Source organism: Thunnus maccoyii, chromosome 10 (assembly GCF_910596095.1).
Source record: "Thunnus maccoyii chromosome 10, fThuMac1.1, whole genome shotgun sequence".
NCBI lineage: Eukaryota > Metazoa > Chordata > Actinopteri > Scombriformes > Scombridae > Thunnus > Thunnus maccoyii.
In genome coordinates this window covers 33,838,909-33,910,997 of record NC_056542.1, presented here as the reverse complement: position 1 = coordinate 33,910,997, position 72,089 = coordinate 33,838,909, and the positions used below count along the sequence as shown (strand labels likewise).

General features: G+C 39.7%; 1 protein-coding gene across 1 annotated transcript; it reads right to left on the bottom strand.

Moving 5' to 3' along the window:
- Nucleotides 1–13,903: 13,903 nt before the first annotated feature.
- On the bottom strand, nt 13,904–70,565 carry tgfb2 (transforming growth factor, beta 2). The gene is made up of 7 exons (XM_042425011.1): nt 69,174–70,565; nt 28,738–28,901; nt 24,599–24,731; nt 24,401–24,511; nt 21,449–21,623; nt 19,507–19,660; nt 13,904–19,337 (listed from the first exon to the last, which is right to left on the bottom strand). Exons 1-7 carry the CDS (start codon nt 69,517–69,519, stop codon nt 19,179–19,181), a joined length of 1,242 nt encoding a protein of 413 aa, XP_042280945.1. The 5' UTR covers nt 69,520–70,565; the 3' UTR covers nt 13,904–19,178.
- Between the last annotated feature and the right edge of the window lie 1,524 nt (nt 70,566–72,089).

The window sequence follows — 72,089 nt, the reverse complement described above, 5'->3', positions numbered from 1 at the left end:
AGTCATATGTCAACCAAGAAAAAAACAGATAAACCAGAACTGGCCCACATCCAGAATATACATACCTGAGAGCACTGCTTCTTTACCAAAAAAGGCCCACATTCGATTTGGGATATTTGGACCATATTAGCTATTTTATATGTGGGCCATTTCAGGCTCACATCCATTTTATCCAGGCCAGAAGAAGGCCAGCAGTGCCGCATCAGTGCCTGAAGTGGCCCACTTGCATATGCTACCTGGGTTGACCATTGGCTGACCGGAGGACCCGCCACCCTGAAGTATTTTTGACATTGTCACCGTGTTAAGGTTTTCTTTTAATCATATCTTTAACCTTTCTCAACACAAAAACACAAAAGTGTCCTTGGTAACTTAACAATACGATAATGTTATGGCCAGAAATAGTGCTGTTCCTGGCACCAGATCAGTTCCCCCTGCATATCATGTAGACTTTTCAGAGTATGTTAGCATAGAAACCACTCTGAGATCAGTTTCTAATTGCATGAAAGGTAGCTGTTAATCTACTGCAATTTTTAACATATTGGTAAGCATTCAGGAGTTTAATACATGCATGATGTGGCTAAACAAACATTTTGAATCCATAACAAAAAACTTATTAAACACAGTTTGAAGTGCTGCATAACTCCCACTGACACTCAACACCAACACAAAATCCCATTTCTAGAATACTAGCTAATATATTGATTGATTTTGATGTATTTATTTATTGACTGGGATAGTGTGCAGTTTGAAACATTAAAGATGCACTGCACCAGAGTTAGCTTGAAGCTAATTTGCTTCATATTAAATATCCTCAGCCACAAATTCCTTGAAATATAAAATTAAATGAGCAACTTCACATTTTACAATCACAGGCTATAAAACGTCTTTTCTTAACACAGATAGTAGTGTTTGGATTCGAGTTACAGCAGATGGCAGCAATTTGAAATGGAATGAAGCCAACTGATGGCAGACAACCCAAAACAGTAGTTGAATGTGCCACATCCACCTACAACTCAATGCTCTTCCCTCACCTTCTGCTATCAAAAACTGACAAAAAAAACCCTTTATTTGTCAGAATCGAAGGATAAATAATTAAAACTGGTGGCCTTCATATTGTTGAGTTATCAAGGAAACGTTTGTGTTTTTGTGTTGAGAAATGTTAAAGATATCATTAAAAGAAAACCTTAACATGTTGACAGTGAGGAAAATACTGCTGGTCAACCAACTGGTCAGCCAATTGTAAATCTTCAAATTCTGGATTTCAGATTCAATTAATCTCTGGGGCGCTCCAAAATCTATGTTTTTTATTGAAATAACATCATCAAACAGTTACATAAAATAACACAAATAACATAACAGCTCAGATAACTGCACAACACAAAGACAATAATTCAAACAACATGCAACCATGTGGTTTCAGCATCCATAGCAACCACCATGGCATTGATAGAAAACCTGCAAAAATCTCTGTAATAACTAACAAACTAAACATCATATACATTCACTGAACATAGATTATGAAAATAAAGTACACATTTCTTGCTAGAAATGTTATCAAAACTAATTTTAATGCTGAAACTTTTTTAAAAAAAAATATTGCATTTTCCGCTGAGAATAAAAGGAATGGCACCCATTTTTTTGTTTTGTTTGGGCAGACAGAAACTTGACAGTCATGTGACGTGGACGCAGGCCAATAGAAAAGAATAGGCCAAAAAAAAAACATAGGCATCTCAAAATTTTAGAGCCGTTATTGTGAAACTAGTATGTTTTGTGGATCAACGTAGCTATTACACATTTTGATGCGAGACTAGGTTGTGATATTTCAGAACGATGGCTGGCTCCATGGATTTTACCAATAATTTGCTCAAATCTCTGTCAAATAAAGGATAAAAAAGTAAGACAGACGACACTAGTAGGGCAGGCAGCCAAGGATAGGAGGCAAATGAATACAGTTTAACATTCAGTGATGTTGAATGCCTATACAGCCATACAGCCATATAGCCTACTCAGTCAAGCCACATATCATCAACTCACACACAACAACAAACTACAAGTGTGCAAGCAATGTATGGCCTGCCGTTAATACAACAACAAGCAGACACAGTGTTCTACACCTAAAAAGAAAAAAGGCCAGATAGCCAGCCTATGTCATCACAAATAATGAATATGAAACAACTTACCAATGATCTTTTCATCCAGTGGCTGACAGTTTGAATCCAATCCAGCAAAAATGACATGGAATCCATTGTAGTCTACATGAAATGTCTAATGTCCAAAAACTCCAACATTTTTGAACAGACTAAACTCAAATGTAGTCCCAAACTATATACATTAATGTGACCTGATCTTATAGCCCCATCCTCCTCTCCTTCATCCTAACAAACCTTTCAGCCACCTTGTCCTTATCAATGACAATACCGATCTCTATATATAGTAATGTAGCCCGGTTAAAAATATGCGTATATAAATAGTTGTCTGTGACAGATAAATAGATAAATAGGGTTTGTTAAAAGAGTATGGTTAAAATTCATATTTCTCATTGTGTGTTAAAAAAAAGGTCAAGTTCATGAGTAAACATGTTGAGGATTTTAAAAATGCATATATGTATTTTATTTTATTTCTTTTGATAAAAAAGCTGCTTATTTAATAGAACGGTATCCAGGGCCGCTGCTAACCATTTGGAGGCCCTAAGCATAATTGGTCATGGGGGCCCTGAGTCAAGTCTGAGTCGAGTCACAAGATGGCTGGGAGGGGCGCTGGCTTTCTCTGCGCTGTGTGTGCGACTGCATGTTGTGTGTGGCAACAATGTCTGTGTCTCTTTTTATATATTAGGTAAAAACATCTAATTTGCCTGAATTGAGTGATAGGGTACATACAATGAAAAAACCAAACAGTGGGCCTGTCCATAACTAATTTATATATTTTTTTCAATTTGTGTGAAAATGTAATAATGTGATAATTATGACATTTTTATCAACCTTAATTTTGTGGGCCCCCGCCTGGTACTTTAGGCCCCACGCGCTCCGCGTACTCTGCATATGCGGAGCGGCGGCACTGATGGTATCTTTCTAGAGAGGTGTATATAGTCAAATAGGTTTATGTGTGTTACTTGGCTGATGTGTGTGTGTACGCAGACAGGGGGAGTAAGAGAGAGAATTTTATATGTAACTTACCTGAGCCTTAGATTGTCAGCTCGATAATCTGTGAGAGGACATGTTTTAGGAGTAACAGGTAACTTACCCGGAGTTTGCTGCGCTGTAGCCAACTTGAAAGAGGCTGCTCATTAATGAAGTGACTTAACAATGTGACTGTAGGCTGCTGCTAGCTAACCCAGCCCGACAAAGTAGCTTCGTCTGGACTTATTCCAACCTGGAAACGAGAGACAACAACCAGATAACGCTCTGAGCCACCCGGGGATGCTCAGGGTTCCTCTGGCAATGCTGGATAACCATCAAACTCCGTGAAGATGCCAGAGTGCTGCCATCCTGCTCATGGACAGAGACTTGTGGACTGTTAGCTTTCTCTGGTGGATCCCATAACTCTGAAAAAGGTACTAACCTGCTTTATTTATTTTATGCTAAAACTCCCAGCAGCCAAATTGACTCAGAGTGGTGGGAGCCCAATTAAGGAGGTACTAAGGGGGTGGAATCAATGTAAATACAAACAGGCCACAGTGCCCCCACTGGTGCTGGCAGTAGTGGGGCCTAGTCTCTGCAGAAGATAACTGAATAGAACTGTGGGCCCTGGGACAGCCCCCATCCTGCCCCCCTGCTCACTCCACTACTGATGTCCACTGTCCCTGTGCATGTTTGCATTTGCCCTCATCCATATTAAAGTCTGTATAAACCTTTAGAAAATATCTGGTTCTTTGATAAAAAGTCAAAAATACAACATAAAAAGGAGGGACAGAAGTGAACTATGACTCCCATGGAGTATTACTGCATGAAACATGCAATCACAGAGCTTAAAATGGTATGTGCAGCGATGTGACAGCTAGCAGACACTCCTGTTACATTAGTAACAGGGGCACTCAATGTCAGTCATTAATGTCAGTTTTACTGCACTGTTTATCTAATGTTTGCTAACATTAGCTAACATTAGCCATCATAAGCTACTGGTCATTCCAGACCATGTAAGACTGCAGCAGCAAAACCCTTATGACCTTATAAATTCAATTGTTCATTTGTAGGAAAATGATTGTGTTATTTTTTCTTTTTCTGTTATTCATTCCTCAGCTTAGGTCACATGAAGACACTTAAGCCAGCTCCATTAACTGAATGAAGACCATTAGATTAGAGATTAGGGTGGTTGAAAACTCAGAAAAGCTAATAAATGGACCTCTGAGTTTAGAATATTTTGTTATAAGTCTCCAAATGTCTGGTAGAGTTGTTTATTTTGTATTCATTGAACTTGCACAACCTGCATGTTGCTATCGCATAAATGCTTACAGGTTTCTGCACCTCACTGTGAGGGGTTGCCTTCTCACTATGGAATCAACTGCTATCCTGCTGTGTTTCTAGGAGAGTGTTTGTGTATGTGTGTGTGTGCTCCACGTGCAGACACCCTGGCCGGCTCAGCTGAACCTGTGTACTGATGTGGTCTGACCGCAGAATGAAAATGTGTTCCTCATTTGAGCAGAGCTGAGTGTTGTTCAGTGCAGCTCAGTGCAAACTAAGAGTTAAAAGCGTACAGTGGTTTGCTGTGGATGTGTTGGCCGGCACCCCATAATGACAATACCAGATCGCTATTATCAGAGGTAATAGTATGAGTACCCAGTGCAGAGTAGAAACCCCCTCCATAACATTATTCCTCTCTCCCCGTACACCTCAGTGCACCAATGGGAATCTCTAGCTCTATTTCAGCCCAGATCTCCTTTTAATTATTATTGGTTATTATCCTAAGTGGGATTTTACACGCACAGCTCTTATGTTGCACAGGGTCACTGAACCAATATGGAATAGTGGTTACTCAATCTGCATGTTCTCATCCCTGACCTCACACACACACTCCACACAAACATAGTGTATATTATATTCAGCCCGGGGTTAAATCTCTCTCCCATGGCCCACCCACACCACATCCTCACGGGTCTCCCTGTTACACTCACCATGGGAGAAAATAAATCTAAACACTATAGCAGACTCCACCGTGCACTCAACAACTGAACTTCCATTTCTCACAACCGTAACTCACTTCAACAATAAACGGCAACTATCATCTTAAAGTGTTGCTCGGTCAGTGAGCGATATGGTCTGTGGGAAAAAGTGTGAGTCATTGCCCTGCTCTGAAACTTGAAATGGTCAAAGAAAAGTGTGTGTGTTTGAGGATTGTTTGGGGGACAAGGATGAAGGTGGGGAAGAGGACAGTGCAGTAGCACTGTTACATGTTTGATATAGAAGGAGAGCTGACACACAACCCAGCAAAGAATACCGACAGGATATTCCTACAGGTGAGTAGTGGTATTCTCTGAGAGCATTTTCAAACTTATAGTTGGTTTGCTCTGGTCCAAATCAGTTGATAAGTTGGTAAACTTGGTGTATTTTCCCCTTGATTTAGTTTCTTTTCACACAGAAAAAACAGGCAATGCAAAATGCAACATTCACTCCACTCATTGGTCAGATGTGTCTGGGATGTGTCAGGAAGAAGGTCCTGAAGGAAGTCCAAGTCTGCCCAAATATCTAAAATGCAATGAACTTTGTTATGGTAGTCCAGGTCAAACCTCAATTTATGCTCCAGCTAGCTGCTAGCAACTGTTGATTTCGCCCATCGGCATCCCAACATACAAAGCACACCTGGCTACAAGAGCCATTTAGCTCAAACTTGTGGAGCATGCCTAGAAGTTGGGTCAGATTGAAGTTGTAACATTTTCCCACCACAAACAAATGTTTTCAGAGTTCCTTTGGGACCTGACCGAGACCACCTCCTCTCGGTACTGTTGTTTTGGTCCGAGTACGATTGCTGTATTCAGACCAGCCCAAACAAATCACACCAGGGGGGAAAACAAACCAGAGTCCCATTCAAACAGACTAAAAAGCACATGCCTCAAAATGCCCCAAGTGACTTAACCAGAAGCTGGATATGGTGCGACCAGTCAGCCCCAACCACAGTAAAGCAACCAAAAAATCCCATAGGCCACCACTGTAAAAAATACATCAGTAAAACTGTTGACAAGACACCTGCATTGGCAAACAAGGTCATAATTATTCTTGGTTATATGAATTTTTACACCATGAAGGTTTAATAATGGTACACCTTTCCTAGAGCTTAGAAAAAGTAAGGTATGCACTGACCAGAGAACGGTCATGAAGACTTTTTTGGTTTATATGCTGGTTGAGAAGCTTTTATTCGAATGGAAATTGTCAAATTACATCCATGCCTACAATATGTGAGCACACTGCACAGACAAAAAAATGAGTTTGCAGCATTACTGACAAATTAACAGTAATAATTGTGTACAGTGGTTCCTAACCTGGGGGGTCAGGATTCCTTTAACCATCCAAGGATGGTTAAAGGAATCCTGTAAGAAAAACATTTTTTTTCTGTTATTCATGACTTTTTTCTTAGTTCTCTCTAACATTTGCTTTTATGTTAAGTGCTATAGAGTTTAGAAATTGTCTAACACTTGCTTTTTTCTTCTGAAATTTTGGAGTACTTTTATTTGATGTTTACTGCAGTTTACTCTAGTCTAGTCTCCCCTTTCTCTGCCTACAGCCCACTTCATCTCATTCAAAAAATTATTGCATGTGTTTGAAACTTCTCATTCTCTGTGATGCTTGTCTTGGAGGCTTCCACCTCCACCCCAACCCCACCTTCCAACAGAGGGCTCAGGAGTCCTTGTTGGGGCATGCACTCTTGCAGAGCACTCTGCCACTTTTTCTACCAGCTTCAGTCACGCCGTCCATGGAGTCTAAGTTTGCAGCAAAACTGACCCTAATAAATCATATGGACCTTATATTTATGTGTGCTGAAGTCTCTCCTGGCTGAAGTAATACGCTAAAACATCTGCGCACTGTAGTTTTCACCTAACACGAGAAAATAGTGTGTTTGTTGTGGACTGTTTTCTGTGAATGAATGATGCACATTTGGTGCTCTTGTGAGTGTTTTGCAGCAGGGCAGTGTGTGTAGGATTGACCCTTTTTGGATCCTAAAAAATCCTTCAAATTAAACTCTGATAAGGACAAAATCACTGCTTTATGCATTACAAGTGGATAGTGCATCATTTTAAAATGATCACAAGCCAGAACGGTTGGGTACCAATGCACTACTACATATAGTATGAGACTATTTAGTGCTAGTGTTACCAGTATTGATACCACATTTCCTTGAAAAATAACAAAAACAACTATGTTTTGTGTTTTCTCTTACAGGGCTATGGCCTGTACATGTCACATGCTTAACATATTATATGGGCTACTACACTACCATATGTGAAACATGTAAGCAAGTATAAAATATTATGACATCTGTACAAAAGTGGACATAATCATATAAGACAAAATACACAAGCATTATAGTGTCTTCACATAGAAGGCTAAATAAAGTATGTTTAACAATATATATGATTCTTATTTTTATATGTTGTATTGGGGAGATTTCAGACTGAACGCATTAAACATTTAGTCCGTCCGCTTCCGTTATTTCAATTACTAGTGCAGGGCCTGTTCAAAACGTGCCTGTCCAGAACAGTCCATTGATGATTATTTCTTGAGTGGTTGCAGTGCCGCGTCCAGACTAGACCGTACTTGTAGGCTATCCCCTGGGAGACGAAATGCAGGAACTTCCTGTGTTTCAGCATCACCTCAACATTAAAAATATGCATTATTCAGGTTGATGGTGGTGAACCAGTCACCTGGTTGAATCAGTACCAGCAATCTCCTGATGGTCAGCATGTGGAACATCTTTCTGGTGATGCACTGGTTCAGAATGCGGAGATCCAAAATAGGTCTGAAACCTCCCACCTTCTTGGGAACCAGGAAGTACACAGAGTAAAACTCCTTCTGTCTGTCATGAGTGAGAACGACAGACAGAAGTAATGCTGGCCAGTCTGGAAAATAACGGTACCGGCGAGCACAGCAAAACACAAACGCGCTTTTGAGTGTCACTATGGCGGATGGGATGTGTGTTTTTCTCACCACATTGTGCCTAACATAGTGCTCATAAATCGAGTGGTGTTGAAGGTGGCTGAAGCAGCTGAGGCTGTTGGTGCTCTACCCTGCTGCTCTCCTTCTCGCTGTGGAGTTGCGGAGTTGTGTCCTAATTGACTGGCTACGTACATGCAAATTTCAGTGAGCGATTGTGTGTGTGTGTGATTGGAGAGGAGTATCACCCATAGAGTCCAGTAGAGGGCGGAGCCTGTGTGAGATAGAACAATAATAGAGTTTAACTCTCTAAACTTTTTCAATTCATTCTCTAAGGTAGTTCTCATCACTACCACCTCTGACCACAATGTGGGTTGCAATGGCAGAGTGGTGCTGTCCGTATTTCTGCTCGTTCACTCCACGTGCAGAGGAAGAAGCAGAAGCAACGTTGTTGTTTCTGAACGTGCCTGAGACATCCAGAACTAAGTCTTGCACGTACATGCCAAGTTTCATTCACAGTAACGTTACACAGTTCAACAGTAGAGTTTAAGTCTCTTAAACGTTTTCAAGTTATTAACACTACGCATGTAATCCCACCTCCAACCACAATGTGGGTTGCTTGATGGTGATTTTGATAATCATTGCACCATTAACAAAATAGAAAAGGTTCCCAGTGGAGTTTTCTTAAGAATTTAAGATATTTTTACATTCAATGTTTCTCACCGTAACATATTGTGTGTATCTTTTTTTTTTTTTTTTTTTTACCTCTGGTGGCCATCTTTTTCCCTTCTGTTGGTGGTGCATTGCTACTTCTCTCTACTTGTATGCTTTTGAAAAACTCCACAGCATACGCATAGGGCTTAAGGACAAATATATTTTGGGATGTTTACTTGATTGACAGGTAGGTGTCTCAGCCTATCACAGCTTCACCAAGGCTTGACCAAATTCGGAGTCAAAGTGGTAACCTCGTGGTGATGTCACAGACTCTGCATCTACTGGTTATTACCAGACATTTGATAGATTTTTTTTTAATGTTGTCTAAAACTGGAGATGTACGCAGACATGTACAGTAATACCACTAATCTGTTCCACACTTTTTTTGTTTTGTTACTGTATATCTTTATTTTCTCTATTTTCTCCTTTCACATTCCAAGGCACTTTATGTGAAAGTGTTTTGTGTTTATGACTCAATATAATTAAGTGAACTTGACTTAAACATCAGACAGACAGGCAGGCAAGCAGACTGGCGCTGTACGGATTGAATGTCTGGGGCTCCAGGGCTGCCTTCCTGCCTAACTCTCTCTATCGTGACATCTCCAAGACGCCTGTCAAACTTTAGAGGAAGGCTGCAGAAAGGAGAAAAGAAAAGGAAAAAAAACCCTCACTTTGTACTGAGCTTGTGAGCGATACTTCTGGCTGCCTTTGTGCCCCCCTTTCTGAGTGAAACACAAAGAGAGTCACTAATCCGGAGCTCAAAGAGAGCTGGCCTTCCTGTGTAATTACAGACGCAATACAACACTCTGTCTTCTGAGCTATTACTGCCGCCACACGAGACGCACAGCGAGGGGAGTCAGAGGTGGGGTGGGCAGGCACAGTGAACCAAACCGAGATGGTATCAAGTTCGGTCAAATTGCTGTCAAAGGAATGCCTTGGCTGCGAGCATCCAAACACACAAACACACTGGCTCACACATGCATTAACGCGGTTAGACATGTACGTTCTGTCAGTAGCCTAGCCTCTGAGATTTTTCTCTCTGCTGATGGGAGCCAGCACATTGCTCGCTGCTGATGTCACACTTTGAGTGCCTCTCTCTGATTTTGTGTTATTGTGTGCCGCCAGCTGCAGCTGAGTAACCAAAATCTCCAAATCGCTTGTCTCCCCAGAGACAGCAAGCCCTTTCACCCCGAAAATCCTTGTTCTCCTTTGCTGCAGACTCTCAGGCCTCTCACAGGAGCTGCGGAGGACAGAGGGCCCTTCACAGGCTCACCTCACCCTCTGACTTCACACTAATGGTGGTTATATGTGTAAGACAGATACTGAAGAAATGTTCCACCAGCCTCAGGAATCTGATTGGATTCAAGATTCAAGCCAAAGACAACCGGTTAGACTCCACGATCAGTTCCAGTCCTCTTGTGGCAGCTTGTCTCTGTCTGCAAGAACACTGAACATGTACATTTCAAACAGTCACGTTTTAAAACATCAGCTTTAAACTGAGAGGAAATGTAGGGATTTGGATGTTTGAGGCCAGAATTAAAACTAATTCTAAAATCAAATGCATCTTTAGATTCAGTGACACCTTAAAACTACACTGATATTTAGCAACCAATCAGTGCCCCCTAAACCCTAGAATTCTCCCACTGCTCACCTTTGATGTGTTTCAACCCAGCTGAGATCCATGAGGAAAAGTGGGGTTTGCGTGGCACTATTGTGTGCAAAAACACTTCCGGGAAAGATTACCCAGTGTTAAGAAACTTCCACAGCAACACTAGTTAAGAGTAGCAAGCTACATCACAAGCTAAATGTAGCTTAACACACTGAGTCTATTTCACATCAAGAAACATCTGCTGTTATAATAATATAACAAACGAATTCACCACAAGTCAAACCTCAGTCACCGAACCAGCTGTAGCCACGTCCTGCTCTCTCTCTCTGCTCCATATTGTCACACCAGCTGCCTTGTTTGTTTCTCTACTCAATCAGAGTACTGGGAGGCATCCTCCAGATAATCTGACAAAGTGCAAATATCTGTTTCACAGAGTCTGACCCACAATCTTTAAATCCTACTTAGTAACTGCTTTAAACAAAGTGCTTTTTGTTTTTTGTTTCATTAACTCACATATGTAACTGATAGAACTGATCATGTTCGTCAAATAACAGATACAGTGGTAAAATTCAGAGACCTTTTCCTTCAGGGCTGATTCAGTTTCACATAACTTTCACCACCATTTGATCTATTATATATTAAAAATATTGATCACTGCATCTTGAAATAAATAACAACAGTTTATTTGAAGCTTTAAATGCTCAGTGGTGTGATTTATGATTGTTTTGTGTTACTTACAAAATCCTCCAGTGCTTTCTGTGTGGATGTTCTACCACTACCTGTATTTATAGAGGCAAAACATTCTTTAACAACCATATTTTTACAAAATAGGGCATTCCTCTGTTCTGCACATACATAACAGCTACATAGTCAAATTATACTGTAAATCAGGAACAATGTAAAAAAAAAAAAAAATCAAAGACACAATCAATGTTAAAAAAAAAAAATAGATAACAAAACCTCAAAAATACTCTTTGATTACAGACATTGTTAATGGATTGGATTGTTAGTTGTTCTTTATTCATGAATGTGATGTTTTCTTAGCAGGCAAAGAGGTTTTATACAGACATCAATCATTCTGTTATCAGTATTAACAGATACATATAAAAACATTCTGAAAAACAGATTAATTTTCTAAAACTAGAATCAAAAACTACAGGGAAAGAGTTTAAACATCATCACGTTAACTGACTGACTATTAAAAGGCTGATATTGTGTGTGTGATTGCAGCTCTGCTCTGCTCAACATGATCATCAATGACCCAGATGATGACACACTTCAATGGTTTCCAGCTGAGATGCTGAGTTAGATTTCGTGGAGGTCCAGATTATGACTGGAAGCCAGTGCCAGGCTCTCCTCTGGTCTTCTCCCCTGGATAGGAACCACACAGAGCCGGGACCACACTGTCTTTATTTATCACTGGTCCGCCACACAGACCTAATCCCTCATACAGAGCCTGGTGGAAAGCCTCATTCCAGAGCTGACAAAAACCTCCCACACTGTTAATGCTGCTTTCCCTCCCCTCTCTCTCCACCCATCTGTTTCATACTGACAGCATCACGGTTTAGAGAGAGTAAATGCACCCCAACATGATTTACCCGCCTTTTGGATTTTGAGAGATTATTTATGCCTTATAGAGTTATGGAAAGTTTATAAACGTAAGTGATGTCAAACTCAGTCAGGTTGGTTTTAGAAGTGGTGGTGATACAGTGAAGTCAGAGGAATCTTTGCCTCTCAATGCTGTATACTGTAGTGCACAAAGCCACCATCTTCCACTCTGGTTGCACCAGTCAGTCATGTTGGTAGCTGAAACATACTGTAAACCACAAGTCAAAATGCCAATTGTTATTAAATCAATTGAAATTCAAAAAAGTACACTCACAGTTTTTCAAGTCTGTCTTAAAACAACAGTCAGGAGCCCAAATGAGCAATTTTCTTGCTGTTTTTCTTGCTGTAATCATTGCTTCTGTTCATACTGACCATTAGAAGATCCCTTCATAATGCACTTACAATGTAATTGATGGGAGACGAAATCCAGTCCTTCTGTGCAAAAATGTATTTAAAAGTTTATCTGATGCTAATATGAAGCTTCAGCGTCCAAATGAGTCAAATCAAGTAGATATCTTTCAACGTTACAGTCTTTTTAGTGCCAAAGTTCCTCTTTTTGTTACTATACTTCCACCACAGCTCAACAGGGAAACACTGTCTGAGGAAACACAAAGAGGGAATTTGATGCTAAAAAGACTGTAAATGTGTCAGATATCCACTTGATATGACTAAGTCAGACTGATGAAGCCTCATATAAACTTCACATCGACTTCTGAATGCAGGTTGGCTCAAAATGAAATTCACATCACACTTGTTACATACTTGACTGTGATTGGCTCCAAACTGTGATGTCACAAATCATGCTTGTGTGTAGATGCCTTTAACTCAGATTTAAGGTGAGCACAGAGAATCTTTCCTCCCTCTGCAGGTGAAGGTAAAAACAAACTCTGCACATACATTATTCTACACAGAGAAAAGAACAAAGGAACAAGAAGAAAAACACATTTTTGAGTGGAGGTGGACTACAGTTGAATTTTACATTTAGCCATTTGGCAGAAGCTTTCATTCAAAGTGACTTACGAGTGAGGCAAGACAATCAAGAAGAGGACAGTGTCAGTTAAAAGGGTCGTGGCACAAATTCTCAAGTAGCTGACCAGGTACAAGTGCAATGAGAACATTTTTTAATTTTTTAAAAAATTATTATTTAAGTAAGAAATGACTGGAAGTAGACAAGAGCAAGAGAAATACCATAAACAACAAGAAAGTAGTGCAACAATTACCAAAGTGCTAAAAGGTTAAAGGGGCTCTTTAAGGTATGGTTGGGGGTTAGGCAACTGAAACCTTGGAGGTTAGAGAAAGATTATGGATTCCATTGGATCATTTCCTGCTACACACCCATCCACCACCTGAACCTTCACACCCTTACTCTTGTGAGGTGCAGAAATGTCCAATATGGACATTAAGTATTTCTCAGGAACACTGGGCTGAAAAAACATCTTACACCTAGCTTTAATTCAGTCTAAAGCCAGGAACATGCAAGAAGAAAGACATTAATCTGGCTTTTCCTAACATATTTAATTTTGTTTATGCTGAGGGTTGTTTGCGTTACGATTAGCCACTGGAGGCCATACGCACATTATTATTTAGCAAACAATAACAGTTTGGCATTAGCATCTACATCCCCTCCTTTTGTCTCATGTGCTGCAGTTTTGTTTGACTGTCTCACAAAAGATTCCTCCTGTTGCTCCTTTGTTCATATATCATGTTATGAAGCAATATTGCATTGCATATGTGATGGAAACATGAGTCTCTTATTTGTCTTTGTGGCTTTCTGTAGCCAGAACACAACAAGTGTAGGAGGAATTAGACTTTGCAGAGAAGAAAGGATGACACGCTGCTGCAGCAGACAAACAAATCAGCATCTGAAAGAACACACGTAACACAGAGTTCCCTTGAAACTTAAATAATTTATTTACCACTAGAGCACCACAACAATACTGTGTTACAATACAGCATAGTGGGTAACAATAACATCATCATCATCATCATCATCATCATCATCATCATCATCAAAACAACAACAAATACACATAAAAAATAACAGCTCTATCGTGACAAAGTTGGTGCCTAGCTCTCTTTTTTTTCCTGCTATTCAGTAAGTCCACTGGCACTAAACGCCCAAATGGGGCCGGGGTCAGGGGTTAGGTCACCTACATCAACACTCCTCATTTTATAAAGGGTGGGGGAGTTTCAACTAACTAAAAGGGAAAAAAAGAAAACAAAACTATGTATTTTAAAATAGTAAAATAAAACAGCATCAGTGCAATTTGTTTTTATTAAAGAAACAAAAAGATCATTACTGACAGATTTTACACATTGGTGGGTGAAATAAAAGCTTTATGTTGGCAGGAAGACAACACACTGATGACACTACTACAGGCTACAACAGAGTGAAAGACTTGACCACTATTGGAGAAGTTTTAGAATATTTTTTGGCTGTAAGAGTATTTTTGGAGGTCATATCTACTCTTCATTACACCTTCTATAATCTTTCATCACACTAATCGCCCTCAGCATTTCTCCATACATAGCCTCATCATCACTTACCAAAAGACAACATCTCCTCTCTCTGAACCCAGACCTTTCATAGCTAGTGTGGACTGAATGTGTGGCTGTGCTGAGTGCATGACATGACACTGCTGTATTTCTTAAGTTTATGAAATTTCATCACTTCTTTGAGTTTTCTCTGTGTGTGGAAAGCCTCTAATTGTTAACCATTAATCACTGCTGGAGGTTCAACTGAGTGAAGCTAAACATAACCCATATACAGTGAATGGGACATGAAAACCATCTTTGTTCAATGACTATTTATGTAAGCTGATACCATAAAAGGATCGTTTAAATTTATTACAACTTGGGTCTTTTTGTAGTTTTGGCAATTCATACTTGTGCCCCATCATATTTTTATAGGTTTACAGTGTGACTACCAGAAGCTCACACTTAATATTTATAATTACTCTGCTGATTTACTCATGCCAGCACCATTTGCTGCTGCAGCTCCCTCCACCTCCCCAACTTGTACCCAAGTTGTAGGTATTGTAAACTTTACTGAGATTTCATGTTCATGCATGAGTTTACCTTAGGGGAATCTCTACTCCCTCAGAGAGTCTTTTCTGCTGAATTGGACTGTATAACCATTTGTTAGAAATGGTCAGTTCCTTGAAATTCACGCTAATCAGCATTGCCATTTTAACAGCATCAATATAAATGTGCCGGGGTTAGCTCAACAGCTAATTTGAACCCGTAGTCCCAACTCAACTGTAACTGTGTAATTTTGAAATCTCATTCACAAAACAACATCTATATAATTTTATGCTTAATGTTTCGGTTTTTAACACCTTTTACCCACAAGCCCAAGACAAAGAAGGACAAAGAAGAGCAACCTGTGTCGTTTTTAAACAGTGGGAATTATAGCACAAGAGTTGGAAAAATGACTTTAGAAGAGGACATCAGTGGATATAGTGAATAAGGGAGAAACAGTGTTCTGGAACACTAGTAAAATTTAATGGGAGCTCTCTAACGTTGTTAAAACCTTGAAGGGTTCAAATTCCTGTAGTGTTGAAGTGTTGAAGTAGATACTGTGTTATCTTATGGAATATGGATTATATCACCTCTGTTCCATCACTTTCTGTACTTCAATGCAGCCTCTTGTTGAGGGTACTTTTCATCAATGTCTGAAAAGGTGAAATGTATTCCCAGGATTTACTGTCCATATTCTACATATGTGAGCAGGAACTGCAGAATTCTAACCCTATATAACAACAATTAATTTATTAGCATTCCAAAAACCAGAGATCCCAATTTTAACTTCATATAACATCATAAATTCCAGTTTCTTCCATATACATGACATCCAACAACACCCTCTTCCTGTAAGTAATATTTCCAATTTTTTAGCTGTAATCTCTGCTGTGTAAACACATCTATACTGTTCGGCTCTCCCTGCCCTGCTGCTGTTACAGCTGCTCGATGGCTTCTTCTGTCGAGCTGGTCATGTTCAGCCTGCAAAGGTCTTGAGCTTGTAGGAAATGTGTTTATTAAAGGCTGCTTGCAGATATGTTATATAAATCATATATATACATTCTATTCTTATCTTGGCAGTGGAGTGAACCACACCATTTACTGTTGGGTAAAGTCAGATTGGACTGGATTTTTAGTATTTTGTGTTATTATTAATGTGAATGGGATTAATTTCTTTATACTTCTGGAACAGGACTTGGAAGTTCTTGGAAGATCTATCAAAACGGACAGATATGATGGCCAAAACTATGAAAATAAGACCCAAATTATAAAAACACTAAATTATCCATCAAGGGACCTTCCATGTGACATGTTATTTTTTCCTCTTCTGGTGGGTTTTTCATGCATCTATAAAAATGAATAGTTCAACTTTTTCGACACAAAATTACAAAAGGGAGTAGATATTATATTTCATCAGTGCGAGGTTGATTCTGTCCACTTCTCTACCAGGTTCAAAATTTGTTGGATGCTAAACCATGAACATCTTAAATAGCAAAACAATGAATAAATTTAGAAAATAACGAAGGATACGAAACAAAGACAAACATAGAAATGAGGACATGGTGTGGCGTGACTGTGAAAACTGTGGAGGGGGTGAGGTGAGGGAGAGGGGAGCGAAGGGGTGGGTGAGTGTCGAGGGTGGGGCTGTGTTATTAATTTCACATATAGACACTTATCACTTAAACTTCCAGTGTTTGCCTTACTCTCGTGTCTCGTGTGACAAGTGTGTGAGGTGATGCATGTTGACAGGGCCTTCAAAACGCAAAGAAAGGACATAAGCCATATCTGTGTCACTTTACATGTGTGTGATCATGATCCAAATTGGCATGACTTTGATACCATTGCTAAAGATTATCTTACAAACATTTGATATTTTCATCAAGTGTAAAAATTAATGTCAAAGTCACCTCTTTGCAGTATAAATGTGTGCACTGGAATACTGGCCAGTAACTGAAAAAATAAGCATCAACCACACATGACATGGCTGTAGCATCTATGATGTCCCCTGAAACTTGTATTTGTATTTGTAAGATAGTTCAGAAGATAATAGTAGTAGTATAGTAATAATATAGTAGTAAGTTTGATACCAGGTCCTAAAATTACTAGTCAAAACATCTACATATGTGCAAAGAGGAGGAACTCTGGGGACAAGTAAACTGCAATAACATCGCTGACTATAATAGGCTAAGACATCTGTCAATCAAGCAAACCTGCCCCAAAGCATATGTCTCTTAAAGCCATAGTAGCTCCATAACAGAGTAATGATACTCAAACTGAAGTGAAATCAGTTAATGAGACACTTAGTCCTTGTGAACATCCATTGCCTTTCTATTTTGACAGAGAAGTCAAGACCTTTTAAAAGAAATCAACCAATACTAGATTTTTGAAGCTGTTACCGATATTTGAGAATTAAAAAAATCTCTGATGGACAAACTCTGTAGTGTTTTTCCACGTGTTTCTAAATGACCTGGCATTTCTAAATTGAGATTTCTTGTTAATTGCTAACATCAGCCAATATATTGGCCCAGCAAATGTATCAGTCTAGCTCTACTTTCTGAACAAATTTCAAAACAGTCAGATTTTTTGGAACCAGAGCCTAGTGGATACTAGAGTTACTATATCTTAAAGCACAAGTGGTAGTAGCTTTTTGGTGTCCACCGCATCATAAACTGGATATCAGTCTATTTAAACTGGTTGGCAAACTGATGCCAGGAGCCAAAACTTGAACTATTTCACTTAAAGACAGCAGTGTACCTGTACTACAAGTACTTAGCAGTGGTATCAAAGTTATGTTTCTGGTATCATGACAGCACTGGTCCTGTATGTTGTGAATGAGCATTGCTGTCTTAGCTGAACTAGCACTGAAGTTGATTTGTTCTGTACCTCTATTCTCCAACACACCACACCTGACTGTGTGTGTGTGTGTAGGAATATTGCTGTGAGTATAATAGCGCTTATAATGCCTGGATCAGACTACATGAATTCAGCCTGATTTTGACACAATTTTGTCACTGCCAGCAAATTTCCAGCATTGGGCCTGATTATGAACATCGGGAACGACGAACATGGCCTTGTAGTGTGACATAATCAACAAACAGCGATGTGGCATCCAGGACGCCCCACGACACCCCAATGAAAAGTCTAGCATGTCAGAATTTTTTGTATTTTCATCTAGTTTGACATCTCCTACGATGTGTTCCTTAACATTGACCAATAGGATGACAGAGTGCTCTCTGCTGCACATAAGTAAACACCAACACATAAAGTCAAAGCTGTCCAGTTGCTGTCAGTGTCTGTTTTGATTTCATATATACATATCACTATGTAGTTTTACAGTTATTACTGAAATAAGAAAACAGCACTGATGACTGACGGCAGGTTCTCCTGCCTGAATCAGCCTGTGGAGGAGGCAGAGATGAGCCATTGCTCTCCCCCCTGTCTGAGACACTAAATGCGGCTCAGCTCAGCTAGACAGCTGCTGGACAGCTTTGACTTTCTATGTTGGTGTTTACATATGTGCACCAGAGAGCACTTCAGTTGTAGTGATTGTCAAACCACCTGATATTAAAACATATCTTTGTATCTACCAGAGTATACAATTCCCAAAAACCCAATCATTTTCCCTCCACAAGACCTGTTTACATACAGCGAAACTGGTGGCTTTATGTTATGTTCTTGACATGTTAACACATTCGTTGTCTCAAGTTGTTTTTGAAGGATATACAGCCTATACTGTTCTCTTTGTGACACCCAGGAACAAGTCCACGATCGTTTTTCCTTTCTTTTCTTTTCCTTTTCGGAACACGACAGCCAGCATCACACATAGTGCTTCTGTAGCCGTGATTGACAATTTCTTGACCCTCATCCCTGACAAGCTATGAACTCGCACAAGGTTGTGAACAATGATTGGTTGGGGTCATAGTTGTAGTGTTGCCAGTCTCCTTACTAAGACATGGCAAGAATTTATTGTACTATAATTGTCTAATCTAACATAGTGACCATTGTGAAAGACAAAAATGTCGTGTAGTCTGATCCTGGCATAAGAGATGGCTGCGGTTTGACTGCATGTATGCCCAAGTCCACTGCATGTGTGTGCGTGTTTGTGTGAAGGAAGGAGAGAGAGTGTTTGTGCTGGCTTGTAAGAGCTTCTAGCTGCACTTGCAGGACTTGACCTTCATATTGGAGAGCTGCTCTATTTTGGGGGTCTTGCCAATGTAGTAGAGGATGGTGAGGGGCTCCAGGTCCTGGGAGACACAGCAGGGCGATGCTGATGCTTCAGGGTTGATGGTGTTATACAGGCCTAACACCTGGGAACACAACCATACAATAAAGAAAATCTTACCTAAAGATGAAGATTTCAGAGCATAAATTCCCATGTATGTATTTTAAACTGTAACTTTCATGCTCAAGTTACTAACCTTTCTAACTCAGACCCCACAGATTGTTTAACCTTTGACCCTGTCACCCATACAGTACCTTGGAATGCTGGGTGTCTGCACTCCACAGATATGGACAGGCCCCAGCGCAGAAGTTGGCCTCATAGCCCTTGGGCTCATGGATCCACCTCCAGCCCAGGTCCTTCTTAAAATCGATGTAAAGTGACCGTAAGCAGCAGTTGTCCTGAACATTTCTACAGATTATACAAGATACAAAGAAGAGAGGTGAATTGTAGTGCAGCAGGGACAGAGTTTCACAAAGAATTCCTCTGGTCTCATCTGACTTTTACAGTATGTCATTCAGTGGATCAAAGAAAATAACAGGGTTGTGTCTGAGATCTCTGAATATTGCAACTTTTACTCATCTATGTTGAGGCTGAGAGATACCAGATAGTTCAAACCATATACTCTAGGATGATTTTCTAGATTTGGCCTTCATTCCTAACAGTCATAATAATATAAACACTAAAACTTCCAGATTAGTCAAACGTATTTGGAAGAGAAAACAAAGGTGAAAATTAAAATTATTACACAAACTGTCCCTTATAAACATCAACCATTTATAGTCCCACTTCCGGCTTCACCTTTGACCTACTGTACCTACTGTAGTTGTGAGTGCACAGTTTTCCTGTGCAATGAGGGACTATCAGCATTATCTCAGGTGCGTTTATTTTCAGTTTGACATCCAATTAAAGTGGGTTAGCTGATGTGGATAAATGGTTGGCTTGTTTACAACCTGATCATCTTACTGCTTGTGTCTCTTGCCCTATTAGACCTATTTTGAGCAAGTGAATTACTGTCTGTTGTTAACTAACAAGTAGGCAGACTTCCCACTTCAACTTTGACCTAGAGTTTTGCTGACTGACCCAAACCTGAAAGGGGCACAAAGTTTTGGGGCAAGTTCAGGCCATTTTGTTGTTTTAAGCTTCAGGATTGGGTCAAGTTTGGTTATTTTCAAAAGTAATTTATTAAGAAATATCTTTCTTTCTCTGATTGCGCCAACTATCTGCATCCTGCAAACAAGCAAAAGAGCGCAACCAATACATTACATTAGCCTGGTGCACTTGATGAAATGAAACAAAAGCAGCACTTTGGGCCTTTGATTGGGCTCGAGTCTCAAATTTGGCTGTAGCAGTTGGGTTCGGGGGGGTCGGGTAGAAATGCGGGTACGGGCCTTGTTTTGGTCTCAGTTTTAGGCACGTGGAGAAGTCTGCTTTGACCTGCTGCACTTATTGTAGTTGTGCACTTATAGTTTTCCTGTGTAATGAGGGCTTATTTGAAAGTGAGCACACATTCTGTTTGACCTCGAAATAAAGTGGTTTTAATGATCTGGATAGATCCTGACTGCGGATGATCAGCTGGTTGTATGAAAATTTAAACACTGTTTGTGCTTTTATGATGTGATGAGTAATATTATAGTGGCATACATTACAAGTAGTACTATATCATTTTTTATCACTTGTGTAAGTAGAGAATTTCTTCCAGTACTCTGTGGGAAGATTTTACTCAGCAGCCTATAAAAGTTGTAATGAAGCCTACCTCACTCTGCCTTAAGGAGCAGCTACCACACAATGGAATTTCATTACTATGGCTTTCCATGGAGAGTTTTATGCCTATAGACACAGACTGTGTCTTTGTGTTGTGTCAACACAACTAACGTCAGTTCAATGCAAATAGCAGGACAATGCGTCACTATCCAAGAAATTCTAACAAACTGTTGCCATGGCGGAAAAGCTCATAATCACTGTCACTGGATTTTGTTGTCTATATGACTTTACAGCCAAAGTATAAGACCCTATGTGCAAACATTAGGGGAGCTTTTGGCTGCTTATCACTAAATAAAAATAGCTACTAACAGCTCATATTACAGGAAAATTTAAGCATGATTTCTGACACCTCAGGCAGACCTTAATTTCTGGGCCTCTTCTGCTGAGGTATGTGATGTGGACGAGTGTGAGTCTGGTCTAATTCTAGCTCAGTACCTGGAGCAGTAGGCAGCGTCCAGGGCTCTCTTGGATCGATGGTTCTTATGCTGGGACTGGGACTCCAGCCGGTATGAAGGCAGCAGCATAAGGAGAAGGTGTGGAGCCCGAGCACTGTGCCGCCGCTTCTTAAATACCTTCAGGTCACCACCACGGATGAAGCTGTCATCAATACCTGGAGACAGGACAGAGAGATCAACCAGCAGCATGTTACTGCATGTAAGTATTGGTGTTAATGGCAAAAGGAGTTAACAGATCAAAACATCTGATTTAATCTAATAATAATCTAATCATATCGAATTCTTAAGACTATAGGTATTAATAAGCTTCAAACAAAGTGTTTTTCAGGATGTAGAACCATGACCAGGTCTGACAATTTCTATTGTAAGCAGGATTTGAAATTAAACTCAAGCTCTAATATTTCATCATTCACTAAAGTACTTTTGTCATTTTTCATGTGTACAATCGAGTGCGACACCATGAATCCCTTTCTGGAAAGCCTTAAGAGTCTTCAGCCATGCTAGAGGCTCTGTAAGACTGCAGCTAGACAGAGTGGCTTTGTTAGCATAAGCAATATTATTAGCAGTGAAGACAAAGTTCAGCTGAGGCTGATGGGAATGTCATTAGTTTTGCAGGTATTTGGTCATGAACCAAAGAATTGGACAAATAACAGTTCTGATCCGATTATGATCATAGATGTAAAATCAGGGTATCACAAAAGCCAAATAAAATTCATCCTCTGGGGACCATGTATGTCTATACAAAATTTGTGCCAATTCATCATATAGATTTTTATATACTTCACTGGATATGTGAAAAGTTTGACCTGCTGGCAGAAAGAGGAAATGTCAAGGGATCAAGGCAACTCAAGTCATCAAGATGCATCCTCTGGAGACCTTCAATATGTACTAAATTTCATGGTAATGAATCCTAAAGTTGTTGAGATATTTTAATCAGAACCGAATAGCTTAACCTGCTGGTGATGTTAGATAGTAAGTCAGAAGTTCATTCATCATTAAGATTAATCCTCTGGGACCCATGAATGTCTGTACAAAATTTAATGTCAATGAAATCTAATATTTGTTAAGATATTTCAGTCTGGACCAAAGTAGTGGACCAAGCCACACCAGTAGTGTGGCTAAAAACATTTACTGGTTTAAACAGAATACCCAACAAGCTAACATTTACTCATTCTTAATAGAACAGCTAAGAGTTTTGACTGCTGATTAGAAAGAAAAAGGCCATTCTGATGTAGCCCCAGTAAACCTGTCAGTTCAAAACACTAATATTAAACACTTTAACCCCAGAGAGCATAAGCCTGGCAACATTCTAAATTCTGTTTGTCAACAAATCCTATGTGTAGACTCAAGCCTAATCACTACTACTAACAAGTTTTACTTGTGTATCCGAAGCCTGATATATCTTATTATATCTGTGCCATAGAGCTCCATTAAAATACATTTGTGTTTAGTTTAACTGTAGTTTATTTTGACTCATTTCCACACACACTGTTCTGCTGCTGGAAATACTCACCAGACCACCAAATGTGGATTAATCTGCTGCTGAAAATAGTCCCCAACAAATTTACTAAAATGTACCAAACCAATGTGAACCAACAGGCAATTTCTCTTGAATGCTGGCAAAGCCCTTCTCATCTGATATGTAAGTCATTATTAATTATGAAGATACGACGAGATACTAATAATATCTTAATACAAGAGAAATATCTGCAACTGAAATTAACCTGGATGATAAAGAGAAACACATGTTGCGCTAATGCAAGCCAGGCTGCCCATATCACCAATGAGCAAGAGTTTAACTGGGTCTATAGATTTCATTATGATATGAACAACCATAAACCAAGTCAAGTAAAGTATCTTCTAGTAATCAGCTAAATAGGATACATGAGCTAACAGACAACCCTCAAAATTACTCCAACCTCTTGGGGAAAATGTGCCTAAAACCAGTTCAGCCAATATGGCCATCACTTGTACATTAGCAAGAAGGGAAGCACATGCCCGACAACATCACAAGAAATGAGCTCAACTGCTACATGAGTTTGATTGATTAATACATATGCAAATTAATTCACATTGCAAGTGAATACATGCTTATATGCAAATGAATACACATACAGTACATTGCATACTATCCAAAAGAGTACACAGAGTTTCAAAAGCAAACAGCAAACTGAGGAGTCGGCAGCACAGCATCACCTGCAAGCATGTGGAAGCCATAAACACCAATAATTCATACTCCTCACAAATGAATCTGAACAGCAACAGCACAGCAGTGGAGCTAAACAGGCAACATGCATAAAACTATGCAGCCTTATAGTTTACTGCAAATGGCAAACAACACGGTCTGTACTGAACCAAAATATGCAATGCCACTGGCAATGAAGGATGTACAAGCAGCTCAGCAGCAGATACTTAGCTCAGACCCCGGCATAATGGTGAGTTGAAATCCAGTGAACAGACCCCTGACGGAGTGGTCATGTTCCGACAGCAAACACAAGAAAACTCGGCTTCTGTCCTGGTTTCTGAACCGACAGCTGTTTGAGTGCACAGACAGTGGCGCCACTCACCAAGATTATTTACTCCTTTATAAAGTCCAAAACCAGGGGCACCAACTTGTCAGCTGCAGCAGCAAACTGCATTGGCAAAAGCATGAGTAATGTTTTGTAAAAACTACAGTGATCAGCTGTTTCAGGAATTGACTGAGCCCTTTTGAAACTATATATTTGTGAGTCATTTTTAGAGATTTACATCTTCAGAAGAAACCAATGGACTTGGAGCTGGGGAGGTAGGGAAGTCAGAAAGCATTACTGAGAGATGGACTAACACGTTTTTGGTTTTGGTCTTTTCATGAGATTTGCTGACAATAAGAAAATATAGAACAACACCAGACTAACCCTTTAACATTCCCTAACAATTTTTCGAATCAAATAACCTGCAAACCGTGCCTCCAGCTCCTCACTCTTGTTGGGAATAATGTAGTTATTTGATGGTACAAACGTGCAGCATGGGCAGTGCAGGCTGATCTTGAATCCACTGTTTCTGTCTGTGGAGAGACAAAAGTCATGACAAGGTGATGTAACAATGTAGCACATGTAATAAGTGATGAGTAATGGGAGGAACATGCACTCACCTCTGTGGTTCAGCCATTCACTCACCGCCTCTGTCACATCAAAGGACAGCCACTCCCCCTCCGTCTGTGTTCGTACCACCTTGCTGTCAATATATCGCTGTGTTGGGGATGTCAGGTCTTTGTGTGCTAAAATCTGTGGACAATAGAGAGGCACAAGAGGAATGTATGAAACAAATAACAGATAACTGCACTAAGATGATTAAAAAAAGTTTCTCTCATGGTCTTGAAGCTGTCTCAGTTGGTAAGAAGATGTAGAATACCCAGAGCTATATTGACCACAGTCCTGTCCAACAAGTCGTCAAACCTTGATGACACAATAGGTTGTTTGTAATTGAGTGTTTTCTGATCTGGCACCCCTATTGGTAGGATGTTGTTGTGTTACTGTACCTGCCAAAATACTTATCACCCTTATAAAAACAATTCACACAAGCATCAGCCATGGCATCTCTTTGGTTAATGTTTGGTTAGGTTTAGGCAACTTAAACTAATTGGTTTACGTGATCATTTGTAAAAAATTCAAACGTTATGTTGGTAGGAGACATGATACTAACTGCAGTTTGCATTGTCAAAGTCAGACATTTCTTGCCATCCACCTTGTCTTTCTCCCTAAGCGATTTTGAACGTCCACCTTGACTTAATCTCCCTCAGAAGTTTTGCAGCATCACAAAACATCACATTAAGTGGCAGTAAATGTAGGCAGTGCAGCCAGTGCAGCTGCACCAGGCCATCCATTGGCCCATCATGGCATTGCCCCTGCTGTCCCATTAATTCATATTGTGTGCTAATTAAGAACACCAGTTACAAATGAAATTAATTTTGTTTGATAATTGTATTCATAATTGAATTCACCACCTAAATCTATATCTTAAAGGACTGACAACTTAATAAAATGCTTGGACTACACTGTTGTCCAAATTCAAGCAGATATTAATGATGCTAGGTTTCTAAATAGATGCCTGGATAATATTTCAATAATATTCTATGCCTCTACATTTCTATGCCTGCTGTCATAACATAACTTACAATACATCAACACAGAAGGCACACAAGCGGCAACAGTAGCCTTGGAGGACTGTTGGTTGAACCATCAGTTGAGGTCTAGCAGCCTGCTCTTTTCTCTCTGATTGATTGGCCAGGTCTGGGAGGAGCAGTGAGAGCGGAACCAGATGCTGGACAGACCTCTGTTATTCTGCAGTCCTTCAGAACCATGTGTTTACATTGGCTCACCTTGCCTAATGTGTAAAACACTATTCCTGCTGCTTTCACTGAGATCTCCTGTTAGGGCCGCTGTAGTAACCCTGATAGAGGACAGTGAAGCTCAGTCACAAACAGTACATCAGAGGTAGAAGTTGAAGATGAAAAGCACTTTGATGAGAAGTAAAATGAAGTTAGTCAGATGCTATGACCGTAACAGTCAGATCCTTAACCTAGCTGAACACTTATGGGAGGTTTTGAGATTATGAAGTGAAACTCTCCACCACCATCATCAAAGCACCACACGAGGAAATATCTGTTTGAAATATCTTTGACAAGGAGCACAAAAGCCCTCTTTAAATTTAATACATTTCACAAAATTTCATTAAAAAACATTTTTGATGCTATTTATGGTATGTTCTCTGCTGCAGTCATTCTGTAGTCGTTGTAATGTATTTACATTCAGTAATTACCCTTCTACATACTAGTAGTCTTCATTGTTAGTGGTGGACTTCGCATGTAGTAGTATGTAGTATGTAGTATTTGTAGTAGTAAATCCTGTCATATCAGAGGTGTATTAAGTTACTGTTAATGCAAACCCAACATTTACTACTGCTGTTGCTTCACATTAAAAGCATTTAACTATTGAAACACAGGGTGGCTTTTATTGTGAGGCAGCCACAGGAAAACAATGTATTTGTCACAGAGGTTAGCGTTGACAGCCATCGTTCTACAAAACAAGTCAATGATCATTTTTAGTGAATCAGATTTAAATATTGCAGGGACCAATGGAACAGTCAGGTGCAGCCACAGTGAGCCGTTAGATGAAGAGCTGCAAGTGACAGGCTGCACACCTCTAACTCCTGAGCAAGGTCACCAGAATTCTGTGACTTGTAGAATTAAAATGTAGTAAAATACACATAGTATGCTCATGATGAGTGATCGACTGCAACAAATTTAATGTAATTTAAAGTTATCTTAACCAAAGTGTGTACTGAATTTTGTAATCTCATAATTTAATGTTTTAATTTAAAACTAAAACCATTACAGTAACTATTTACAGTTTTACCTTGTGGAACTATGTCAGAAATGGTGCTTCACCTTGATGTAGAAAAGAAAAAAAAAACCTTGTGCACCACACATTTAGGTCTCAGGAGTCATTTGGCTGTAAGATCTATAGATACATCTCCAGGATATTTATCACAGCAGAGTCCAAACTCCACCTCAGGGGCTGAAATATTTCTAGATGAGGTGTTACGTTTTGCTATGTATAGACATGAATAAGTGAGTGTGTGTGTGTGTGTGATGAATGTGTATGAGGTCGATGTTATCGGGTCTCCCTCTTTGTACCGGTCTGTCCCTTCCTCCCTCACACATTTACAGGCGCTGTGTTTGCGTGAGAAAATCTCCCTGTTTGGAGCTGTGTTTAGCCCAGCTGTCATCTCCTTGTCTGGATGTAAACATAGCATTTGAACTGGCTGGTGCAGACAGGCTGACAGACAGACAGCCCAGGGTGACTACAGGGCCAAATCACTAACCTGAATTCTTTACTGTGTTCAAAACACCATTATCATCCATGGACCCTTGTGAACAGTACCACACTCACATTTAGAATGTGCATTACAGTTGTTATTCTAGTATTCCAGACCCTGGCGTTTCTCCAGTTTTTTTTTCTTCTGGTGCTGCATAATGCTGTGTTATTCATGCATACTGCCCTTCCTAAAGATTACTTGCCAATCAAATACGCTGACCAAAGCCTTTTCTTTGGCATTTGATGAAGCTTGAGTTTATGTAGGTGCCTGCAGCCACAGTAAGTGTGTCTGTCACTGCTTATGCTAATTACTGTATCCTGTACACCAAAACATTTTTTTTCTAAATATACAGTAATGCTCTGTCATTTTGATGATCTCATCTGTGTTTGTCAACATAGAAACAGCAGTATCCTGGGCAAAATATACATCCTATAGGTTTATATTGTTGCTGTCAATTTGTTTTTCTCAGCTGCCATTGCTATGGAGAAGAAGCCAGTCAGAGGCACAAATCAGGTTGCCAGGTTGTAAAAAGTCTCTTTATCCTCTGTAGAGATGTAACAATTAGTGGATTAATTGATTTGTTGATCAACAGAAAATTAATTAGTACCAATTTTGATCTAATTGAAAAGTCATTTTTAAAGCAAAACACTCCAATCATTTTCTGGTTTCAGTTTCTCCAATGGGATCTTTAGCTTTTTTCTGTTGTTTAATTATTAAGAAAATAATTCAGCAGATTGAATGGCAATAAAAACAATGATTTCTTTTAGCCCTAACCCTTTTATTTTTTATTATTACAGCTATAAATATGGGTAATCCACTGATAAATGCTGGTGGGTCTGTAGTATTTACAACATTCCACCAAGTCCGCAGTTGTAAATATTAATAAGTTGTTAATAAATGGATTATGGTCCAGATGCCATGCAGCTGTTTTCCAGAAGGTAAGTGGTTGATGAGTCAATTTGGACATCTTGCTGACGAATGAAAGAATGTTCCTAAAATGATTAATGAATCATCAGTAAAGCCAATTTATGAAGCCTTTATGAAGAGTGCCTTATTAGATATTCACAATGTTCATCTTTTGAACAGATAATTCAACCAGAAGAGTTTCATGCCCATCTAATTTGTGGGTGTGCTCCAACTGTCAGTCACCTAACACTGATAAACAGACATTTACTTCTAGAACCCTGGAAGCCCAAAACACTGTAACTTCTCTGATGGAGGTTTATATAAAATGCTGTTGTTTTATTGACATTTCTTGTACTGTTTCAGTGTAAAATGGGAAAATAATGTCTAAATATTATTATTTATTTCATTATGACTCAGAAGTAAATCAACTGTCCTTCCTTGCCTGAATTGATCCCAATAGTAACTCTTAAATCATTTTAGAGAACCCAGAGGAAAGTGTGTGTGTACCTGGTATAGCTCAATGCGCTGCTCAGACACTCGAGCCCCAGGGTTTTGAAGACGGAAGATCCTGAGCTCAGCCTTCACCAAGTTGGAGGCGTTCTTTTCCATGGAGGACACATCAAATGTCAGCCGCCTGAAGTAAGGGTTGAAGTGTGTAGGAGAGATGACATCTAAAACAAAGGAGAGAAACAGGTGATTTCTAGATACTGAGAAAGGTGAAAGCTTCAGTTTGACATGTAGGCATTAAGCTGATGTTCTTATCAATGTGATCTACAGTGAAATAACATCCACAACAACAATGTTGACAATGACCATATAAGTAGGTGATGAGTGATTTTCTGTAACTCATACTAAAAATTTCATAAAAAACAGAAACAGATTTCACTCTTCAACTAAAGCTTTAGAAATAAAAAAGCTCATATAAAATGCTTTGCAAACAGCACACCTGCATTTAGATTAGACAGGTATATAATGTGATATAAAGTAGAGAACTGAAGTTAATCCCCACTTTCATCGTTGTTTGTGTTCCTAGCCTTCATTGCACATTTTTGCTTTAAACTCTCTCTGAATAGTTGAAATATGACAATGATCCTCTGTGTTAGTCTAGTTAAAGTCTAATGTAAAACAGTATATTGTACTTATCAGTATTAGCCAAATTAGAGCACCCTGTTATGTTAATGGAAAAGAAATTAAAAAAAAACATTTAAAGACAAAACAATGACCATTTTTTTGGCATATGCATTTAATCCCATTAGTCTTGGCCACTGTTTTCTAAATGAACCAAATGAGCCATGAACTAAACTATGAGCTAAATGAGCAACAACAGCTGCATTTTGACGCGCATCATAGGTTGGTGTACGCCAACTGTCCAAATGTTGATGCGCGTCAACTCTTTTTTTTCTCTGTTCAAAACAAGCTTAAAAACCTTTTTATTCAAAAAGGCTTTTTTTTTTTATCTTAACTCTTGTTATTTTCTTTATGTTACTGTATATGTTATATGTTTTTAATGCTGTGGCACTTTGAGTTTCACTGCAAATGAAAAATGCTGTACAAATTCAATGCTTTATTATTATTAACTCTCCATAAATGCAGCAGTTTGATCATTTCCCCAAATGTATGTTTAGATATTAATCTCGACTACTTTGTCTGTCCGTATGACCTGCAGAGGCTGAGATATCCCTAGTACAAGTCAAGTCACATATTTGTAGCCTCCAAGTCCAAGGTCAGACTGATGACATCACTATGACATCATTGGGGTTATTCTCTTGACAAAGCCCCTCTAGAGCCACAGAGGACATTATACAACTGTTTTCACAGAATAGTACTCCCAAAGACCAATAAACTGGTCTTGAGGTGTCAAATCTGTGGAGTGCCTCTTTAACGATCAGTTTGAATGCTAAATATTACTACAGGCATCAGACTTTTACTGTGAAAGCCAGACCAGTGGAACCCTGACACCCACACACTCCCTCAGTACAACAGCAGCCATGCACAGTAGCAGCAGCACAATCCCCCTCATACACTACTTAGAACCATGTGTGTGGAAGTGTTTGACAGACGCTTACACAGGACTGGGGTGACACGCGCAGCACTGACAGCCATATGTGTTGCCATGTCTGACAGATGCTGCGGAACACACACACATGAACAACGTAATACTGGAAACCATGTGTGTGGTGAAGGAGTGTTTGACAGTGTCCCACAGCATGGTGAATTAGGAGGCCCGGAGGTCTTAAATTGATGGCTGTAACGTAAGGCAGAAGTCAGGGATTAGCAAGACACTGTGGTTTGTTTAGAGAGAGTATACAACCACAGCAACCAGCGAGACAGATGGACTGGGACCAGCTGAGAGAGGCAAACACACAGAGAGAGAGCGAGAGAGAGAAGGAAGAAACTGTTTTTTCACACAATTTTTTAATATGGTTGAATATGACCGTTAATATATATATATATATATATATATATATATGTATGTGTGTGTGTGTGTATATATATATATATATATGTATATGGAAAATAACAATGAAGGGAGAAAAAAAAAAGGACAGAAACAATCAACAGCAGTACTGTCTCAATCTGATGAGTATAAGACAAGTTCTGAATTTTTATGTACACATATCCTCAATGGAAACAGTAAGTTATGTATGATGTGATGCAAATTGTGTGAGGTCAGTCAGGTGACCGATTAACTTAGTGGGGTAAAAAAGTATTTCTACACAAATTCAGATGCTGTTTGCACCTGTCGAGAGCACATGCTCTGTTCTTATATGAATACTTCCTTTACACCACTGTTATAAAGAAAGACTGACATAAAAGCCAATAATTATTCTTCCAATATCCGTACTATATCAATAGCAGTACTGTACCTCCTGCATATTTGTGTGTTCCCAGAATCACTTGTCATTCACTTGTCTTGGTGTTCTCAATTGGAATCCTTTTTATTTGCTTGATATGAAAAAGTTTCACACTGAGTGGATTTAAAGTGTCTATGTGAGAGACCAGACAGCAGAAATCCACTGCAGCAGAAAGGTTTACTGTGTCTGATTCAGCATCTGACTGTTTGTCCAGCCAACTCTCAGGATTCTCACAGCCACCTGTGAAATACCTCTGCTGCTGTTGTGTTTCAGCATGGCTGTCTCCAGTGTCCATCTCTCTCCCTATCTATCCTTACAGTTTCTACAGCAATGTGCAAACCTGGGAACGTTTTTCAATCTTATTTTTTTTAAATGTTGCACCACATTTACTCCACCCAGGAGTTGTAAATATAAAACAGCCCTGAATCTCCCGAAAACCAATGTTTTGTTTTTATTATTCCTCTATCCACCTATCTATCCACCTATTCTAGAAACCACCTACCCTATTCAGAGTCAAACACCCTGGACAGGCCTCCAGTCTATCACAGTGCTGACACACACACATTCACATCTACAGTAATCTGCATGTATCTGGATCTGAGGAGGCTGGTCCATAGAGGCAGAGGAGGTTGCTTCTCCTCTATTTTAAAACCATTACCAAATATAATAACAAATATAATTCATATAAACCATTACCAAATCTCAGAATCATTTATAAAATAATTTTTCTCTCTTCTTTGGAAAAGATCCATTTTTGAAATTCTGATCAACAGTAATACATGCAGTGCAGGGAAGAGGAGAAAGGACAGTGTGTGTGAAGCGGTGAGAGGAGAGCAGAGGAGGACGGGCTCCTGCTGTCCTCCTAAGGGTGACATCTCTTCTATCAATTTAATGTACTTCATTTTTTCATGCTAATCTGTTATTGGCCAAATCATGTAAAATGATGCTCCAACAGAGGACCTTCCTCAATAACCACTCAACAACCAGAATACTATATTGACATTGCGTTGGTGCAGTGACAGTTTCCAAATTTCATCTTCAATTTTCTACCAATGTATGCAGTAAAGTGATAGATAGATTAATACAGTAGCATATTAGAAAAGATATTATGTGCAAATTGTGAACTACTTTTAAACACATCACTGAAAAATTACATTTTATTTGGGCCTGTTCAACAGAGTCCACATGAGATTTGCAGAGACAAAATGTTCTCTTCTTTTGACTCTGGGTAGTAACCAAGTATATTTCCCAACCTGTGAAACTGTTCCATTAAGTCCTATTGAAAATATGTCCAAAAAATCTGTATGCAAAATCAAAATCAAGCACGTTAGTAACAAGATGAAGGGGGCATACCACTTAACCGCAACATCCCTGGTTCGATGGCAGCTGGGGACCTTTGCGGCATGTCAGAACCCCTCTCTCTCCCTTCATTTCCTGTCACCATACTGTCTACAAAATAATCTTAAAATATACAGCTATACTAGCAGCTATGCTAACATGGTCACAATGACAATGCTAACATGCTGATGTTTAGCAGGTGATTGGTGGTTGCCATATAACCAGAACTACTCCTCTATGGGAAGCTCTTGACCTGAATGAACTCTAAAGCAGTTCTTTGATCAAACTCCACATAATCACACATCAACATGTTTAATCCCTGTGTTCCTTCCGGTGCTGATCAGTGGCCAACATTAACCAGTATGCAGTGCGAGCAGTAGAGGCATGATGAGCCAAAACTAACGATGCTCTTGTTCGTTTCCTTCCCATCCGTCAACAGAGAAAGTCACACTTCCAGCTCCCGGAGGACCAGCTGAAGGAGGACTGTTTACACAAACTGCAGCACAGCCTCATGAATGAGTCCGCTGTGCTTTAACACAACACTGGCTGCATTGAGCAGAGGTTCAGGGGAGAGCTACAGCCACACTGACATATGCTGTGGATGGAACACACACACACACGCGCATGCGCATAACCACTATACCTGATAGACATTCACAAATATAGCTCACTACCTTTGTTGGACTGATATCTGCCTTCTATAATGTGACACTAAAACCTTCACTGAAACCCAGACTTAGCAACTTCTTATGAGAAGTGAGATGTGACACAGGTTTTACTTTACTCACTGAAATAATCTGTGTGGTCTGATCATGAATGTATTAGGAGAGCTGGATATGGCGCCGCCACTCAGACCTGCTGCTACTTTTTCCTATTGGTTATTGTGGTACTGCAGAAGAACATCCACTATGATCCAAAAGAGCATTTTTACTATAGACCACCATTATAAAAGTAATGGTAATGGTGGTAAAACTGTTGACAGGACACCTCAAACTGCAGTCAAAGTCAATTATTACTCTGTCTACTCTGAATTTTTAATCCATGAAAGTTTTACATTTGTAAAACCTTTCAAGAGTCTAGAAAAGTGATTTAAAATTCTGTAACGTTATCCCAAGGAACTTGTGGGCAGGGCCAGAGAGAGAAACACTACTGTGCATATTCAGGTTCTGTATGCATACTAGGCTAGAGCTGATATTTCAGTGTGTCACATCCATTGGTAATCAGCATTTCATTTTCAGGTTGCTTCTTTGGCTTGTAAACATTATCTGTCACTGTAAACAGTAGTGTTTCTGAATTTTAGTTATTTCTAACTTGGACTAAACCCAAACAGATTTGATAAGGGATTGAAAATGGTTTCAGATTCAATACTGGAATTAGATTCAATAAAATGCTATAGAAACCCAACTCCACTCTCTGACTGATAAAGTTTGCAGTCAGTGCCAGCTTGGATATTGACTGTCATCCTGTTATTTGCGTCTATATGTACGAACATTCCATTCAGCATTTATTAGAGGGAGTGATAGTTGGATCCTCAATGGGCTTCATTTTAGTAAAAGGCCAATTAAGTAATTTGTTGGTCTATTTATTATGGACTTCCAAAAAAATAATACTGTACTTGTCATATATTCATGAATAATATTCAATAAAAATAGTTTGCTGAGCAATAAAGACAGTGCAGTAAGTGGACTGTCATTTGAAATACACTTGAGTGTTCTAGTAAAGTGAGATCAACAGGGAAATTCCGGGGGTTGGTTGAGGGTGTGGGGCATAAGCATGACTGCCTGCAGGCAGCAGAGTCAGCCCACATTACCACTGATTTATCCAAACTTGACATGAAAATGATCCAGTACAACTGGCGCCGCTGTGGTCTGTCACACACACACACACACACACACACACACACACACACACACACACACACACAGCAACATGGATGCTGCTCTTTCATGCAGTTCCTCCCTCTGACAGAAAAGCTGATGTCACATGAGAGCTGTCACACACAGCCGACACAGGGCCCCTGACTCCTGTAATCAGTCACTTCATTACTCATCACTCCCATTACCTCACATACCAATGGCAAAGCACTAAAGCATGTGCTATGTGGACAAAACACAAGTACTACAGAGTTTATGTGTGGCTGCCCTGTTGGTCAACTTAATTGTTAAATGATGAGAACATGGATACCGAATCTATCTACTGTATGTGTCCTAATTCTTTGGCTACAGGGCTTCATGTTAACACTTAAGGCCAGTAGTTCCCAACATGTTTGGCTTATGACCCCTTAAAAAGGTATGGTCAAAGTGTAATCCCCATCATCATCAGTTGCATATCTACCCATTGTGAACTGTTACCAATTCAACCAAAGACATTTTGGTCTTGTTTTGTTTTTAAAAGACCTCAAATGCCCAGGTTGCTATGAATACAATTTGCTGCAATAAGCACCAAATCTTATGCCAGTTACTCTCTGTCAACACCAAATGTGTAACAGAAGAAGCACATTAACAACTTGCAAAAAAAAAAAGAAGTCATAAATCTTCCGCAAACACCAGCCGCACTTCAGCTGCATATTCAGATGTATTTCGGCAAATATGCTTAATAAATACATGTCAGCGATACAATAGAGAAAATTGTTATTTGGTTGAGAAAGCTGTGTTGAAGTATTTACGATGCAAAATGCCTTGTCTAGGGATTGTTTGTTATTTATGAGAGGGAGGAGGGGGTGCAAAACGGGGGAGGTACATCACATAATTTTTTAAGCACTGTGGAGGGACTTGTATTTTTTATTTTGGCTTAGAGGAGGGACTTACAATTTTAAATGGCTGCATTTTGTAGTCATTTTAAAAACATTTTTTCTTTTGAAACTTCATGTTTTACTGCTGTATGGTGATGGGACTCAGAAAATAATTCAGAGGAAATAAACCATTCACACCTGCCTATTCAGCCTGTGTTGGAATGTGAAGAGTTAAATGAAAGAAACCCCTTTTGTCAGCCTATCAGAATTTTGCACCTCCACAGTTGCTGGGAAGAAAATGCTGCTCTCAGCTCTGTGATTGGCGGTCCAGCTATAATTTTCATTCATTCATTCAAATTGACCAATCATAACCATATCTTCCCTCTAAATGGGCGGGTTTTATTGTTGCTACTTTATGACAAGTTCAGCCCACTGTGTTCTATGAATGGGTCCACACCATCACCACGCTGGTAAACCTGTGGTGCACCGAGTAGGCAGAGTCTGTACAATATTGGACACAGTTGTTGTTGCCGGCAGATCCGATGCCAAATTTCAGTGGCGAGAGCAGCGTTCACGTCACCACGACTAAATGTGCCACACAAGTCAAGGGAGATTGACAAGACAGTGAACTGATGAATGTCATTCAGGTTTACATAAAATCATATTTTGAACATTACTGTCCATGCTGGCAATTATTTTATCTTTATTTTATATTTGGCTTTTGCCCTGTAGGCTGACATTGTTGTTTGTTTTGTCAGCTGATAGTTACGTGGTTGCTGCTGCTGGCTGACAGATTACACTCCATTTAAATAGTTTTCCTGGCCTTAGCTGTTACGTGTCAAGCAGTGCACCGGTGCACTGAAATGGAGTGAACCCAATCACAAGCTAGCAGGAAAAAAACATATAAACAAGCTGGGAGTAACCATGGCTAGTGAGGATTATCCATGTCTTTTTCAAGGTTAACTTTTAATGAAAAATTGGAGTTAATCGGCAAAGGAAGACCTACACCAGAGATAATTTGGTGCAGAAAACCAAGACTTTCTTCAACTCCAGGAATTTGTTTTCAAGTAACTTTCGTTAATGCGATCATCAAAGGCAAAATTTTTTAAATCTATTATTCTGGCTGCTGCTGCCACTGTTGTGCATGTTATGGTTTATTTGGGAAAATGGTCATTAATATGCACATGTTGCTAATGTTGACTGTGCGCACTGTGTTGTGTGTGCGTGTGTGATGTTTAGGCTTATTAATTTTTGTTAGTTTTGTGTGGTAAGAGGGGTGGCTGTCATGCACCCATATTCTGCTGAATGGTTATTTATGGTGGAAGGAGGGGTAATGCATTTTCTCCCAGTCACTCAGGGAGGCTCAAGGATAAATATTTGTAGCTCCTGGGACGGTCAAGTTAAAAAAAAAAACAAAACTAAACTAAATCATACCCCAGCCACCACCCTCCCTCTGATAAATAACGGACAGTCCCCTGGTGGTTTTAAATCAAGCGTTTATGTGTGCATGTAGAAAGAAAATATGTATGACAGTGGTAGGCAAATCAAGCCAAATCTGGCCCTCACCTGACAATATTTGGCCCCTCGACAAAAGGAATTTTTACAGATTGTATCCAATCGTTTACATGACTCCTCATAAACCTACAGTAGAAAACAATGTAAACACAAGGTTCATGTAAATTCCTATAAATATGACCTTGTAACACCTTAAACTTACAAGATGTATGACACAGCTACATAACATAATTTGGCTTATCAGAACAGAACAGATTTGTGTCAATAACGGTACATTGTTTCGAACCATAAATGAAGCAGACCTCTGTTTATTGTGTGTAGAAAAGATATGTTAACATAAGATATGCTTGCTAAATGTCATATATTTAGGTAAATAGTTAAGTTCAAGCACTTTTTTCAGTATTTTTGGGGGGAGGGAGGGAAGGGATTAAAGAACGTTAAATTTTTTTATAGACCAGTGTCTAATAAACCTTATCTAAAGCTTATGTAGCCTAAATGCATGATGTCTTCCAAGAGGTGGTAGGAGACGACGATGGAAGCAAGAGAAGCAGCCATGCAGCCAGAGGAAGTGCATCTTTGTCAGCAGTATCGAGCTGAGCTTCTGCAAGTGAGGATGTCAGAGGGCAACAGTTGGTAAGAGTTGGGCTGGTTAACATGTGAGGAGAATTTACTGAAAATAAACTTTACTTCTTTGCATTTATCATGAATTAACTGTCATGAAACACTGTTTGAACCAACCTCAGTCATGGATTTGTTTTAAATACATACATTTCAATATCCCTTTTACAGTATCACAAAAGTATTCATTCCAGGCGTATATTTATTTAATCATTTGCAAAAATTACCTTTTATGAATTTGGGCCCCTGCCCCTCTAACATCTTCTGCATTCCCACTTACTAATGGGACATCTGCCCTCACATACAACCCTAAAACAGTTTTATAAATGCTATTCTTAAATGAAACAAAATAAATAAAAAAATATATTAAAAACATATTTGGTGGTTTTCCCCATGCCTGTGCAATGTCGGTCCCAATAAGCAGGGCTGAGAAAAATGTGGTTGAACATAGCTGCTGACCCCTCCCTTTAATGGATTTGTTTAAGTAGAAGCATATCTGTTCTGTCAGATGGACGGCTGGAAAACAGACACTTCTTGACATTGGCTGTAAAATGAACACTAGCAATGTCCATTCAAATCCTATTATTTCTGTACCAAAAGAACATCCCATGTATTCCAATGAGCCTTGTCTGTGGCCTGACTGGACAGCCTGTTGCATAGTAATGTAATAAACAACACAATGCAGTGGTGCCAGATGAGGCTGAGACTTGACCTTTTGCTGTCTGTCATTGTCTTTAACATTTCATCAAAGAAGTGAATGACATGTTGGTTGACATCATGATACTGTCTCCAGCAACAGACTTGACCACAACAACATACACTTATCTGTTCCTTTGTCAGATAGCATAAGCATAAGAATGTCTGCTTTTATCATTTGTTTAATTCTCCCAAATCTTCCTGTGCTATCTAAACTATAGGTATATGTAATTCTGTCTATGAACATAAAGTATCAGGCATCAAATATTTTCTGAGATGGGCTTTCATAGGACAAAATCCTTCGGTAAGCTTTTGAGGTCTGACCTGCTGCATATCTTTAAGAAACCTTCACATGACATTGACACAGTACGATAATAAATTCCCCAAGTACAGTTTAAATAGTGAGCCGGAAGCAAAGCGAGGCCCATCTGTCAGTGACCAATCTATTTCAAATAATAAAACCCTGAACGTCTTCCTGCCTGAAGGACTTCGCAGTTCATAGGAAACCTGTGTGAGGATCCATCAAATGCAGGCTTCCTTCCTGAGGGGAGAGGGCTGGGAGTGCTGTGCTTGGCTGCTCTCTGCTCCCCTGGCCTGCTAAGTCTATGACTGGTGGCTTTGTCAGCAGAAACCACTGGCTTCATGGACCTCTTCCGCTCTCCAATGACAGAGTTAGCACCACTTTGAATGCTGGACTTCTGGCTAATCTGTCATTACTAGGCTACATGTTTTCCACATGAAATTCAATGTGAAAACAGCATTAAGCTACATTACACATGGGGGGATGATATTGGTGGGAGTGAAACCTATGATTAGCATAGTCAGTCTTAAATAATCTCTAATTGGGGTCATTTCTAGTAAACAGAATCACAGTATATTAAACTATTCATCATACTGCGTATGCCCTGGAAGGACATTAAAGTCCCCTGGGCGTCCCCAGTTTGGGAACCACTGCCTTTAGAAGCAATCTTAATCCAAGCAGCAGCTTTCGCTTTATTCACTCCTGAGGGAAAGGAGTCCATTACAGATGTATGATGTGTTTTTTTTTTACAGGTTAAAGAAATTGTTTAATATTTTGGGAAAATCTTTAAGAGTGAGTTCGTTAGCCTAGATTGGTATAAAGAAGCAGGGGGAGACAGCTAACCTGGCTCTGTCCAAAGTTCAAAAATACACCTACCTACACAGAACAGCATTACATTTCTCTGTGTGTGTACAGATTTAACAAATGTGATATATGTTCATTAGTGAGCTTTAGAGATGTTGGTAGGCATATCTAAAAGTGGTTTGTGAAGAATAAAAGATACAATGTATCACTGAAAAAAATGAAAATGGATAATTTGATACTTAAGTGCTAATGAGTGATGGGCTAATGAATCATAGGAGTGCCATAAAAAAGAATAAATCTGTAAAAGAATATGAAAATAAATGTGGAAATATACAGACAAATTACAAAATATAAAAGATAATTATAAGAATTTTCATATATTTTCACATTTATTTGTTCATTTATTTCTGTATATATTTATTTATATATTTTTTCAAAATATATATATTTATTTATTTTGCATATAAATTACTCATTTTTTCTGTACATTTAATTTTTTTTTTTTTTGAAAGTTAATCAGGGATCCTTTCTAAGAAATTGAACATAGCTCCATGGTAAATATCAGTTTTGTGGTGCACTGGGTGTTTGTCATCATATATGCATCTCCCTGTTTGTCAACGGATAAGTACAGACTTAGAGTTAGAGTTTTGATTGGTAACTGAGTCATCTTTGGTAACAGTTCTGCTGTGTAAGTGTAGTAATACAAATGTTTTTTCATTCTGTCATTGACATCACAAAATATATTGCAAATTAAGTAGCAGACTCATAGCAGAACTGTAGTCAGAGCAGACTCTAGGTCTTGAGAAAGTAGTAAGTGGCTGGTATATATTAAATTTCATTATTAATGTTAGTATCTGTTTTAACTTCTCAGGTCAGCTAGCAACACGAAAGGATGGGCATCCAACACAGCAAACAGGCAGAAAAGAAGTGACAGTTAATATAGAGAAAACAAAGATATGCATGCTATATCTTGGAAACATCCATGAAATTCTTATATATAGCAACAATTTATAAGATTGATTGCTTTGTGAATGTGAAAAATGTGTTATGGGAACAATGTTTAAGGTAATACATGATTTTGTCATGTAGGCATAGATGACATAAGTTGAAGGATATAGGCAGTGTTTCAACTGTCATTAGGCTGCTGGTTTATTTGTACAACACAAAGAGTTAAACATTATAGCAGTCAAATAAATATGTAAAAACAGACTAAAAAATAAAGCAGCAATTAAATACTGGTGCTATGGGTTTGAGAATTCTCAGCTGCCCTGCAGATGTCCATTTTGTCCAGAGCAATTGTCTTAACATTACTATTAAAAATTAAATTTCAAATAAAATGTTATATTTGCAGTAGTCATACAATGCAGTAAAATGAAATGAAATGTAGGCAGTAGTGTTCCAAGCAGAACACTAGGGACACACCCTGACCACAGCCCCAGATGGTCTGGACTTAGCCCCAGACCTTGTCAACTCCTAGAAACGCCCCTGGCCCACAGTGCTAACCAGCAGCACAGTTTCAGTGCAGTGACCCTCACCATGCAAAGTTTGTTTTATTTCCCGTTTTGGACAGAAGTGCAAGGGAATTCTGAATTGCTACGACAACAGCATTTGATTCTGTCTTCAGAGATTAAACAAAAGAAACAACCCATGACCACTGAGATGTAAGCTGTTACTTACAAGAGAACCTTACACTGACCAAGAATTTGAGAAAAAGCAAGGAGACACTAAAGCAATAGAAGGCCTCTAGCAGGGATGATCCAAATTCAACTAAATGGGGCGAACAGAGAGGATTACTATGGTGGGTTCTGTAAGAATATATGGTTGACTATAATGATTTTAAATGAGACCTTTCTCAGCACAAAATAGTGCAAGCTAACAGCTTAGCTTGAATGCAGGTTCTTGAGACTTTAAACTTGGCATGTTGAACTTGGGAGTCCAAGGAAGCAGTACACTCAATTTGAAAATGGCACAACGACAAATGGCACAATGGCACTTGTCATCTTCGCTGTAATGTATATTTACTGTGCAGTAAAACAAAATATATCATATCATCAACACACTGGCTCACTTTTTTCATATATCTATAAATATGAGATATATATACATGACATGGACATATGAATCAATATATATTAATTCATTCTTTTTGCTGTGTGGCAAGATCTGGAGAAGATCTGTTGTACAACATCACTGCCCACGAAAAACACAAACCCTAGCCAAAATAATTTGGCAGTAACAAATATTAGACTTTAACTCTAATACTTGTATATATATGTATATTATAATCAAAATGCTACAGGGACATCAGAACCAAGGGCTGCTGACATAACTGTTCTCCTTAGGATGACTATGAAAAGCTGACTGAAGATATTGTCAAGGTCACACACACAATTCAGCTCCAAAACCATCCTGGATCTAATTGGCGGAGCAAAAACACTTCTGGGCATTTGGACTATACTTTGCTGAATGTGAAATTTCACATTTAGTACTTGGTGTGGATAACGTTTCACAAATCCATGAGAACACATGAAAAGACAAGAAGGGGCTAATGTAACATGACTGAAAACAGTTACACATGACAGTCAGTTTATTGATCACGTTTAGTACAAAAGAGAGTAAAGATATTTGCGTTGTGGGAAAGGATCCAGTGTTTTTGACTCATATAAATGAATCTGCATTTTCAACTTTTCAACCTTTTTTTTTCAATCTGTCTCTTGTGAGTTCTCTTGGGAGTACTCCTTTAATGTGACTAAGGCCTGAAAAAATCTATCTGCAATGTCTTTGATTAAATGGGGTCATAATATCACAATCTGTATACATTTAATGCTCTGATAAGGACAAACATGCCAGAGGGAAGGCAACAAGTAAATCCATGACATACCTACCACTGCATTTTTTTAAGACTTCATGTAGTTCTGGAGAGGCTCTTCACATTTTTAGATTAATACTGTAACTAATTAATGAAACCAGCAGGTTTGTGGAGCTGGGGTCATGACCTCATGAAAGCTGCAGTTACAAAATCTAAGCAACAGCATTTCAGGACAGCCCCTCCCATCAGCCTCCTGACCTCAGCTGACCACAGATAAACTTCCCAAGTTGTGGATGTGTTACAGGTTGCAGCTGACCAAACTGGTGAGCCGGACTTCACGGTTTCTGAGGAAAAGATGTAATGATTCAGCTGCAGCTGGCCTCAACTTTACAAGGCTACTTTACGCACTGTCAGGGAGTTGGAGGTTGCAACATGAAAGGGTCATTATAGTTTTGGCCAGGGCTGAGCGGGACACCTGCAGTGGGCAAACAACTGACCTCGAAGACAAGAAGAGACAATTTGAGCTAAAACTGTTTCATTTGGAGTCCCTTTGTGAGGATTTAGCCAGCTTCAATACTCCACTTCAGCTCTTTTTACTAATACTAGTCCATGAAAGGGTTTTTACCATTCCCAATTTTATTTTCCAAACCACAGTTCTCTTCAATGACCTGAACAGGTGACAGCCATATTATTCGGCTCAAACCATGAACTGAACAAAAACAGATTGAAAGTGTAGGAATACATAAATGAAAACATTCGCTATGAAATAATTACGCTGTGATCCTGAGCTGTTAGGAATTCAGCTGTGACTGCTTTTGCAGATGTACTGGAATGAAGAAATCCACATGTGCACATGTGTCTCCTCAGTGCTGGTAGTGGCTTCTGGCACCGACATCATCATCATTATCATCTCTTTCTCCTCACACACATATGGTGAATTATTGGGTGTTTTGTGAAATAATTTAAATATTTCAGTTACCATAGAGACCTTTATGGCAAAACATGTAGCAATAATAAAATGTAACATTAAGCGGTATATATTTTATGAGGAGATATTCTGTTTTTCCCCCCTCAGAGTAGGCATGGTGCAGTGACTATTTCTGTTTGTGCAAATTTTCCCAAAACTCACTAAAAAGATTTATTACCGGATGCAACTGTTTACTACCTCAGAATCACTTTTACCATTTCAGAATGGAAACAAGGACTAAATATTGGTCTGCAGGGCTGACTATTTGACCTACTTTTGAGTATTTCCCACCTCTGTAAGACATGCACAGGGGAAGAGAAGGTTAGGAGTGAGTGAGTTGAGTTAACTTAAGTGTAAAATCATTTTGTGTGGAAGAGGACAATAATAGCATGAGAAGATAGTAATAATGTACATTACATAAAAACCGAAATACAACAGTAAAGTTGGTGGAACTTGTAAAATTCAGTTGTAAGAGAAAGAAAATATTTCTACAGATTTTACATCTCTAGTACAGTCTAGATGAGATGAACACATGAATGAAACTTTGAATGAAACAGGTGAACTTGTGCCATGTGGTAGACATGATAGAAATCTACTTAACTGATATCATTCAGTGTGAATCCTGCCAACAATGCAGTGAGGGTGGTATTTGACAAATAAAATGATTATTATTTTGGTCCAACAACTCATGATTTCTGTTTTATGTCCAGCAGGATGGATATAAATATGAGAGTCATCTGCATAAAAATGAAAATTTACATTTCATCCACAGAGGATGTTTCCAAGTCGGAGCATGTACAATGAAAAAAGCAGTGGTCCTAAAACAGAGCTTTGGGTTGCCTCACAGAGAACACAGAGAATCCAGTGTGTGTCATCTGCCAAGCTCATATGAACAACTCCACTGAAATGCAGTCAGTGATGCTAACATCAAACCCAAGACAATATAACAACAAGTTGTGGTCAGTGGTGTCAAATGTGGCATTCAGATCAAGCAAACTAGAACAGAGGAGAGGCTGAGGTCACAGGTACGCAGCAGGTTATTGAATACCTTGATGAGAGCAGTTTCAGTAGGATGAAATGGCCTAAAACCAGACCAGTCTCCAGAAGACAATTTATGCTAAGCAGTGAGCTGAGTTGCAACTATTCTTTCCAGTGTTTTGGAGAAGAATGAAAGATTGGTCTAAAGTTATTAAATGTATCTATAGAGAGACTTCTGGAGGATTGGTTTGATTATGGCCTCTTTGAAGGCAGAGGAGATGTTAGATGAAGAGAGGCAGCAGGGATAAGAAGGAAAAATCAGCACATGAAACAACAAATTATAAGACACACAATGAAAGAATCCTAAAAAAAATGATTTTCGTGGTGACAGTGAATCAGATCATTGTCCAGCATATAGAGGTGATTTATGGAAAAGGAAACTGGACAAATTGAGGGAGTGAGGGCGACAAAGCAGAGGAAGAATGATAAAGAGTGGAGAAGATAGGAGCAGACGGCTACAGACACACAGCAGCCAAGAGGAAATGAAGGAAACAGCAAGGACGGGGGGCAGGAGGAGGGGAGGGATGTGTTGGGAACGAGAGAATAAAAGAAAAGTCTGAGAATAAGAGGAGAGACTGAAAGAGAGAGGGGGGGAAGGATCTACAGCGGGGGAATGTGAGCTCCCGCCTGTCTGGTTCCCTGCAGACGCCTCCGCCCAGCCGCTCACCTGCCAATAGCAAATTGAAAACAACTCCACACATAATCCCTGGGAACTAAAAATACCCAGCGCTTTGAGGGCCCATCCACCACGGCCTGTCAGTCTCCACAGGCCCAATTCCCAGCAACAGATAAACACACATATACACAGTACAGACACATGTGTGACAATGCAGACACATGTTCTTTATGCACTGTGTGACTGGGACCATCCAAGCATAGATACAGCACAGTCACATAGAAGCACACATAAGTGTAGAGTGATGCAGATTTACATATATCATGTGCACATATGTGGGAGACAGGCAGTGATGGAGAGCCTTGGCCTCCAGCTTTGCAAAGCCAAAAATACATAAACCTGACTTAAATGAAAGTCACCTACAGGTGCCACTAAATCCTTCTACCAAATCATGATTTATATGTTTTAAAAGCTATCTCCAAACTTGTTTTTAATGTAATGTGTCAATCTATTTACATATGAAAATATGTGCAAATTTATGAGTATCATATAACAATGGTGCAAGTAATTTTTTAAATTTCCTTCATAGTTGGAACATAAATGTACCAAATATGGTCAAAGGATACTAGCCTTTTATGTAGTTGTTGGCTTCAACAAAACCAACTCATTGATTGGTTTTAAGAAAAATGACAAAGACTGATAGTAAAGGCAAACCCAGATTCTGATAGAGCCACCTGTAGCTTCACACAATGTCTTCACAGCCTGTGTCATGAAAACAACATGTTATCAGAGCAGCAGCAGCTAACTCTAGTTTTGTGGTAAAACAGAAGTAAATAGACTTGTAAAATAGGCTTGTGGTTACACATGTACGCCGTAAGTGAGACGCAAGCTGTTAAGCAGCCTGTGTAAACAGCTGTATTGATTAAAATACAAGCGTATCTGTTCTGTCAGACACAAAACCTTTTGAAAAGCGAATAGCTTTGATTTCCTGGTTATCTAATTTTGTTTATGGTATTTATAAAAACCATTTGCATGTCTAGAAAATTCAACAGTGGTGTGTTTTTCCAGGAACAAGGTCAACAGTTTTCATTGGAACTACTTTCTACCAAAAACATACTCATTTACTTAAGTAGAAAATATTTTATGAAAACATTAGCAGCGAAATAAATAAATGCACTCATACCAAGTAGCCCAGAGTGAAATTACTGATGAATTAAAATGGAATCAGGTTTTCAAAGTTGTGGCTAGACCAGGTGGTGCTACTTTATATAGTATTTTGTAGTTTTTTATAGAATATGCCAAGAAGATGCCAACTGCACAATTTTGTAAAGTACCAAATAAGTGCTACTTTAATATGGATTTGACTATGCCATAATAGCACACTGTAAAATTTGTTGCTCATGTGGGCTGATGGTAAACTTGGCCTCCTTCTGCATGATGAAGGCTGTTAAATACTTGCTGGGATGGGACACTTCCACTGTTGCTGTATGGCAACAAGGTAATCAGAAAGCATGGCAAACACACACACACACACACACACACACACACACACACACACACACACACACACACACACACACACACACACACAGAATACTTGTGACTCAACCACATGCATGGTGTGTGCACATGCAGAGTGGCAGCAAGGCAGACAAGTGTTGCCTCATTACACAGTGACTGACACACACCATCGTGACCACAGTTTCAGCAGGCTCTGCTCAACCAGCCTGTTGCATAACCTGATTTTGAGCACCAGCGCAGCCACAAACACTGTCCAAGTTCCCATCCAGCATGTGAGCCACACCACAGCCGAGCCTGTGCACCAAACATCCTCCTCCCCTTCCTCCTGTTAAGACTATCATCTTACACAGGACTTGTGCCGCTGCTGTAAACAATACAGAAAGTGCTGGAGGAGAACTTGTTATTCTTTTAACTCTCTCGCTCAATCGCTCTCTTTCTCTCCCTCTGTTACGCAATGCTACTTGGCCACAGTGGCTGAGCAGTTCAAATGGCAGCAGCGTCCAGGTCTTGCGTAAGTGAACAGAAAGCAGGCTCTCAACAACAACCCTGTGGTGAAGTCCGTCACTCCGGCAAATACCCAGAGGTCTTAAAAGTTTTCAGCTCTCCCTGCAGCTGCCTTCTCTCTCTGATCACTCCATCACAGGAAAGAGGATTTCAGCTGAATTTGCAGGATCCTGATTAAGAATCTGAGACAAAAACAACAATCCCGGGCTGCAGTCATCACAGCTGGCACTTTATAAAAATGAAAAATGATGGTCAGTTACCATGCAGTCTGTTTGCAGCAACCCAGTAACAACACTATGACTGTGAGTTCTATTACTTCTCTGAAAACTACGAGATCCATCATAGTGACAATGACATAAGCTGAAGAAAACACACAGCTAAGAACGAGTTTCAACGCCTGGAGAGCAGAGGACTCTCAGTTCCAGTCTGCTTGGATAAGATGGAATCAGAACACAGTGTGACAGGCAAAAAACAGGCCTGAAGACATTCTGAACAGCGCTTTGCGGATTATCTAATAGTATCTGAAAACCCCTTTCCAACATCATCATCATCACCAGAATTGCAATTTTTGTAACTTTCTGAAACTGACAACACAAGCATTTCCACTTCATAGTGATTGGCCAGGTGCGTGGACATTCAAAAGTTAGCATTTGAATATCTTTCTTAAGCTCTCAACACATGATTGTCTTTGAAAAGAGACCGTAAAGGTATATGTTGTTATCCCCATTTGTAGATTCACTGCATTTTGCCCTTCTCTATGAGGGTGACCTTTTTGCCCTGTCCTGGAGTGTGGAGCATGATGAGCATACAAAGCTCAGAACTTTTGGAGACTGGGATTACATCCTGTATATTCCACACATTGTTACTGTAGGTTTACACCACTAAAACACTGGGGGTTTCAGTTATTAAATACTGTCAGGTCAATGCACCCTGTTATCAGGGATGGGCAGTATTTCTGTTACTAGTATTTGAAATACAGATTTCAATTACTTATGAGTATTTTGTAATTGGTATTCGACAGGGCTGAAAAAATTCAAATGTAATTTGTAACAAGGTACTTTAGAGTGGAGAAATTTGGTATTTTCAAAATACTCAAAATGCTTTCTCCATGATTCATAAAACACAAAAAACAACACTAGGGGTACATTTCAACTCTCTTAATTGCATCCATGTTTTCCTCACTTGCGTCTTTTCCTTCAGTCTTAGTCCATCCCCATGAAGATGCATGGAGAGACGCAAGGAAACCATGCAAGGAGAGAGGAAATGAGGAAATATGTTTTTAGAGAAATGAGACATCCTTTCCTCTGAAGCATCACGTGAAGCAACGTCCGTTTCTGATGATGTTTCAGCTGGAGCAGTTGTCAGTCAGCTTTAACAGCTGTATCGACTTCTAATGGAGTTTTTGTCTGCACACGTGCACTGTGCTGACACTAATAAAGGCGCAGCGTTATCACTGCCAGCAGCTGTTTTCTCTCTGCAGCCTGTTACCTGTTTAACAAACTCCTGCACATGAATAAAAACCTGCATTCTGTATTTATACTGTGTACTGTGTCTTGCTCAGAGGCACAGGAACCATTTCTAATGACAAAATATATTTATATCATTTTGCGTCTGTATTTATTGATATTCTGATTGTGAATTCATTATTTAATAACCCAGAATATGATCAGGGTGTCTTTTGAACACTGGCAATTATTTATTAGGTTTAATGTTTCAGGGAAAATTAAAATTATGTAACTCATATCAAACCCGACACTCAAGAATTTTCAGTCTCACATGTGACTGAATGGAAATGACGACAAATGATAAAATAAATGTGTTTCAAAAGTGTTTCTTGCTGGCAGACAGACTCTCCCTGACTTTAACTTTATCAATAATAAAAGTTAATGGAAGAGATCAGATCATCTTTCTAATAAATGAAGAAAGTTTTTTTGGTCCTTAAGTTGACCAGACCAACAATTAACAAATGTTTAACTAGATGATGAATCAGAAAACAAATAAAATATAAAACTTGAGAGTGATACACTCGAGTTTGATCTGTCATCTGTCTTCACTCAGTGATGTTGTGATGTATCAAATCAGTCCGATCAGCTGCAGTTGCCAATCAATAACTGTATATTCAATATTCAAATATTCAATGAGATTTCCTTGAAGGCTGCCTCTGGTATATCCTCACTCATGGCTCCTCAGAGATCCTCCTCGCTCCTCGATCCCCAGAGCAGGAATAAGAGACTTCAAGACATGGCCTTCAAGATGGCGGACCAGAATAACTTCTGGTTCAAGCGAGGATTGAGGAGCGAGGAAAGATCAAATAACAGACGTGTACCCTGATGTACCCTAGGTCAAAACCTTGTGTATGGCTGGACAATGTATGAAACGCTAGAGGGCTTTTAATTTGAAACTAGATCTTTTAATTTGAAACAGATACAGGAAGTAGCGGCAATCAACCAACCAATGGTGTGACTTCATCACTCAGTCAAGTGGCGTTTGGCCGACCAATGGTGTAACTTAGTGGTGTAACAGAGGGTAGTTGATCTGTGATCCGTAGAGACCACTCCACGCAGTTCGGCACAGCAATGAATGACCACAGATTAATTGCAAAATTGATTTGCTCATTGCAGACAAAGTAAACAAACTACTGTAGCTACAAATCATGTGAGTGTTGCTAATAGGGCTTTTGAAGAGCAGCAACCAGCTGCTAACTAGCTGAGTCTAACAGTCCGAAGTGAATAGGCATGTTTATGCGCACTTTAATTTCCTGCAACTGAGCAACTAATTAACTATATTGCTGCTCACTGATGTTAGCTGTGCAGTTTTCCCCAGTGAATGTTTGCTCGTTCATGTTGGCTTGTTCAACAAACTAGACTGCAGGACAAAACGTGTTCATGTTTGTATGTTATTATCAAGTTTTTATGTGGACACAAGCTATTTTTTCATTCACTACCATGTTTAGGCGTAACGGAAGAATGGATCATGCCTCATATTGAGTACTTAATATTTTATATATTTTAAGATTTATTTAAATATTGGACATCTTGAATGTTGCAAAAGTGTTTTACAGGATAAATGGAAAGCAACTAGTCTCCCTTTTTTTTTTTTTTTTTTGCTGATCCTTGACTCCATGAAACCATGAGTTTTGTGATCCATTGCATCCCTAGTGCAACTTCATCACTCAGTCACTCACTCACTCAGTTACAGACTTTCACGTTTAAAGGGCTGGCCCCGCTGTTGCAGTCCAGCCAAAAAAAAAAGTAGTAGTAGTAGTAATAAGTACATCTTAAAGTGAAGAACAGTACATTTAGACACACTCAAACACCATGAAGATGCCTGGAACTCTGACAGCTACATCAAATTTCAAAACTCACCTGAAGAGACTGCAACCTGAGAGTCTTAATGATTTTGAAAGGCACAAGACAGAGTTTACATCTAGTGGTAAGAAGATACAGACCCCTTATAGGCAGACACAGACCTGCCTTTTTGAACACACAGTAACATGGGTAAACTAGATTCTCTCATTACTTCATATGTAGTGAAGAGAATGCACCCTTTGTCTACAGTTGAACAAACTGATTTTGTTGAACTGATTCATGGATTAAGCCCCAATACAACAGTGATTTCCAGATTGACACAAAAAAATAGAAGAAGTGCAATGTGTTTGCACCACTGCTGACATTTGGTCTACTAGTAAGACTAGCTTCATGAGTGTAACAGCACACTGGATCAAACCAGATTCAACAGAATGTGAATCAGTCGCTCTTGAATGGGCGGTTGACCAGAAAGGTGTGATATAAGTGCAGTCCATTTAAGTTGATTGGCTACAGGGTCAGATCTCCTGCTACTATGGTGAATTCATTCCCACTCTTTTTGCTATGCAAGCCAAACTCCAGGACCTACAAGCCTCAAACCTAAGGTGCACATCTCCCTTTTTGCAAGCCATCTTGGGGGGCTTTGAGAAAAGGTTCTGTGGTTATCTGGAGCTGAAGATAGTTGTGAATGAAGCCATCTTGGCCACAGCAACTACCACCACAATTGTCAGGAGAAAAAAGGCAAATTCACCAGCTCATACTCCACTCAGCTGAAGAGCTTGACCTGGTGGCAGAGAGAAGACTTCAGCCTCAGCTGAAGAAACCAATGTCTGGGAAAGACCAGAGGCCTGTACTATGAAGCAAGTTCACCATACCCAGGATATCTTTCCGTTAGCTGGCTTCACTGAGCCTAAAATTGGCTATCCAGATAACCAGTTCTATGAAGCTGGCTAACAACCTGTTTAGTCAACTCCGGGTTTTCCTATCCAGCTACAAGCATGTTCATGTGAAAGAGGCAGGGTTGTACTTCATATGATATGAGATGAAAGACACCAAGTACCTGCGGAAAAAATCTGTTTTAGGGACAGCAAAAAGTCATACTCAATGAAGTGAAATGTAAACAAGCCTGTAATCATACATATAAGAATGATGTAAAAATGCTAAAAATAATTTCCACATATTAAAGTAGGCTAATAAAGCTTAAAATACATGTAGGTATTATTATATATGACTTAGCATGTAGGTATTATTATATAAGACTTAGCTATAGAGTGAGTATTCTTTGCTATTTAGTTGGATGATGAAGAAACCATTCAGAATATGTCACATAAAAAACTTAAAAGTAATGCCAGATTGTTTCTGCTACCAAAGCAATGAGTGGAAAAGTAGTTAATGACTGATGAGGTCTATCTGACCAAAATGTTGCATTTATAATCATGGAAGCCAATTACCAGTGTGTGGATTATTATTTTTTTATTTATAACAATACAATGCAAATATATATTTCTCCTTTGGTGTTCCATTCAACAGATTAAGGTAACGGGCAAATTAGGCTAAATAGCTTACAAACAATAAATGGCAACATGATAAAACAAAAATGAATGAATAATCAATTAACTAAAAATAACTTTTACACACAATGTAAAAGGCTAAATCATCTTCATTTGAACACATGATTATATGTGTTCCTCAAACACATTTTGGGCAGATATTCAGCACCTTGACTGTGCATTTTCCACAGACAGTTTTCCTACACTTCAGGCACTTGGCAAAGGTTTTTTGCCAGTCATTTTCCTCTGCTCTTTTTATCATTTAATTATGACTTGACGTAGATGTCGGATAACACACTCCAACGAATGCTGTTGCCTAGCAACTAAAACAGCATGTAAATGAATATATTTCATACACAGGTAAATTTTACGCAGCAGCAGTTATAGGTATAAATGTCTGTGTTTTTGATACTAATGCAGTGTCCATTCAAAACATGAAAGAAACAAACATTCTTAAGTTCTCTTTTGGAACCTCCAGGTGGTCTGTCACTTCCTTTTACTTTCCATAAAGATCTGGTTAATTGAGCTACAAAGATGGTCCTCCTGACACATCCTCTCTAAAGCCCTGTTAGTGATCACTGGGTTCTTGATCATTTCCCTGTCTAATGATCTTCAGGACACTGAGTTTGGTCAGCTTTCAAACTTGGTCTATTTCAGTGATGGAGCCCTATGGCTCCTGGGGACTTTGAAATAATAATAATAATAATTTTAATACAAATTTCCTCAAGACAATGATATTCTACAGACAATTCTTTTTTTACATATAACAAATTCTTACTTAGATAGGTGTGTGCCTTTCTAAATCATGACGTTTGTCATTTGAATTTGCCACAGGTGGACTAATATCAAGTTCTAGAGACAATGGAAGGATGATTAACGGATGGGCTACAACAGCAGAAAACCATGGCGGGTTGCACTCCTGTCAACCAAGAACAGAAATCTGAGACTGCAGGGGGCTCAGGCTCACCAAAACTGGAGAGTTGAAGACTGGAAAAATGTCACCTGGTCTGATAATTCTCTATTTCTGCTGAGACATGCAGATGGTAGGCTCATAATTTGGCGTCATTAGCATGAATCCATGAACCCAACCTGCCTCATGTCAACAGTCCAGGCTGGTGGTGGAAGTGTAATGGTGTGGGGAATGTCTTCTTGGCACACTTTGGACCCCTTAATACCAATCAATCATGGTTTGAATGCCACAGCCTATCTGAGTATTGTTGCTGAACATGTGCATCCTTTCATGGCCACAATTTACCATCTTCTAATGGCTGCTTCCAGCATAATAATTCACCATGTCACAAAGCAGAAGTCTCAAACTGGTTTCATGAACATGAAAATGAGTTTAGTGTACTTCAGTGGTCTCTCTAGTCAACAGCTTTGGGATGTGGTAGAACAGGAGATTCGCAGCATGAATATGCAGCTGACAGATCTGCAAAAAAGATGTGATGCAATCAAGTCAACATGGACCAGAATCTCAAAGGAATGTTTCCGAGATCCTGTGGAATCCATGCCATGAAGAACTGAGGCTCTTTTGAGAGTAAAGGGAGGCCCTACTCAGTATCAGTATGGCGTTCCTAATAAAGTGCTTGGTGAGTATATATTGCTGTCTTTTCTGATACTACAGGTAGTAGTTGATTAATCAGACACAGTATTCTGAAATTCACACAGGGGCTTTAAGTGTTAAATCAAGCATCAACAGAGTGACCAAAATAATATTCTTTCATCATCAGAAATACTGTCAATGTTCAGTCACTCCTAAGCTAGTAAGATGCTGAAAGGTTCCTTCATGTTTTCATCTTAATAATTCACTTTTCACTGGTCTTAATAAAGTCTTTGACAGGCTTCTACTTAAACTGAATCTTGCTGCTAGACTGACGAAAAACTCCTTGTATACTGTACATAAAACTCTAAAGGGTTCAAAACCAGCAGACTCCCTGTTGCTTTATGTGCAACATTTGCTCAGATCCTGACACCATTCCAAGGTATCAGTGAGTAATTCAGTAAGAACTATTGCATTTCAGCAGAATCATCTTGTTGTCCAAATGAATGATTAAGAGCAAGCAGTTTTACTGTTAAAACACAATGAGTTGGTAAAGTATTTGTTTCACACATATAAAGAGTTTGGTTTGGTAATGTGGAAAAGTGGCATCTGGTTTATTCCTTAGTTTGATTACATGGTGTATGGTATATAACAGTGTGGATACACCAATAGAAATGATGGACAAAACTAAGAAAATAAAACCAAAGTTGTAATAAAGTGGAATTTTCCTTTCAAGACAAATTTGTATCTTGGTGTTTCTGTCAGGTCTGGATCTCCTTCCAGGGTTGAAACGTGCCTGATCTCTGTGTGTGTTTGTGTTCATGTGTTTGGCTGTTTTTACAAGCCTCCCTTCACAAACCAACAGCCGCCACAAGACTGGGTTTATTTAGAGAAGTGAAGGGGAGATAGGCCAGAGGTTTCACTAAGACTAACTAAACACGATCCATCACACGTAGGCTCAGCAACATGCACACTGGGCTCTCCACATCACAACACACAAACACAAGACTTAGCAATGCAAACTAACAAAGAGCCACGTGCCCATACCTACATTTTCACTTCAAGACATGAACACACACCCTTAATTTTTCTCTGATTCCACATAGTCTTTTACAAATACACGGCACAGAGCAAGGCCCTCTAGTCTCTCTGAGAGGGCCTCTATATCACAGTCTAATTTTGTGAAAAATCAAGCAAAGGAGTTTAGCCACATTTTTTTTGGTGCCCTTGCTATCACAACTAAAAGAATCCACAAGGTGCCATTAAAACTAACCATTCATATTTAACCTCTAAAACCTCTTTCACACATAGTTCCCGGTAAATTACTGGGATAACCTGTCAGACACTGCTAGTGATTTTTACTATCACACATGCAGTTACATTCAGGAACATTCCATCTTGCACCTTTTCAGAAATGGCATGGCAATGCCGGTATAGATTGGCAAGAGACAGTCCAGCAGATGGCGGTAATGCAACACTTGTGGATGCCAACCGCCATAAAACTCAACAGAAGAAGAGGGCGAACCTCTCATAACTCAGATCAAACTTTCAAACTAGGCAGTCCTGATGAAATATGAATCAAGATTTTGTTACTGCATTGCCTATTTCAAATTTTTTTCGGAAATATATTTTAGTGTACTGTTTAGCCATAATATGAGAAAGTTTGTGACACGGCCACCATGTTGACACCAGACGAGCTAAAACCAAGCACTGCCCAACTCGCAGTACGTCACCCACATGTCGAGTCTTGTGATTGGTTTGTTCGCTCCACGTGAAAGCGTCTTTCGTCAGATGGACATAACCCTTTACATGCATGTCCCTGCAATGTTACTGCTTTCATTCACAACACAGCCGTATCGGCATTTTTCCTGACATGTTACTAGGTCATGAGGTGAGAAATTCGTGGTATAGATTTCCCTGAATATCGATCCCTGCTTCCATTCACACATGACCCCATGCAGGAAATGTTCAGGAACATTTCAGGGATAGACTGTATGTGTGAAAGGGGCTTAAGAGATATGGTTCTTTTATCCATTTATATAAAAATGATTTTCACCAGCTGGAAGTCCTAACGGAAGCAAAAAATGGCAGTGGCTGCTACAAATGAAGAAAGAGGGGTTATTGCTGCTGGCTTGTTCATAACACTTTTTTCATATTTACGAATAGGAGACCAACATCAGCACTGCAACATATGACTGCAACACCTGAAGACATTTTCCTTCAATAATTATCAAAGATACCAGTAGATGTCACAGGAAAAGTCAAGGAAAAGGCTGTTTTGTTGGAACTGCTTTCTATTAGTGCAGAAAAGAGTTTTACACGGCTCTGAGAAGACTATTCTGGGCTACAATACCAGGATGAGAATAAATAATAGTTTTGGCTTTCATGATGATCACTTTGTCACATTAGGGTAGTGTCATTAATTCTTGCTGTGACTTGGCTTGGATCATATATGTAATTGGAAAGAGGTTCCTCGGACCAACTGTACTTCACTGTTCCACCTGACAACACCAACATCATTCCTCTTTCTTCTCCTCTCTGTGCTTCTACTGGTCAACATCTCAGAAGTTGTCAAATTTGATGATGGCCAGGTGGCCTTGGGGTTAAGGTGCTGACCATAAATCACAATGTCCCACATTTGACAATGTAGACAATGTGATTTGGTTTAAAGCTGTAAAAAGCTTTTAGGTGGACCATTACTGACCTTATTATAGGATAGGTTAGCTTTTTTTCAAGTCTGTCTGTCTTATAATACAATACTGACATGCCATTGTGGAAATGGGTCCTCTGGGTATCTGTAGCAATTCCTACTCTCCATAGTGACCCTGAAGCTATTCTCTGAACGTGACCTTGGCCAGGGACAACCGATGAGAATTAGCCTTCTAGGCTAACTCTGGCTCATTTAGAGTTGATTTCTGAGCATTGCCACTGTCAAATAGATGAATAAAATTAAAAAAAATAAATTATATACCATTTAGTTACAGTATCAGAATCCCTATTGGAAGAGAAAAAGTCACATCACTGCATTGCTGTTAATACTTCAGTCCAGTGGTCTCAATTTGCCACCGCAGACACATGCCATTAAGGGACTGTTCGTTATTTATCAGAGGGAGAGGGGGGACTGGGGTGTGACTTCATTTTTTATGGGGTTTTTTTATATCTTGACCCTCCCAGGAGCTACAAATATTTTTCCTTGAGCCTCCCTGAGTGACTGGGGGAAAATGCATGACCCTCCCTCCACCAGAAATAACCATATTTTAATATATTCACACCAAAGGTAGGTAGTATTGGAGAAAATAAAAGGCAAAGGCTGACCTTTTCCAACCATTACATTTAATAACGAGTCATGACTTTTAAACCAAACTTACTGTGTCCTCTCCTTTAATACTGCAAAAGTTAGCTGTCACAATTCCAGCTCTGAAATAATAAGACTAACTTAGTCCAGCCAATGTAATGGGCAAACAGCACGGAAGGATTGAGAGTTATCACCAAAACAAACAGCTGATTTCAAAATGCAAATCCTCTGTAAAAATAATCATATCATCACACAAGCTGTGTGTTCACTTCAGCAGAATATGGGTGCATGACAGCCACCCCTCCTACCACACAAAACTAACAAAATTTAATACGCCTACACATCACACATGCACACACATACACACACACACAACACAGCGTGCACAGTCAACATTAGCAACATGTGCATATTAATACAGTGGCAGCAGCAGCCAGAATAATAGATTTAAAAAATTTTGCCTTTGATGATCGCATTAACAAAAGTTACTTGAAAACAAAATCCTGGAGTTGAAGAAAGTCTTGGTTTTCTGCACCAAATTATCTCTGGTGTGGGTCTTCCTTTGCCGATTAACTCCAATTTTTCATTAAAAGTTAACCTTGAAAAAGACATGGATAATCCTCACTAGCCATGGTTACTCCCAGCTTGTTTATATGTTTTTCTCCGCTAGTTTGTGATTGTGTCCGCTCCATTTCAGTGCACTGGTGCACTGCGTCATCTAATGGCAAAGGCCAGGAAAACTGTTTAAACTATGTTTAAATGGAGTGTAATCTGTCAACCAGCAGCAGCAACCACGTAACTATCAGCTGACAAAACAAACAACAATGTCAGCCTACAGGATGAAAGCCATGGTAGCTTTCCTAGCTGACAAATAATTGCCAGCATGGACAGTAATGTTCAAAATATGATTTTATGTAAGCCTGAATGACATTCATCAGTTCTCTGTCTTGTCAATCTCCATTGACTTGTGTTAGTGTGGCACATGTAGTCGTGATGATGTGAACGCTGCTCTCACCGCTGAAATTTGGCATCGGATCTGCTGGCTACGCTAACTGTCCAATGGTGTACAGACACTACCTATTTGGTGCACCACAGGTTTACCAGCGTGGTGATGGTGTGGACCCATTCACAGAGCACAGTGGGCTGAACTTGTCATAAAGTAGCGACAACAAAGCCCGCCCATTTAGAGGGACGATATGGTTATGATTGGTCAATTTTACTGTCATTCGAATGACTGGGCCCTCTGTAAAATTATAGCTGGACCACCAATCACAGAGCTGAAAGCAGCATTTTCTTCCCAGCAACTGTGGAGGTGCAAAATTCTGATAGGCTGACAAAAGGGGTTTCTTTCATTTAACTCTTCACATTCCAACACAGGCTGAATAGGCAGGTGTGAATGGTTTATTTCCTCTGAATTATTTTCCGAGTCCCGTCACCATACAGCAGTAAAACATGAATTTTTAAAAGAAAAAACGTATTTGAAAATACAAAATGCGGCTATTTAAAGTTGTATGTCCCTCTAAGCCAAAATAAAAAACACAAGTCCCTCCCCAGTGCTCTCATAAATAACAAGCAGTCCCTAACTCTCCATATAAATTGGACTAGCCCTCTCAGTCTTTCTTCTTCCTATTAAAAAAGTGACACATCCTTCCTGTAGACTCTTTGAAGGCCTGATTAGAGGCTGATCTGAAACCTGTGCCAAACAACACTTTCTGTCTTGCACCCCTTCGGCAATTTACACACCACAGGAATGTTTCTTCATACTGCTAATACCTGACCAGACAACAAGTCACTCTGCTGTAGTTTATCAAATTAGCAGCTTTCAAATGTTCAATTCAGAGCCATCAGTTCCTTTCTCTTCCTTTGCCTCAGCTAGTACTCAGACTGATTTCTTAGGGTGTTCATGCTGCAGACTGAACTGTTAGTAACCACTCCCATAATGTTTTAAAGTGAGTTAGCCAACACACACACACACACAAAAAACAGGTTCAAAGTGTGTAATGTGGTGAATTGTTACCTGATGGGGAGCTAATTACTGCCTTTGAATTCAGCTCACTAAATAAAAGCAGAGAGAAACATGTGGTCCACATTTGCTTTGTAAATAGCAGCAAATCTTTGGCTCACTGTGTTCACTCCATGTAACAAACATGCTTTCTTTAAATTCTGTTTGAAATGTTTGCCAGGCTTATTAGTGTTTTGACAGGAGATTTACAGCAGTGGGCACTATGTGTCAGATGCACTGATGCTGGACTGTGTGTGTGTGTGTGTGTGTGTGTGTGTGTGTGTGTGTGTGTGTGTGTGTGTGTGTGTGTGTAAAAGGCAGAATGGGCTTGTGGCCTGCTGTGTGTGTGTGTGTGTGTGTGTGTGTGTGTGTGTGTGTGTGTGTGTGTTTCCAGGGCATTTCCAAAGCAAACAGCAGAATAAATCAGATGCCACATATCATTAAAGACAAACACTGGCTGTGAAAGAGCAGGTTTAATCAGTGGCTGAACGAAACAGTCGGAGTCTGTTCAGCCATGCTTAGCAGCTTGTCTGCCTTTAAGGACAGATCTGCTTTATCAGGATCTCTCATAGTGTTACACTGCTGACCTCAGCAACAACATCAATCTGCTATTTTGACATCTTCTGCAAACGTCATGAGCAGCATCAATCTTTCAGTGTGTGTGATAAAGCAAGTGTCAACTGGAGTATGAAGGACGCTCCCAACACATGCTGTACGAACTCTGTGGAGTTGGTAGTCTGGAGGTTAGAGAAGCAGGCCTGTGACAGAAAGTCACTGGTTTGAAACCCCAGAACTAGAGCTGAGAAAATAGAATCATACAGTATGTCCTAGGAATTCTGGTCATATATATCTAATGCTGTCTGGAATACAGCCATGTTTAACATATTAAAGAGAATGTTCATATTGAATGTATCTATAAAATGCTAATTACCTACATTGTTCTGTTGGTCAGTGCCCTGTATACTCACAATCAGCGGCATACAAAGCTCCAGCAAATATGAAAAATAGACAAATGGCCTGACATGACCATGTGTGAATTATGTATTGCAGTTTAACACAAAAGAAGAAAAACAGAGAAGACAGATAACTGCTACATAATTAAGAGAGATTTGTGTGCATGAATTTTGTTGACAACTTTGTCGTCCTATTTGTCTATCAGTTGTTGCTTTCAGGTCATGTCTGTGATGTGGATTTAAACCTTGCTGTGTGAAGTGTGAACCTTGAGCTCAGCTGCAAGTCATAGAAACCATGCAGCAAACAACACCCATGATAGTGCTTCAGTGAGGCTCTGCATCTTGGCTTTCTCTCTAGTAAACCTGCACAAAGCCATTCTGCTGCTAGAAAGGCTCTTACGGGGTGTTCAGACCAACAACAGCTAGATTTATTTTTTTGTTTTATCTCAATTTAATCTCATTGAGCTAATGATCTCTTTTTTTCAAGAGAGACCTGAGAACAAGAGACATTCATAAGACAAGAACACAATCCGAATTCAGAACAACACAACTACACAGTCAATAAGCACTTCATAAAAACATGAGTCATAAAAAAAACAGGTAATAAAGCTTCAAAATCTCCAAGAGGAGTGAAAGACTCCAGTTTGAAGGCAGTTTGCAGTTCATTCCATTTTAAAAGTGCTGCATACCTGAAACCAGATCTGCCAACATTAGTATGAACATATGAGATATCTAAGGTTAAGTAGTTACTGGATGGTGTTTCTGTAGTCACTGGATTTAAATGAGAGAAGAGATGTGAGGTGCTTTGGAAGCTTCAACAGTAGAGCTTTATAGATGAATATTATGAGATGATTATCTCTACTTGTCTGTAAGGAAGCCTTGTGATCGGTGTTGGGCAGTAACGCATTACTTTGTAACATGTTACAGTAATATAATTACTTTTTTCAGTAACAGGTAGTGTAAGGGATTACAATTTGAAATTCAGCAATTATATCACAGTTACTAATCCTAGTAATGCTTTGTTACTTTTACACTTGTGGGTCAGCATGCTCACTGTCTTACTGGGAGGGTTGATATCAGTGTGGTCTCTGTGATCAGCTGACAGACTGCGGAGGAGGAGGAGAAATATAACTCACAGTAATTCCAAAGTTGTCTTATTAACATATTGTGTGTTCTTAGCTGGCTTGCTAACGTTAGTCAAGGGTACGCCTATATTCAGGAGTCACCTGACGCTAGTTTAATTTAGAGTTGGAATCCTGTGAATCGTGAATTGTGCATTCATTGAGGCACGCAAACGCTAGCTGTTGGATGGTCAGTAAATCTTTACAAACTGTTTTCTGCCTACTTGATAAACCACAAACGTCTCATTTTCTGCTTCTACATGTGTTAAGTACAAAAGATGCAGTGTGTGGCTGTGGAGAATTCTGAGTTGTTTAAAGGCTTTGACAGAGCTGACGGCTGAGTGATGAAAGTAAAGTAATGAGTAATGTAACGTTACTTTTGCTGCTGAGTAGTAAGTCATGTAATTACTTTTACAATGAGTAATGTGTAATCAGTAATCAATTTTCAAATAACTTGCCCAACACTGCTTGTGATACAGAGATCTAAGATGAGTATGAAATTTGTATTTGGTGATAAAGCGTAATGCATAGCGGTGCAACAGATTACAAAACTCATGGTTTGGATCGTATCACGGCTTTGAGTCACGGATCCACCGGGGAAAAGTGCACTTCTAACATCAGTTAGCAGCTACGTAGCTAATTAGCTGCTCAGCTGCAGCACATTAAACAGCATGTAAACATACCTGCAAATGTCACTGCAGACCCGTTAAATGCTGGTTTGGTTGTTGCTCTTCAAAATCCTTGTTAATGACACGCTGTCTGTCCATGACTTGTACTTATAGCAGTTTGTTTACGTTGTCTTAAATGACACATTAAATTTTGCAATTAATCCGCGGCTCACATGTGTGCTGAACCGTGGGGACACTAGTAATGCAGCGTTTAGTGAGTGATGATGTGGCAGCATGACAGTACAAATGATCTCCATAAACAAGGACAGATATTGAGGTTGACTGCACAATAGTTTTACAATTCAAAAAAGACAGACAGCCTTTAATTCTATACAAGAAGCCTAGTTTAATTTTTCATTTTTGCATCAAATGTTGAATATGAATAATATATTATAGTTATGGTTATATCTCTATTCTATTTTCATTTATTCTATTTATTTGATCTATATCTATGTTTATCTATCTTTATTCTATCTTTCTAATTATTCTACTATTTATATCTGTTTTTATATTTGAGTTTGTCTATTTAGTTATTGTATATAATTTAGCCTTTAATTGTATTTGTTTCTGTATTTTGATCTATGCCCCCCCCCCCCCCCCCGGTTGCAGTGACTGAGGCAGCAGTGCTGATGCCTGTATGATTAAAGTAATACTCCACACAAACTACATCTTTTGATGATCAAACACTTGACCCATGGTGACTTGAGTGGTGGTTTTGTAAAGTTTTGTGTTTTATCCTTTACAGCCAACAGAGACTGGCTGCAGCGGGTTCCAGTAGTTTTTGTGGGAAAAAGAAATGCTCAGAATGAAACCACCTTGGCAGCTTAGTGTAGTCCTGCTGTTCATTTGTACGCTCAGCCACTGTTTCACCAAAATATTTTCATATAAACACACTCCAACTCATCTGGAGTGTGGTGACAGGTACCTACCTGTCACCAGATGCTGCAGTCAAACTCATTACATGGTAGTAAATGATTGTCTGAATGTGAGCTCAGTTGTCTTTCCTATTACAAATTAAATACACACATGCCAGGCTAGACAAACTCATAATTGCATCTTTTTGTAATCTGAATCTGAACAGAAAACTAAGTTCTAGTGTAGACATCCAGTAGGAGCAGATGCAGCACACAGTGGGGTCAGTGTGTTGGAAGGCTGCTGTGGGGGGATGGGGGGGGGGGGGGGGGGGGGGGGTGCTCTGGAACTCTAAAGTACTCCAGAGACATACAGTAAGCTGGAGGGCACACAGGCATTCTGTCCACTCAGCTCTATTACGGACACACAACTAGCCCAGACCGTTAGATTGAGTCTTTTATAGGTGATGCAGACAGAACTATGACATTCATACATCCATATACATATACACAACAGCAATTGAGCTGATACACTCCTGAAGAATATTCAAGTCTTCATGAAATTATAATTACTGATGAGTTGTGAAACATCTAACTGATCAGACAGAGGCTTGATCACAAAGCTCAGCTGTGTATATTAATACCAGAGAGCAAGAGATCAAATGGGGACAAGAGTATTATACCATTCTTACTGCTTTTGGTCCAAGAGTTCCTGTAAAACACCACTTTCAAGGCCTGTTTTTTTTGACATTTTAAACAGAAGTTGGAAAGTTTGACTTGCAACAAAATACGATGTCCAAAGTGTCCAAATTGTTAAAATATGCATGTGTTCAAACAGTGACATTGCTCTCTTTGAGAGAGTAAAATGAGAGGATTGAAATGAAAACTGGAAACAGTTGGAAGCAACTCGGCTCAGGCTGGTTTGTAAGTACAAACTGCCTAATGCTTTTTACAAAAAGCAATATCCCTTTAAAGGGGACATATTGTAGAAAGGGATATTTCCATTTCTTTTTGGATTATAAAGCAGGTCTAGGTGCTATATAAATACTGTGAAACTATCAAAACACTCAGTCCATGGAGAAATGCATTCAGCCCATATTCAGAAACTGTGCCTTTAATTGAGCCGTTTGGACTTCTGTAAGGTTGTGATGTCACAACTATATGCTCAGTGTTTCCCCTACCATTGCTTTGGACGCCCACCCTGCCCTCCTGAAAGAAACAAAATATGTTTATTTGTGTTATTTACCTAATTTGCAATCGTGTGTGCATGTGCAACCGTTTCATTTCAGCTCAGTGTGAGAGTCTCTACTGTGTTATCACACAGTGCTGTCATTTACGGTCATGCTAGTTTCTCTACTCTGCTCTCTTAGCTCCTCAACACACACACGGAGCAGAGCAGAGGAGAGACAGACAGTGGAGGAAATGCTACACAGTTGTTGGATGTCAGTAAGCAAATTTGTTGTTGCACAGGTTGGATAACATTATCCTCAGTGGTGGCCATCGCAATTTACCCGTGAGTTTTGCCCAGAGCCCTGGTTTTTCCTAGCTAGAGTAGACTACAATCTGTTACCTGTGGTTGGCCTGGGCATGCGTCATTCAGAAAACAGTCAGCCAATTAGAAGAGAGAGGCATTGAGCAGACCCAAAACAGCCCAAGCTGAGTGAAACAGAGGGCTTGCATCCATGGTTTTACAAGTGTAACTTGGTGCTTTTTGACCATAAAAACATGCAGATGTTGGTAAATAGACCCCTACATGAAAATGGGAAAGATGCATAATATGACCTCATTAATTTGAACAGCACTCATTGGCCACAGCATGGAGAGTTCCTCAACGTGATGCCTGTAGCACACGACAAATGCATCCTGCAGACAGAAGAAGTAGTCAAGGTATTCTAGACCTTGTGTTGTGTTCTGCTCAAATTTGACCAATTTAAAATCTCCCACTGTCAAATACATTTTTTTTTATTTGATTGCTTTAAGGCTTCAAATGTCATCCTTAAGTCGACCTGCAGGTGCAATGCCTCACACACACATAAAGACACACACACACACACACACACAAACATACTCAGACACAAACACACATGGAGTAAAGGTAAAGTTGTCATTTGAACCATGGGAACCACACAGGTAGTTATGAGAACTAGCAATGTGGTTTTGAACACCAAAGCATTAGACTCTCCATTCTCACAGACGTGTCAGAAACAGAAGACAACACAGAACATGATGCAGACTAATGAAGAAGAAGTGTCAAATGTTGAGAGAGAGAGGAATCAAAGAAAGGAGATGTGCTCTGGACTTCATAAATATAAAGAACAATAAAAAGATATAAATTCAGAATCCATGGTCAGTTGAAAGAATAATGCTGGACATGACTAACTTGGAGGGCAGATGTGTGTACAGTGACAGGTGGAGCGAGCCTGACACAACAGACTTGCAGGCATCTGTAGATCTGTTCATTTTATGAACATGTTATTCTTGTTCTTGTGAAAATGTGTTCTTTGTGAACAAAAAGGTTTTGACTGTAAACACAACAGATGTTATTCTGTCACTGAACTGAAATATTGAGAATAATTTCAAAGGAATAAACCTAATAAACTTTGATAAACAAACCTCTTTAAGAAAAAAAATCTTCAAAAAATTTTGCTCTGATCTTAACTTAAGTCAAATTACTAAATAAAATGGTTCTTTCACTCACAGGTGAACAGTGCAGTTTCAGGGAAAAGATCATTTAAAAAATGTAGAACTTGTAGTCAAGAATGGGAATGAAGCAAAACATCCATTTTTGGACAAAAACACAAGTAGTGAAAGTGTGAAACAAGCACAGCATGAAGGCTAGATGTGCCAGTCTGGGAAATGAATGTGATAGACATTCTGCTATCATTGCTATGGATGACAGTGACCTACCCTGACAAGCTGACATGCAGCATTGTGGGTTGACCTCAATATGCTGAAGGTGTGCAGGCTTAAATAGAAAAGAGTGAGTCTGTGTTTTTAAATGCATTTTACACCTGGTACCTCCTCATCACAACTTCATAGCTTTAAATCTAAAAATAACAAATGATTGGAGTTTGTTTGTTAGTCAAGCCTTAATAACAAGCTGACAGTTTCCTTTTTTAATGACTATTTGTAATGAGGAGAGATGTATAAGGATCCTCAGCTGGACTGGAACAGGGGACATTGCAATTCATGGTTAACATCTTTATCCTGACTGGGGCGCCCCAAGACAATTTAATTATAACATTATCAAGAAGATGTCAAAAATGTTGAGATTTCAAATGAAATGTCTCGATACGTCAGAATATCAGACGTCTTTACAGCCATGAGAGAAAACTGTATGCATGTTACAGTATGTTAACATGAGAACCACTGTTTGTTATCTCTACATAATGAGATCATTAGATTGTTATCAGGGAATTGTACCACAAACCATAACTGGTCATGGTGAAAGTACAAGACAATAAGATGATTAAAGGGGTAATTCTACAATTAAGTATTGCACTTCCATTAAGTTGGGGGACTCACAAGACACAGATTAAAAAAAGAGTTATCAAAATCTGTGCAGTAGAGGCTGACATATCCTGACTTTTAGACCCTACTGTGGCTCAAGCTCCAAAAACACAGGATCCTACATTTCCCATAATGCAACTAATACCATCTTTGCATTAGGCCCGGTAAATGCCAAGCAGGGAGGGTTTTTCAAACTTGATGCCTGTTTTTGATTTATAAATCTGAATCTCCAAACTGAGGTAACATCACTATGACATCATCAGGGTTATTTCATTATATCATATCATACAACTGTTTTACAGGCTGAGTAGAACTCCCAGTGACTAGTAAACTGATATTTATGTGTAAAATGAGTTTATGTTATTAGCAACCATGGCTAGTCTGAGCTCCTGCAAATAAATGCCAATGCAAAGACAAAAGAACAGGATGGGAAGGAATAGTATATGTTGGAATTTTCCATGGAGGAGTGGCAGAGCAGAGTGGCAGGCAGGGTAAGCACAATGCCTCACAGCTAACTGGGTTCAAATAGACGACTGACGTCTGTGACAGTGTCTGCAGCTACCCCCACCCCCTCAACACACACACACACACACACACACACACACCACACCCACCCCTAACCCTCCTGCCAACATTTCTGTAAGGTTTCCAGTGCCGTTGTGCCCCACATTGCTGTCTCTGAGGACTTCCTGGCGCCCAACCAAATAAGGCTGATACCCTTGTGTTTGTGTTTGTGTATATATGTGTGTGTGTGTGTGTGTGTGTGTGTGTGTCTGTGATATTCACTTTCACAACGACTCACGCACACGTCAAGTGAAAGAGACTAAATAAATATGGCCTATCAGCTGAAGGGTTAACTGCCTGATCTCTCTCCTGTCAGCATGTCTCCAGATGTGAGGACCTGGCCAGTGTCACCAGTTCACATGAATGGGAATCAATTCTGGCCTCTTTCCTCCCCGCGTGTTGACTCAGTATTATTTATACCCTGTAAATGCTTCCCTGACTGCACTTGGCATCCAGCCCGATTTATTCATATTTAAGGTATTTACGCAAGAGGCAGGGCCAAGGATAACATTTAACACAAAATACACCTCAGGGCATACAAAATGTCGTGCTAATTTATTTTTGCTTCAGTTCATGTGCTCACATTTCTGATGTGAAGGGAAACCATATCTGGGTTAATGGCTCCGCAGTTTCTTTTAATATGATTATTTTGTTTATACAGCCATGCCTTTTTTTCTAATGTGCTTTTGATCCGCTGAGGGGGAAATTCATCTTCTCCACATGGGAGGTCAAAGGTCAGGGTCAGCTACAGAGCAGCAACACTGAAGGAAAAGGAACCCACACCTTCTACTTGAATGATTATTATACAAACATGGCTTCCTCTGCAGTCAGTGTATATTACTGCTTATAGCAGATAAACACACGTCATACACACAAACTCGAAGGTTTTTTACACACAGCCTTTTGGTTTGTAAGCACACATTTTAGTTCAGTCAGTGAGGATTGGAAAACCCCTCACGCTGGGCATTATTGTACACAAGTCCATACATAGGAGTAGTTAAGTTGTAACAGTTTAATCACATTTTAGGGTAGACATTGATGTAAATTAATAAAGGCACACTCCACCATTTTTTTCAGATAAAATCTGAAAATTTTAACAAAGCGTAGTCACACCACATGTCAATGACTCGTTGTTATGTCACCTTGTGCAGAAAACATATTCCAGGACGCCAAAGGGAAACAAGCTGATAAGTTGGAACAGCTACATACAAACACTGTTCACAAGGACAAATGGCTCATTAACAGTATGGAATAGTAATGTCGTTACTTTTTCAGTAATGAGTAGTGTAAGGGATTATTATTTGACTTCCGGAAATTACAGTTACTGATGCCAATAACGCTCTGTTACTTTGTCATTTTGAGAGTCGGTTGGTTCACTGTCAGATGAGTCTGGTCTCTGTGTTCAGTGGACAGACTTTGGAATGTGTTAGCTTGGCTCAGCATGGGGGCCAAATTGCATGATTTTCTTCAAAAACTGGAGGTTGTGTATGTAATGGAAGATGCCCAGATGAAAATGTACTTGGTTTAAAGTGTATATGATAGAAAATAAGAAAGCTATTAACAAAAAAAAACAATGACACTGCACAATTAATGAAAAATGGTGAAGGATGAACCTTTGCTGAATGTCTGAATATCAAACTTAAAGTACCTGTGCTGATTTTAGCATAGTGTGTGTAGTGATGTGATATTTGTGATATATTGTGCCTATCAGGTGAAAGGTTGGAAGAGGACAAATATTACTGACAAAACATGGAGCACATTATCTGTGCACATCCAAATAAAGTATTTGTTTTCCCCTCTAGCCCTGCTGTATATAACATGTATGAAATGCAGCCATTGTGTTTGCATATTTGTATTGTGATATTTAAGTCAATACCCTAACTAACTAACTAACTGCGTTGTGTATTGGACTCTCTGACTTGAAATGTGAAACTGCTGTAAATAAAAGCTTGGGTGAAATGAGATTGCGTGAGTTTGTGTGATTGTTGAAGACAAACTTAAATTTAGGACAATTCTTGGATCATTGTGGTCTGTGTCGAACTGCTCACAATACACAGTACAATAACAACTTGTCTTTGCAAGTCATTGTTGTGATACCACCATTCTGATGTCAGTACCAACATTACATTTAGAAATCTGAAAACAATACTGTGTTTAGTTCACTCCCTTCGTCTTTTAAAGCTGCAATATGCAGCCGCTTCTACATGAAATCACCAGTAGAATGATCTCCTCCATGATGCTTTACCTTAACCTTTGCCGTGTGAAGTTCAAGCACAGAGAAAAGCAGAGAGACAGACAGCAGTGTACTGCAGGGCTGGTTTGTCCGGTATATTGCACACAGCTGTGATGCTGGTGCACAAGGGACTGAGTCAGCTGAGTGAGAGTTTTGGGGATGGAACTTGATCAACTGAGGGGAGGAAAGTGGGAGTAAATATGCCTTTACGTGAAAGTTCACCAAATTACAAAAAATAAAATCTCACTCCCCTCTGGTGGTATCTATCCAATTACAGGGTTTTGTTTTTTTATTGTTCAGGTTTTTAGATTTCTGCCTCCACCTCAGTACAATGGAGTTTAATTTGTGGTACACTTAAAAAATCAACAAACATCATAATCTTCCCAGAACCAGAGTCCCAATAACTCTGGACAATCCACAGACCTCACTGTTAACAGTTTTCATGAGGACTATTATTTTGGTATAAATTAGTTCTAAACATAGGGATGGAGGCAGAAATTGAGATGGAGGCATAGTAGTAGTAGTAGAGGCCAGGGCTCTCTAACAGGTCAACAAAGCTTAAACTCACAGTCTGAATGCAGCTTTCTGGAGGTGATGTTAAACATTTTAGTTAACAGATCTAATGCTGCACAGTACTGAGCGTACAGCTCCGGGATTTATTGAACATTTGGGGGCTTCTGGCTCTGGTGATGGCCATGCACTTGGCTGCACTCTGAGGAAGAGGAGGGGAAGTTCAGCTCAGACTGCAGAGTTGTTGATGCCTGCAGTTCAGCTCCAACTCTCCTTTCTGGCTGTTTTCCCCTGCACTCATCCAGGAGAGCATGATGGGACGGATTTTCCAAAAACAATTACAAACACACGTGACCACGCACAGACGCTATTTGGGACTGTGTGTATGCAAGGCTTTTAAATTTCACACTCAAGTAACATCAGTAAGGGCATTTAAGGGCCTACACGTGTGCGTGTGCACATACGCGCGCGCGCGCACACACACACACACACACACACACACACACACACACACACACACACACTTACTCTCTGACGGGTAGAAAGGCTGCATGTCGATCTTGTGCACCTCCTTGGCGTAATACTCCTCCTCGCTCCGCTGTCGCTCGCACGTAGCCGCCCGTTCGTTCGCCTTCTCCTGCAGCAGGTCCCGGGTGCTGTTGTAAATGGCGACAATGTCTCGGGACACCTCCTCGGGCTCGGGGAAGTCCTCCGGGGGGCTCGTGAGCTTCAGCTTGCTCAGGATCTGCCCTCGGATGGCCTCGATGCGCTTCTTCTTGAACTGATCCATGTCAAGCGTGCTGCATGTGGACAAACTGAGCGCCACGGTGGCTAAATCCAAAGTGAGGAGAAGACTGACGATACACAGGTTCATCTTCTCCGCCAACGTCTTCAAATCTCGATTTGAAAAAAACAGATTGAGGAAAATATTCACCGGGGCGATTTAAATGTCACCAGGAAGACTCATTTCTTGAGCAAAAATCAAAACGGTTCAAAAGTAGAGAGCATTTACGCACACGAGCCAACTGGCCCCGAAATGATACTTGAAAATCGTATTGTTCTGATTCCCCAGTTTCAGTCAAGTGTATCTGAAAATCCATTCAACTGAGTAGACACAAAAAGAAACGGTCAGAAGAGATCGCACCGACCTATTCCCGGCTGGCAGTGAACGCACACCGAGAGTGCGTAAAGATGCAGCTGAGTGTTGGCAGAGCTGGACGTGCGGCCATCAAACGGGTCTGAAATATCTGGTTGAAAACAGGAGAATGAAAAACAGCTGAGGGGTTATCGTCAGCGAGACGCACAGCCGTGTAGCCTGCGGGACTTAGCACACCTCCACCACATCAGAGCGCTCAGCTCGCAGCTCTCCAACCGCACTTCAACCGACACCAACCCGAGCTCTGAGACTTCTGTCTGTTAAACTTCAGAGTCTTGGTAAGCGATTCATTGCTTTTTTATGATCAAAAACAGATCACAAACGTGTTTTAGAAAAGCAAAGCCCCAAACGCAGTCCTGGCGTTGAGCAGGGACGCAAGGTGCGAACGTTTTCTGTGGTGGCTTAACACGTTCTGGCGAAATCAGAGATCCACATAGAGTTGAAATTTCACGATGAAAACGTTTTCCTTTATAAGCCACTTGGTAAAAAACAGTTCGGAGCTTCCCCTCGATGTGATGCAGAGCGCTTTTGCGCGTCGTCCCTCACCCCATCTAGTTGGGCAACGGCTCGTCTTTTACGCGTGCCAAGCGGACAGCAGTGGCTGCTTGTAGGAGATTTATAAGGGACTAATGTTACCACGTGCTCCCCCCTCCGCCCGCTTCAAACCGAGGTTGTGGTCATGCACTGTCGGAGCAGGGGACCCCTTCAATTCCACGTTACGAGACGATTTATTGTAAATAGGAGTGCTCGCTGTGCCCATTGGGACAGCGCTGCAACGGCTAATGGCTCATTGGCTCCTGGTGCGTCGTGACGCTGGGTCTTAAAGCCGGTCAGACCGAGACTTCTGGAGATTTGTCAGCAGAGAGAAATATCCCTCTCGTTTTCTGCCTCAGAAATTCGTAGAGGTTCCTGTTACATTTTATAATTCCATCAGAGGAAGGTGAACATGGTAAGGAGAGGCTATTTTATTAGTATGTACAAGCTGCTATAATCTGTGTGAACGGATATGTGTGTGTACATGCTCTCACCTACCATCATATTCCACTCCTTAGTATTGTGTTTTTGTTTTGTTGAAGAGTGTATCTCTAAAATATTGATTAAAGACAGGCAGGTTAAAAATGTAATTACAATTAAATCTTCATACTGTTTCCAAACTCTCATGATGTGATTACAATGAACAAGAAGAAATACTGATGGCATTAGCTCAGTGTCCTCAGTGGTCAGTACAGCTCTGGAAGTGTAAGCTCAGTCATTTCTCAGTGCAGGATCCAGCAGGATCAAGACCACAATGGAATTACACTCCATTACAATAAAAGTCCTGCATTCAAAATCCTAAAAAAAGTTCAAAAGAATAGTCAGCAGAATGTGGGCTAATATAAGTTTTGTTTTTTTTTTACTTATTTTTAAATTGTTTGGTAAAAGAAAAACTATTATAATGCATTGTATTGATATAAAAGATGATCATATGTTTTGCATGTAAAACCTGAATCTGCAACAACAATTAAAGTTGTGAAATAAATGTTTTGGAGGTAAAAGTGCAAATATTTCCCCCTGAAATGTAATGACAAAGGTATAAACCCACTTACCCATGTGCCTTTCACTAGCTCCTACACACACACACAAAATACCTTTACCTTTAATTGTAATAGGCTATTTGTTTTGTTTTCTCATTGTTTATTTGCTCACCCATTCATTCATTCAATCTTCTCATTCACTGTCCTCCCTCCCATGTCAATTCTTGTCATGTTTCAAAGCAACAGGTGGAGCAGAGCTCTTAAACATGTTAAAAGCTGATTGGCTGCGGTGTGTGTTGCAGCACAATCAAAGCTCCTGATCGGAGTCTGGAAACACTGTTAAGCCCACGACAGGTGCCTCAGCGAAGACTCAGCCAAATCCATGGAGCAGGAGGTCTTCTCTGTCTCTGTCAGCTGATTGGCTCATGTCAAATATCACTGGGCAGGACTGTCTCCACTGTGTGCACCTCCACCTTCTCCTCTGTGCGCTCTCTGAGCCTGCTGTGTACCAGCTTGATTTACACTCACACCCCTCAGAAAATCCCACTTTTTTCATTATTTGCCAAGGTCTGGTGCTGGCCCTCCACACTCTGCCCAACCACAGCCGGCCATCCATCAGCTCTGACAGCCGCTCACTGACTCTATGCATCCAGAGGCTGCTGTAGACCAGATGTTGTCACTAAATCAGTACCCACACAGACAGATGTAAGATTACTGAGGTGTGTGTGTGTGTGTGTGTGTGTGTGTGTGTGTGTGTGTGTCTCATGCAGAACG

Coding starts and splice junctions, on each gene's coding strand:
- tgfb2 (XM_042425011.1), bottom strand. CDS start 69,519: ATGAACCTGTGTATCGTCAGTCTTCTCCTCACTTTGGATTTAGCCACC. Junction 28,902..69,173: donor GCCTTTCTACCCGTCAGAGA/GTAAGTGTGTGT, acceptor CCTTTGTTTTAG/ATGTCATCTCTCCTACACAC. Junction 19,338..19,506: donor CAGACACCCAGCATTCCAAG/GTACTGTATGGG, acceptor TTGTGTTCCCAG/GTGTTAGGCCTGTATAACAC.